Raw genomic sequence first — 60,948 nt, forward strand, 5'->3', positions numbered from 1 at the left:
ATATAATTTCCATTTTCTTCATTACGGCCCCTTTTTCTCTTTCTTCTTTCCCTCCCGCTGCCTCCCTTCCTCTACAAACGGATGACGGGTGTCCACCGAGATATGCGAGACAGTTGCTGCGTAATTTCCTTTCCTCAAATATAATTTCCATTTTCTTCATTACGGCCCCTCTTTCTTATTTCCCTCCCGCTGCCTCCCTTCCTCTAAAAACGGATGACGGGTGTCCACCGAGATATGCGAGACAGTTGCTGCGTAATTTCCTTTCCTCAAATATAATTTCCATTTTCTTCATTACGGCCCCTTTTTCTCTTTCTTCTTTCCCTCCCGCTGCCTCCCTTCGTCTACGAACGGATGAGGGGTGTCCACCGAGATATGCGAGACAGTTGCTGCGTAATTTCCTTTCCTCAAATATAATTTCCATTTTCCTCATTACGGCCCCTCTTTCTTCTTTCCCTCCCGCTGCCTCCCTTCCTCTAAAAACGGATGACGGGTGTCCACCGAGATATGCGAGACAGTTGCTGCGTAATTTCCTTTCCTCAAATATAATTTCCATTTTCTTCATTACGGCCCCTTTTTCTCTTTCTTCTTTCCCTCCCGCTGCCTCCCTTCGTCTACAAACGGATGAGGGGTGTCCACCGAGATATGCGAGACAGTTGCTGCGTAATTTCCTTTCCTCAAATATAATTTCCATTTTCTTCATTACGGCCCCTCTTTCTCTTTCTTCTTTCCCTCCCGCTGCCTCCCTTCGTCTACAAACGGATGAGGGGTGTCCACCGAGATATGCGAGACAGTTGCTGCGTAATTTCCTTTCCTCAAATATAATTTCCATTTTCTTCATTACGGCCCCTCTTTCTCTTTCTTCTTTCCCTCCCGCTGCCTCCCTTCCTCTAAAAACGGATGACGGGAGTCCACCGAGATATGCGAGACAGTTGCTGCGTAATTTCCTTTCCTCAAATATAATTTCCATTTTCTTCATTACGGCCCCTCTTTCTTCTTTCCCTCCCGCTGCCTCCCTTCCTCTAAAAACGGATGACGGGAGTCCACCGAGATATGCGAGACAGTTGCTGCGTAATTTCCTTTCCTCAAATATAATTTCCATTTTCTTCATTACGGCCCCTCTTTCTTCTTTCCCTCCCGCTTCCTCCCTTCCTCTAAAAACAGATGACGGGAGTCCACCGAGATATGCGAGACAGTTGCTGCGTAATTTCCTTTCCTCAAATATAATTTCCATTTTCTTCATTACGGCCCCTCTTTCTTCTTTCCCTCCCGCTGCCTCCCTTCCTCTAAAAACGGATGACGGGAGTCCACCGAGATATGCGAGACAGTTGCTGCGTAATTTCCTTTCCTCAAATATAATTTTCATTATCTTCATTACGGCCCCTCTTTCTCTTTCTTCTTTCCCTCCCGCTGCCTCCCTTCCTCTACAAACGGTTGACGGGTGTCCACCGAGATATGCGAGACAGTTGCTGCGTAATTTCCTTTCCTCAAATATAATTTCCATTTTCTTCATTACGGCCCCTTTTTCTCTTTCTTCTTTCCCTCCCGCTGCCTCCCTTCCTCTACAAACGGATGACGGGTGTCCACCGAGATATGCGAGACAGTTGCTGCGTAATTTCCTTTCCTCAAATATAATTTCCATTTTCTTCATTACGGCCCCTCTTTCTTATTTCCCTCCCGCTGCCTCCCTTCCTCTAAAAACGGATGACGGGTGTCCACCGAGATATGCGAGACAGTTGCTGCGTAATTTCCTTTCCTCAAATATAATTTCCATTTTCTTCATTACGGCCCCTTTTTCTCTTTCTTCTTTCCCTCCCGCTGCCTCCCTTCGTCTACAAACGGATGAGGGGTGTCCACCGAGATATGCGAGACAGTTGCTGCGTAATTTCCTTTCCTCAAATATAAATTCCATTTTCTTCATTACGGCCCCTCTTTCTCTTTCTTCTTTCCCTCCCGCTGCCTCCCTTCCTCTACAAACGGATGACGGGTGTCCACCGAGATATGCGAGACAGTTGCTGCGTAATTTCCTTTCCTCAAATATAATTTCCATTTTCTTCATTACGGCCCCTCTTTCTTCTTTCCCTCCCGCTGCCTCCCTTCCTCTAAAAACGGATGACGGGAGTCCACCGAGATATGCGAGACAGTTGCTGCGTAATTTCCTTTCCTCAAATATAATTTCCATTTTCTTCATTACGGCCCCTCTTTCTTCTTTCCCTCCCGCTTCCTCCCTTCCTCTAAAAACAGATGACGGGAGTCCACCGAGATATGCGAGACAGTTGCTGCGTAATTTCCTTTCCTCAAATATAATTTCCATTTTCTTCATTACGGCCCCTCTTTCTTCTTTCCCTCCCGCTGCCTCCCTTCCTCTAAAAACGGATGACGGGAGTCCACCGAGATATGCGAGACAGTTGCTGCGTAATTTCCTTTCCTCAAATATAATTTTCATTATCTTCATTACGGCCCCTCTTTCTCTTTCTTCTTTCCCTCCCGCTGCCTCCCTTCCTCTACAAACGGTTGACGGGTGTCCACCGAGATATGCGAGACAGTTGCTGCGTAATTTCCTTTCCTCAAATATAATTTCCATTTTCTTCATTACGGCCCCTTTTTCTCTTTCTTCTTTCCCTCCCGCTGCCTCCCTTCCTCTACAAACGGATGACGGGTGTCCACCGAGATATGCGAGACAGTTGCTGCGTAATTTCCTTTCCTCAAATATAATTTCCATTTTCTTCATTACGGCCCCTCTTTCTTATTTCCCTCCCGCTGCCTCCCTTCCTCTAAAAACGGATGACGGGTGTCCACCGAGATATGCGAGACAGTTGCTGCGTAATTTCCTTTCCTCAAATATAATTTCCATTTTCTTCATTACGGCCCCTTTTTCTCTTTCTTCTTTCCCTCCCGCTGCCTCCCTTCGTCTACAAACGGATGAGGGGTGTCCACCGAGATATGCGAGACAGTTGCTGCGTAATTTCCTTTCCTCAAATATAAATTCCATTTTCTTCATTACGGCCCCTCTTTCTCTTTCTTCTTTCCCTCCCGCTGCCTCCCTTCCTCTACAAACGGATGACGGGTGTCCACCGAGATATGCGAGACAGTTGCTGCGTAATTTCCTTTCCTCAAATATAATTTCCATTTTCTTCATTACGGCCCCTCTTTCTCTTTCTTCTTTCCCTCCCGCTGCCTCCCTTCCTCTACAAACGGATGACGGGTGTCCACCGAGATATGCGAGACAGTTGCTGCGTAATTTCCTTTCCTCAAATATAATTTCCATTTTCTTCATTACGGCCCCTTTTTCTCTTTCTTCTTTCCCTCCCGCTGCCTCCATTCCTCTACAAACGGATGACGGGTGTCCACCGAGATATGCGAGACAGTTGCTGCGTAATTTCCTTTCCTCAAATATAATTTCCATTTTCTTCATTACGGCCCCTCTTTCTTCTTTCCCTCCCGCTGCCTCCCTTCCTCTAAAAACGGATGACGGGTGTCCACCGAGATATGCGAGACAGTTGCTGCGTAATTTCCTTTCCTCAAATATAATTTCCGTTTTCTTCATTACGGCCCCTTTTTCTCTTTCTTCTTTCCCTCCCGCTGCCTCCCTTCGTCTACAAACGGATGAGGGGTGTCCACCGAGATATGCGAGACAGTTGCTGCGTAATTTCCTTTCCTCAAATATAAATTCCATTTTCTTCATTACGGCCCCTCTTTCTCTTTCTTCTTTCCCTCCCGCTGCCTCCCTACCTCTACAAACGGATGACGGGTGTCCACCGAGATATGCGAGACAGTTGCTGCGTAATTTCCTTTCCTCAAATATAATTTCCATTTTCTTCATTACGGCCCCTTTTTCTCTTTCTTCTTTCCCTCCCGCTGCCTCCCTTCGTCTACAAACGGATGAGGGGTGTCCACCGAGATATGCGAGACAGTTGCTGCGTAATTTCCTTTCCTCAAATATAATTTCCATTTTCTTCATTACGGCCCCTTTTTCGCTTTCTTCTTTCCCTCCCGCTGCCTCCCTTCCTCTACAAACGGATGACGGGTGTCCACCCAGATATGCGAGACAGTTGCTGCGTAATTTCCTTTCCTCAAATATAATTTCCATTTTCTTTATTACGGCCCCTTTTTCTCTTTCTTCTTTCCCTCCCGCTGCCTCCCTTCCTCTACAAACGGATGACGGGTGTCCACCGAGATATGCGAGACAGTTGCTGTGTAATTTCCTTCCCTCAAATATAATTTTCATTTTCTTCATTACGGTCCCTCTTTCTCTTTCTTCTTTCCCTCCCGCTGCCTCCCTTCCTCTACAAACGGATGACGGGTGTCCACCGAGATATGCGAGACAGTTGCTGCGTAATTTCCTTTCCTCAAATATAATTTTCATTTACTTCATTACGGCCCCTCTTTCTTTTTCTTCTTTCCCTCCCGCTGCCTCCATTCCTCTACAAACGGATGACGGGTGTCCACCGAGATATGCGAGACAGTTGCTGCGTAATTTCCTTTCCTCAAATATAATTTTCATTTTCTTCATTACGGCCTCTCTTTCTCCTTTCCCTCCCGCTGCCTCCCTTCCTCTACAAACGGATGACGGGTGTCCACCGAGATATGCGAGACAGTTGCTGCGTAATTTCCTTTCCTCAAATATAATTTTCATTTTCTTCATTACGGCCTCTCTTTCTCCTTTCCCTCCCGCTGCCTCCCTTCCTCTACAAACGGATGACGGTTGTCCACCGGGATATGCGAGACAGTTGCTGCATAATTTCCTTTCCTCAAATATAATTTTCATTTTCTTCATTACGGCCCCTCTTTCTCTTTCTTCTTTCCCTCCCGCTGCCTCCCTTCCTCTTCAAACGGATGACGGGTGTCCACCGAGATATGCGAGACAGTTGCTGCGTAATTTCCTTTCCTCAAATATAATTTCCATTTTCTTCATTACGGCCCCTCTTTCTCTTTCTTCTTTCCCTCCCGCGGCCTCCCTTCCTCTACAAACAGATGACGGGTGTCCACCGAGATATGCGAGACAGTTGCTGCGTAATTTCCTTTCCTCAAATATAATTTTCATTTTCTTCATTACGGCCTCTCTTTCTCCTTTCCCTCCCGCTGCCTCCCTTCCTCTACAAACGGATGACGGGTGTCCACCGAGATATGCGAGACAGTTGCTGCGTAATTTCCTTTCCTCAAATATAATTTTCATTTTCTTCATTACGGCCTCTCTTTCTTCTTTCCCTCCCGCTGCCTTCCTTCCTCTACAAACGGATGACGGGTGTCCACCGAGATATGCGAGCCAGTTGCTGCGTAATTTCCTTTCCTCAAATATAATTTTCATTTTCTTCATTACGGCCTCTCTTTGTTCTTTCCCTCCCGCTGCCTCCCTTCCTCTACAAACGGATGACAGGTGTCCACCGAGATATGCGAGACAGTTGCTGCGTAATTTCCTTTCCTCAAATATAATTTTCATTTTCTTCATTACGGCCTCTCTTTCTTCTTTCCCTCCCGCTGCATCCCTTCCTCTACAAACGGATGACGGGTGTCCACCGAGATATGCGAGACAGTTGCTGCGTAATTTCCTTTCCTCAAATATAATTTTCATTTTCTTCATTACGACCTCTCTTTCTCCTTTCCCTCCCGCTGCCTCCCTTCCTCTACAAACGGATGACGGGTGTCCACCGAGATATGCGAGACAGTTGCTGCGTATGTTCCTTTCCTCAAATATAATTTTCATTTTCTTCATTACGGCCTCTCTTTCTTCTTTCCCTCCCGCTGCCTCCCTTCCTCTACAAACGGATGACGGGTGTCCACCGAGATATGCGAGATAGTTGCTGCGTAATTTCCTTTCCTCAAATATAATTTTCATTTTCTTCATTACGACCTCTCTTTCTCCTTTCCCTCCCGCTGCCTCCCTTCCTCTAGAAACGGATGACGGGTGTCCACCGAGATATGCGAGCCAGTTGCTACGTAATTTCCTTTCCTCAAATATAATTTTCATTTTCTTCATTACGGCCTCTCTTTCTCCTTTCCCTCCCGCTGCCTCCCTTCCTCTACAAACGGATGACGGGTGTCCACCGAGATATGCGAGACAGTTGCTGCGTAATTTCCTTTCCTCAAATATAATTTTCATTTTCTTCATTACGGCCCCTCTTTCTCTTTCTTTTTTCCCTCCCGCTGCCTCCCTTCCTCTACAAACGGATGACGGGTGTCCACCGAGATATGCGAGACACTTACTGTGTAATTTCCTTTCCTCAAATATAATTTTCATTTTCTTCATTACGGCCCCTCTTTCTTCTTTCCCTCCCGCTGCCTCCCTTCCTCTAAAAACGGATGACGGGAGTCCACCGAGATATGCGAGACAGTTGCTGCGTAATTTCCTTTCCTCAAATATAATTTCCATTTTCTTCATTACGGCCCCTCTTTCTTCTTTCCCTCCCGCTTCCTCCCTTCCTCTAAAAACGGATGACGGGAGTCCACCGAGATATGCGAGACAGTTGCTGCGTAATTTCCTTTCCTCAAATATAATTTCCATTTTCTTCATTACGGCCCCTCTTTCTTCTTTCCCTCCCGCTGCCTCCCTTCCTCTAAAAACGGATGACGGGAGTCCACCGAGATATGCGAGACAGTTGCTGCGTAATTTCCTTTCCTCAAATATAATTTCCATTTTCTTCATTACGGCCCCTCTTTCTTCTTTCCCTCCCGCTGCCTCCCTTCCTCTAAAAACGGATGACGGGAGTCCACCGAGATATGCGAGACAGTTGCTGCGTAATTTCCTTTCCTCAAATATAATTTCCATTTTCTTCATTACGGCCCCTCTTTCTTCTTTCCCTCCCGCTGCCTCCCTTCCTCTAAAAACGGATGACGGGAGTCCACCGAGATATGCGAGACAGTTGCTGCGTAATTTCCTTTCCTCAAATATAATTTCCATTTTCTTCATTACGGCCCCTCTTTCTTCTTTCCCTCCCGCTGCCTCCCTTCCTCTAAAAACGGATGACGGGAGTCCACCGAGATATGCGAGACAGTTGCTGCGTAATTTCCTTTCCTCAAATATAATTTCCATTTTCTTCATTACGGCCCCTCTTTCTTCTTTCCCTCCCGCTTCCTCCCTTCCTCTAAAAACGGATGACGGGAGTCCACCGAGATATGCGAGACAGTTGCTGCGTAATTTCCTTTCCTCAAATATAATTTCCATTTTCTTCATTACGGCCCCTCTTTCTTCTTTCCCTCCCGCTGCCTCCCTTCCTCTAAAAACGGATGACGGGAGTCCACCGAGATATGCGAGACAGTTGCTGCGTAATTTCCTTTCCTCAAATATAATTTCCATTTTCTTCATTACGGCCCCTCTTTCTTCTTTCCCTCCCGCTGCCTCCCTTCCTCTAAAAACGGATGACGGGAGTCCACCGAGATATGCGAGACAGTTGCTGCGTAATTTCCTTTCCTCAAATATAATTTTCATTATCTTCATTACGGCCCCTTTTTCTCTTTCTTCTTTCCCTCCCGCTGCCTCCCTTCCTCTACAAACGGATGACGGGTGTCCACCGAGATATGCGAGACAGTTGCTGCGTAATTTCCTTTCCTCAAATATAATTTCCATTTTCTTCATTACGGCCCCTCTTTCTCTTTCTTCTTTCCCTCCCGCTGCCTCCCTTCCTCTACAAACGGTTGACGGGTGTCCACCGAGATATGCGAGACAGTTGCTGCGTAATTTCCTTTCCTCAAATATAATTTCCATTTTCTTCATTACGGCCCCTTTTTCTCTTTCTTCTTTCCCTCCCGCTGCCTCCCTTCCTCTACAAACGGATGACGGGTGTCCACCGAGATATGCGAGACAGTTGCTGCGTAATTTCCTTTCCTCAAATATAATTTCCATTTTCTTCATTACGGCCCCTCTTTCTTATTTCCCTCCCGCTGCCTCCCTTCCTCTAAAAACGGATGACGGGTGTCCACCGAGATATGCGAGACAGTTGCTGCGTAATTTCCTTTCCTCAAATATAATTTCCATTTTCTTCATTACGGCCCCTTTTTCTCTTTCTTCTTTCCCTCCCGCTGCCTCCCTTCGTCTACAAACGGATGAGGGGTGTCCACCGAGATATGCGAGACAGTTGCTGCGTAATTTCCTTTCCTCAAATATAAATTCCATTTTCTTCATTACGGCCCCTCTTTCTCTTTCTTCTTTCCCTCCCGCTGCCTCCCTTCCTCTACAAACGGATGACGGGTGTCCACCGAGATATGCGAGACAGTTGCTGCGTATGTTCCTTTCCTCAAATATAATTTTCATTTTCTTCATTACGGCCTCTCTTTCTTCTTTCCCTCCCGCTGCCTCCCTTCCTCTACAAACGGATGACGGGTGTCCACCGAGATATGCGAGATAGTTGCTGCGTAATTTCCTTTCCTCAAATATAATTTTCATTTTCTTCATTACGACCTCTCTTTCTCCTTTCCCTCCCGCTGCCTCCCTTCCTCTAGAAACGGATGACGGGTGTCCACCGAGATATGCGAGCCAGTTGCTACGTAATTTCCTTTCCTCAAATATAATTTTCATTTTCTTCATTACGGCCTCTCTTTCTCCTTTCCCTCCCGCTGCCTCCCTTCCTCTACAAACGGATGACGGGTGTCCACCGAGATATGCGAGACAGTTGCTGCGTAATTTCCTTTCCTCAAATATAATTTTCATTTTCTTCATTACGGCCCCTCTTTCTCTTTCTTTTTTCCCTCCCGCTGCCTCCCTTCCTCTACAAACGGATGACGGGTGTCCACCGAGATATGCGAGACACTTACTGTGTAATTTCCTTTCCTCAAATATAATTTTCATTTTCTTCATTACGGCCCCTCTTTCTTCTTTCCCTCCCGCTGCCTCCCTTCCTCTAAAAACGGATGACGGGAGTCCACCGAGATATGCGAGACAGTTGCTGCGTAATTTCCTTTCCTCAAATATAATTTCCATTTTCTTCATTACGGCCCCTCTTTCTTCTTTCCCTCCCGCTTCCTCCCTTCCTCTAAAAACGGATGACGGGAGTCCACCGAGATATGCGAGACAGTTGCTGCGTAATTTCCTTTCCTCAAATATAATTTCCATTTTCTTCATTACGGCCCCTCTTTCTTCTTTCCCTCCCGCTGCCTCCCTTCCTCTAAAAACGGATGACGGGAGTCCACCGAGATATGCGAGACAGTTGCTGCGTAATTTCCTTTCCTCAAATATAATTTCCATTTTCTTCATTACGGCCCCTCTTTCTTCTTTCCCTCCCGCTGCCTCCCTTCCTCTAAAAACGGATGACGGGAGTCCACCGAGATATGCGAGACAGTTGCTGCGTAATTTCCTTTCCTCAAATATAATTTCCATTTTCTTCATTACGGCCCCTCTTTCTTCTTTCCCTCCCGCTGCCTCCCTTCCTCTAAAAACGGATGACGGGAGTCCACCGAGATATGCGAGACAGTTGCTGCGTAATTTCCTTTCCTCAAATATAATTTCCATTTTCTTCATTACGGCCCCTCTTTCTTCTTTCCCTCCCGCTGCCTCCCTTCCTCTAAAAACGGATGACGGGAGTCCACCGAGATATGCGAGACAGTTGCTGCGTAATTTCCTTTCCTCAAATATAATTTCCATTTTCTTCATTACGGCCCCTCTTTCTTCTTTCCCTCCCGCTTCCTCCCTTCCTCTAAAAACGGATGACGGGAGTCCACCGAGATATGCGAGACAGTTGCTGCGTAATTTCCTTTCCTCAAATATAATTTCCATTTTCTTCATTACGGCCCCTCTTTCTTCTTTCCCTCCCGCTGCCTCCCTTCCTCTAAAAACGGATGACGGGAGTCCACCGAGATATGCGAGACAGTTGCTGCGTAATTTCCTTTCCTCAAATATAATTTCCATTTTCTTCATTACGGCCCCTCTTTCTTCTTTCCCTCCCGCTGCCTCCCTTCCTCTAAAAACGGATGACGGGAGTCCACCGAGATATGCGAGACAGTTGCTGCGTAATTTCCTTTCCTCAAATATAATTTTCATTATCTTCATTACGGCCCCTTTTTCTCTTTCTTCTTTCCCTCCCGCTGCCTCCCTTCCTCTACAAACGGATGACGGGTGTCCACCGAGATATGCGAGACAGTTGCTGCGTAATTTCCTTTCCTCAAATATAATTTCCATTTTCTTCATTACGGCCCCTCTTTCTCTTTCTTCTTTCCCTCCCGCTGCCTCCCTTCCTCTACAAACGGTTGACGGGTGTCCACCGAGATATGCGAGACAGTTGCTGCGTAATTTCCTTTCCTCAAATATAATTTCCATTTTCTTCATTACGGCCCCTTTTTCTCTTTCTTCTTTCCCTCCCGCTGCCTCCCTTCCTCTACAAACGGATGACGGGTGTCCACCGAGATATGCGAGACAGTTGCTGCGTAATTTCCTTTCCTCAAATATAATTTCCATTTTCTTCATTACGGCCCCTCTTTCTTATTTCCCTCCCGCTGCCTCCCTTCCTCTAAAAACGGATGACGGGTGTCCACCGAGATATGCGAGACAGTTGCTGCGTAATTTCCTTTCCTCAAATATAATTTCCATTTTCTTCATTACGGCCCCTTTTTCTCTTTCTTCTTTCCCTCCCGCTGCCTCCCTTCGTCTACAAACGGATGAGGGGTGTCCACCGAGATATGCGAGACAGTTGCTGCGTAATTTCCTTTCCTCAAATATAAATTCCATTTTCTTCATTACGGCCCCTCTTTCTCTTTCTTCTTTCCCTCCCGCTGCCTCCCTTCCTCTACAAACGGATGACGGGTGTCCACCGAGATATGCGAGACAGTTGCTGCGTAATTTCCTTTCCTCAAATATAATTTCCATTTTCTTCATTACGGCCCCTTTTTCTCTTTCTTCTTTCCCTCCCGCTGCCTCCCTTCCTCTAAAAACGGATGACGGGAGTCCACCGAGATATGCGAGACAGTTGCTGCGTAATTTCCTTTCCTCAAATATAATTTTCATTATCTTCATTACGGCCCCTCTTTCTCTTTCTTCTTTCCCTCCCGCTGCCTCCCTTCCTCTACAAACGGATGACGGGTGTCCACCGAGATATGCGAGACAGTTGCTGCGTAATTTCCTTTCCTCAAATATAATTTCCATTTTCTTCATTACGGCCCCTCTTTCTCTTTCTTCTTTCCCTCCCGCTGCCTCCCTTCCTCTACAAACGGATGACGGGTGTCCACCGAGATATGCGAGACAGTTGCTGCGTAATTTCCTTTCCTCAAATATAATTTGCATTTTCTTCATTACGGCCCCTTTTTCTCTTTCTTCTTTCCCTCCCGCTGCCTCCCTTCCTCTACAAACGGATGACGGGTGTCCACCGAGATATGCGAGACAGTTGCTGCGTAATTTCCTTTCCTCAAATATAATTTCCATTTTCTTCATTACGGCCCCTCTTTCTTCTTTCCCTCCCGCTGCCTCCCTTCCTCTAAAAACGGATGACGGGTGTCCACCGAGATATGCGAGACAGTTGCTGCGTAATTTCCTTTCCTCAAATATAATTTCCGTTTTCTTCATTACGGCCCCTTTTTCTCTTTCTTCTTTCCCTCCCGCTGCCTCCCTTCGTCTACAAACGGATGAGGGGTGTCCACCGAGATATGCGAGACAGTTGCTGCGTAATTTCCTTTCCTCAAATATAAATTCCATTTTCTTCATTACGGCCCCTCTTTCTCTTTCTTCTTTCCCTCCCGCTGCCTCCCTTCCTCTACAAACGGATGACGGGTGTCCACCGAGATATGCGAGACAGTTGCTGCGTAATTTCCTTTCCTCAAATATAATTTCCATTTTCTTCATTACGGCCCCTTTTTCTCTTTCTTCTTTCCCTCCCGCTGCCTCCCTTCGTCTACAAACGGATGAGGGGTGTCCACCGAGATATGCGAGACAGTTGCTGCGTAATTTCCTTTCCTCAAATATAATTTCCATTTTCTTCATTACGGCCCCTTTTTCTCTTTCTTCTTTCCCTCCCGCTGCCTCCCTTCCTCTACAAACGGATGACGGGTGTCCACCCAGATATGCGAGACAGTTGCTGCGTAATTTCCTTTCCTCAAATATAATTTCCATTTTCTTTATTACGGCCCCTTTTTCTCTTTCTTCTTTCCCTCCCGCTGCCTCCCTTCCTCTACAAACGGATGACGGGTGTCCACCGAGATATGCGAGACAGTTGCTGTGTAATTTCCTTCCCTCAAATATAATTTTCATTTTCTTCATTACGGCCCCTCTTTCTCTTTCTTCTTTCCCTCCCGCTGCCTCCCTTCCTCTACAAACGGATGACGGGTGTCCACCGAGATATGCGAGACAGTTGCTGCGTAATTTCCTTTCCTCAAATATAATTTTCATTTACTTCATTACGGCCCCTCTTTCTTTTTCTTCTTTCCCTCCCGCTGCCTCCATTCCTCTACAAACGGATGACGGGTGTCCACCGAGATATGCGAGACAGTTGCTGCGTAATTTCCTTTCCTCAAATATAATTTTCAATTTCTTCATTACGGCCTCTCTTTCTCCTTTCCCTCCCGCTGCCTCCCTTCCTCTACAAACGGATGACGGGTGTCCACCGAGATATGCGAGACAGTTGCTGCGTAATTTCCTTTCCTCAAATATAATTTTCATTTTCTTCATTACGGCCTCTCTTTCTCCTTTCCCTCCCGCTGCCTCCCTTCCTCTACAAACGGATGACGGTTGTCCACCGGGATATGCGAGACAGTTGCTGCATAATTTCCTTTCCTCAAATATAATTTTCATTTTCTTCATTACGGCCCCTCTTTCTCTTTCTTCTTTCCCTCCCGCTGCCTCCCTTCCTCTTCAAACGGATGACGGGTGTCCACCGAGATATGCGAGACAGTTGCTGCGTAATTTCCTTTCCTCAAATATAATTTCCATTTTCTTCATTACGGCCCCTCTTTCTCTTTCTTCTTTCCCTCCCGCTGCCTCCCTTCCTCTACAAACAGATGGCGGGTGTCCACCGAGATATGCGAGACAGTTGCTGCGTAATTTCCTTTCCTCAAATATAATTTTCATTTTCTTCATTACGGCCTCTCTTTCTCCTTTCCCTCCCGCTGCCTCCCTTCCTCTACAAACGGATGACGGGTGTCCACCGAGATATGCGAGACAGTTGCTGCGTAATTTCCTTTCCTCAAATATAATTTTCATTTCCTTCATTACGGCCTCTCTTTCTTCTTTCCCTCCCGCTGCCTTCCTTCCTCTACAAACGGATGACGGGTGTCCACCGAGATATGCGAGCCAGTTGCTGCGTAATTTCCTTTCCTCAAATATAATTTTCATTTTCTTCATTACGGCCTCTCTTTCTTCTTTCCCTCCCGCTGCCTCCCTTCCTCTACAAACGGATGACAGGTGTCCACCGAGATATGCGAGACAGTTGCTGCGTAATTTCCTTTCCTCAAATATAATTTTCATTTTCTTCATTACGGCCTCTCTTTCTTCTTTCCCTCCCGCTGCATCCCTTCCTCTACAAACGGATGACGGGTGTCCACCGAGATATGCGAGACAGTTGCTGCGTAATTTCCTTTCCTCAAATATAATTTTCATTTTCTTCATTACGACCTCTCTTTCTCCTTTCCCTCCCGCTGCCTCCCTTCCTCTACAAACGGATGACGGGTGTCCACCGAGATATGCGAGACAGTTGCTGCGTATGTTCCTTTCCTCAAATATAATTTTCATTTTCTTCATTACGGCCTCTCTTTCTTTTTTCCCTCCCGCTGCCTCCCTTCCTCTACAAACGGATGACGGGTGTCCACCGAGATATGCGAGACACTTACTGTGTAATTTCCTTTCCTCAAATATAATTTTCATTTTCTTCATTACGGCCTCTCTTTCTTCTTTCCCTCCCGCTGCCTCCCTTCCTCTACAAACGGATGACGGGTGTCCACCGAGATATGCGAGACAGTTGCTGCGTAATTTCCTTTCGTCAAATATAATTTTCATTTTCTTCATTACGGCCTCTCTTTCTCCTTTCCCTCCCGCTGCCTCCCTTCCTCTACAAACGGATGACGGGTGTCCACCGAGATATGCGAGACAGTTGCTGCGTAATTTCCTTTCCTCAAATATAATTTTCATTTTCTTCATTACGACCTTTCTTTCTCCTTTCCCTCCCGCTGCCTCCCTTCCTCTAGAAACGGATGACGGGTGTCCACCGAGATATGCGAGCCAGTTGCTGCGTAATTTCCTTTCCTCAAATGTAATATTCATTTTCTTCATTACGGCCTCTCTTTCTCCTTTCCCTCCCGCTGCCTCCCTTCCTCTACAAACGGATGACGGGTGTCCACCGAGATATGCGAGACAGTTGCTGCGTAATTTCCTTTCCTCAAATATAATTTTCATTTTCTTCATTACGGCCCCTCTTTCTCTTTCTTCTTTCCCTCCCGCTGCCTCCCTTCCTCTACAAACGGATGACGAGTGTCCACCGAGATATGCGAGACAGTGCTCTCGAATGCGTTCAAGTGGTAATTAAGTGTATTTTAGGGCAACCACCTGCAAGGTTGATAATCACTGATTCTCGTGTTGCACTTCACCCGGAGGACTGCAACAATTACAGCTGGGGCTAGATGGTGACTTACTACTGCTTTGAAAAAAAAAAGCAGATAAACGAAGATAATTAGGGACACAAGGGAGACAGCGCGATGGTGTTCTCTAGTGTCCTTTTCATCTGGGCGCTGTCTTTTTTCTCCAAAGAAGTCACCACGCACGTAGACTGTCGTAGACGCCCTTCACATCGACGACTACAGCAACTGGATTGGCAGCCTGCTCACTGCAGCAGTCTGGACACGCTGATGTCGCCTCTTTGAATTGACCTCAGCCTTGTGCTTAGTGGCAGCAGTTGGATATTTTTCTACAACGTGAGAGCTCCTTACGGGACTCCTTCGGCCGCCGGTCACACAAAGCTGTTCCTCGCACCGAGAATGGGTAAAGCATGGGGTGTAAGGTGTGGTTCCTCCACCTATCTTTGTCGCCTTTGGGTGGGGCGAGCGCTCACCCGTGATCACGTGACGAACCAGAGCGTCGGGTTTCGTGCAAGCCTTGTCACCGACGGGGGAGGAACGCGGCCGTATAGACGACTCCAAGTGCATTTCGAACGCTGCACGTAGGCGGGAAGATAGAGGCTCCGGTGGACTAAACACAGTGAGCACGCGCTAAGAATGCTGCCGGCCGTGCCATGAAGGAACGAATTAAGGGTTTGGGTTTATGGGGTTTAACTTCCCAAAGCGACTAAGGCTATGAGAGACGCCGTAGTGGAGGGCTCCGGAAATTTCGACCACCTGGGGTTCTTTAACGTGCACTGACATTGCACAGTACACGGGCCTCTAGGGGAATTAAGGAAGAGGTGAAAGGAACCGAGACTTATAAGAAGCTACATCGCTTGACCTAGCTCTCGCTCGATTTCGTGATTTACGCAACAAGCGTAAACGTCGTGATTGTTGAGCCTTTTGCGGTCGCGTTTGGGCGCAAGCCCGACCCACATGGAGCGATTTTCTCGCGAAAAACCTGCGAACGGCCGCCCGGCGGCGGTCGCTTGGCCGCCGGCGGCCGTTCGCCTCCGACCAAGCAGTGCTAGATACGTTCGCCCGGCGATCAGCCGCTCACCGGAAGCGGCGAATGCGAGCTGTGAGCGCGGACCAATGAGGGCGCTCTGCTCTAGCATCCAGCTGGAGCAGATGCTGGCTGATCTCTGGCTGAAAAGCAGAGATGTGGCATAAGGTTAGAATTGTAGGAAACCGTAGGTAAAGATGGTGGCGATTCTTAATGAGAATTGCCAACACAGTAAACAAAAAAAAATAAAGAAGAAAAGCTGTGCATGGTGGCAATTGCCACCATCCCGAAGGGGGCGCTCCTATGCATCCATCCATCCATCCATCCATAGCTTCCGCTCGATTTCCGCCGCTCGGCGACAAACATGGCGGCGCCCTTCCAAGCCGGACCCCTCGCTTCGGACTGAATTCTCGTTGTTGCTGCCTTTTTCACTGCGTTCACTGGCCGTAATTGGAGCACCGGTCTTTCGCTTCGTCTCACCTCGCCTATAAGAAAACGTATAAGTGATAAATTTGGTTTATTTTTTTATTTAGAGTGACAATTCTCCCACTTCTAGGCTTAAGAGGAGAGTCGGTTTGTTTACAGTAGTGGTTCCCGTCCTCGGAACTAGATAGCGCCACTATAGTATGAGTTCATTTTTGCGTCTCTGCTAGCATACGCTGAACTAAAAGTGGGAATGCGCCTGCGTTTAGCGTATGTAAGCATGCATACGCTTATGGTACGTAGACAGCGTAAATTTATGTTCTTTTCTCACTGTATCTGTGTACGCCGCAAGCGGCGACGTGGTGTAGAAAACCGAGAAACAGCAGCGGCGCGGCGGTTCCGCCTCGCCCGGGCGTCGACAGATGAAAACAGGTACAGAGGGCAAAACGTTTGTCTAGAACGACTGAACTGTGTGCTCCGCAGCTCCCAAAGCCGCCGCTACCAGGGAGGAACAAAATGACGATGAAATCGTATAGGTTTAAATGCGCATGTTTACATCAAAACCACTTTTAACCAAATACTATCGCTAGATATCAGGTGTTAAGCCCGAAACACGCCCATAACGTGTTCTAGACAAGCGTTTTGCCCTGTGCACTAGTTTTTGCGGCGGGCAGATCCGCTTCGCTCGCCGGATTATTGAATAAGTGTGAACGCGTACTCTAGCCTACGGTCTGATAAATAAAGACAAATTGATAAAATTGAAACAAATCTAAATAATAATTTGTTTCCTTTGCCGTCCTCTAATAAGCAATGGCTTTAGAGTAAGTTTAAAAATCTTTTATTTTTGTTGCGGTTTACTAAGATTAAGGCCATGCCATTGTTAGCAACACTGAAATCAAGACGGCTGCGGTCAGGCGGCGGTCGCCTGTTTTTCGCTGTATGTGGTGCAGCACGGCGACAGCGCGTCGGCGTTCCGCCGCGCCGCATGAAATTCGCAGCGTCCGTTCGCTCCATGTGGGTCGGCCTTAACGCTGCCGTCGCCGAGCGCTTCTCTCTCCCGGCGTCAAAGAACCCTCATCGTCTTCCGGCATCCGAAGCCCTTTGCTGGAGCTCGAATCTTCCAACCCCGTCCACCTGTTGCAGCAGTACCACTGCCGAACGCATAGATGCGATTCATGCATACAGATACAAGCTAGATGCATCGCCCGCAACCTTGCGACGATAGCCGAATGGCTTTGAGTGGTCGCCAAGCAGGATGCTGGCTCTTCGCCGTCGCGGTTTCGATTCCCGCTTAAGCTGCACAGAAATTTTTTTTCGGGTATATTAAAGTACACCATGTCGTTTCACGTTCATTCAAAGCGCCTGGCCTCATCGTGGGAGCGTTGAGAGCTGCTGCGCACTATTGGCGTCAATGCTGCAACTTCGCACTCGGGCTGCCCATCCTTTCTTTTCGCTGTGTGAAGCCCCACGGCGTGTCTAAGAGCGTGGGACAGTTTTCTTTCCTTTCGCTGCTACATGCCGCGACCGCAACGAGGCGCTCGCGCCCAGCCGCTGGAAAGGGGACAGCACATCATCATAATAATCGGATGGCTGATACGCATGCCCACGATTGCTCTATTTGGCTAAAACAGAGACTGAAAACTGTGTGTCCCTACTCCTTAAACAAACAAAAAAATAATCTTAGAGTCGTTTTACGAAGACTGCTAACATAATTGACCTGGTGTACTTTTGACAGACACAAGTTTCTGTAAGACAATGAAGTACTTCACAATAAAATGCGCAGATTTATGTTCGGAACCTCTGGAGACTTTGCTAAGTAGTAGATGCTTGTATAACTCGTAAAATATGATACGCTTTTTTTACTATTGTGGAATTTTTATTGCGAAAGCAATACTACTCACAAGAACGGCCGTTCGCGTAGCGGCAGCCACTTGGCATGTTTGACCTTTAGAATGACCCCTGACGTCATACCATGCCGAGTGACGTCACAGAGTGACGTCATACCAGGAGCGAGAGACGGGCTACCAACTCGGCTCGTCGGGTAACGGCGGCCGCTTGGCACGGCGCGCCGCGCTCCTCCACCGCCACCTAGACTAACTGGTGTGGCTCCTCCCGCTAGAGGCGCTAGTGACGTTATGGCGTGACGTCATACCAGGAGCGAGAGACGGGCTACCAACTCGGCTCGTCGGGTAACGGCGGCCGCTTGGCACGGCGCGGCGCGCTCCTCCACCACCACCTAGACTAACTGGTGTGGCTCCTCCCGCTAGAGGCGCTAGTGACGTTATGGCGTGACGTCATACCAGGAGCGAGAGACGGGCTACCAACTCGGCTCGTCGGGTAACGGCGGCCGCTTGGCACGGCGCGCCGCGCTCCTCCACCACCACCTAGACTAACTGGTGTGGCTCCTCCCGCTAGAGGCGCTAGTGACGTTATGGCGTGACGTCATACCAGGAGCGAGAGACGGGCTACCAACTCCGCTCGTCGGGTAACGGCGGCCGCTTGGCACGGAGCGCCGCGATCCTCCCGCTAGAGGCGCTAGTGACGTCATGGCGTGACGTCATACAAGGAGCGAGAGGCGGGCTGCCAACTCAGCTCGTCGGGTAACGGCGGCCGCATGGTACGGCGCGCCGCGCTCTTCTCACTAGAGGCGCTGCATATGCAATATAACCTGCTTTCGCAACCTACCAGGCTTAAGCAAAGCTAAGCCCCCGCCAATTTTTTCGGGCAATATTAGCTTGCGTAATAAAAAACTGCTCTAGAGTAGCGTAGCCTTTATGTTTATGCCACTATCTTTTAGATGCCTCTGCGTATTTCCTCCCTGATTTAGTCAAGCTATTGTTTTAAAAGAGAAAGCCTGATATGGTCCATTAGCAACGAAACCTGGTGTCGTTGTCAGCGTCCAGGAAAAGTGATGCAGAAAACCCCAAATGACGTCATCAGAAAGAAAAGATTGCGAGGCGAGCAGCAATCCATAGGCCACAAAGTTTTTGCCTTTTTTAAAACATACTATTTAATACAGAGACGTAATGTTCTGTGCATATGAACTATAGGTACAAACCATGCCAGAGACAGTCTGAGGAGAAAATAAATGAAAAAATCAACACAATGTATAATACGACCCACCTAAACAACCAAGGACGACAAAAGACGGAACACAGGGCACATCACTACTACATTCTAATGTGACACACCTAAGCAACGATGCACTAGAAAAAGGGCAGTGAAGAGCACAGCACTGGGAGTGGCAGCCACTCTGGTTCAAATTCAGTCCGGGCATACAATTCCTTCCGATGAACAATCATCCTGCTGCAGTGTTCTCTTGTAGAAACAACAGCTTCACAATGTCGCTCCACCATGCGCGTTTTCCAGAGGCTGTGTAGTACAATCAGAAAGAACATGTATAAAAGTTCACCAACAAATGGCAGCGCGGTGCGATACCGCACAGAATGCGGCGTAAAATTGTCTTTTTTTTCAATGTCCGTTGCAAGAAATCCCAAAAGTGTATTGCATCTTTGCAATCGATGAAACAATGCTATATCGTTTCCAGAGCATCGCGAAGGTGGCAATTTACCGTGGACACAAAAATAACCTTTTATTTGCCATATTTTAACGGGCACTGTCTCTCTGTGAGGCTAGTTAGAAAAATGTCTTGGTACAGGCGAAAGGAGGCCACAAGGCCGCGCTGCTTCTGGGCGAATAAAGGTGAACCTAATGCATGCATTGCCTTACGACCATATACTAATGAGTAAGTGTCAATAGATAGAAAGTAAAAAATATCAATTAATTCCCAGCATTTCTGCAAGTTTCAACCGCTTCCCCGGCATAGATTACTAATTATAGTAATTTCCATCATTTTTATCTCCAATTGTCTTTACTGTGTTTTTGTTATTTGTCATCAAGAGTGCCTCTTTGTCATGATCTGTGCTGAATTTTTACTGTTATTGTTTGCTGTCTCGAGTCTGCCAATATTACCTGCTGCTTGCTCAAAAACATTGTAATGTAACATATTCCGTTATTCTTGAATGTCCTCTTGAATGGAACGTAATGAAATTAAAAAACAAATAAACAAAGTCGTCCTCGAGCATGGATTTGGTCTTTCTGAAAAAAACAACTAGTCGTATTATGAACCATTTTAAATTGACCATTTTCGCGGCGAAACAAAACGACATTGCCGTGTGCAGGTGGCTAGAAAAAGCGACAGAGACTATAGACCAAAAAAAAAGCGCAGCGTTTAAATTGCAATACCGTGACACTGCTGTCATGGCGCTATCGGCTGGTGGAACGGCCCACAGAATTCGGAGTAAATAGCGGCTTGCAAATCAACTTTCCAAGGTCGCAGCGCGCCTACAATATCAGTGCTGTGTTAATGACTGCTCTGTGAAGCGTTGCGAAAGCGGGCAATGGGATGTAAGTGCCCACGGTAATTTTAAGCGCAACCGCGTAGTTGTCTGTGGTGGCAACGTAAAATAAACCTTCATACCTTGCAGTGACTGCAAGACATAGTCAAAAACCTTGATAATCTCACTTGCGACCAATGAAGCAGCATTTCCTCGTGTCAGTAAATTTTAAGGTAATATGCATTCGGTGACGTGAATATAGCGGTAATTTGTGGGTGACAACGGCACAGACAGAAGTTGTATCAACTTGCCACTCCGACGACAGCCATCCGAAATGATACGGTGGTCTTGTTTTGAATACAGAAAAAAAATCACGCTTGGTGCGCTCGGACTTATTGCACTAGTAGTGCAGCAAGAAGAAGAGGAAGACGAAGGAACGTGAGCTGCTGCCCTCGTTGAGGTGAGAATAATTTGACCGCTCCTCGCTGTTTTGATTTTGCTTCGCTTCCCTGCTTAGCCGCAACTTGAGCAGTTCCGCTCTGCTATAGCTTTTCGAACCAGCGTGCTCTGGCAGAGTCATGGCAGTGCGCAAAACACTGCTTTTTTTTTTTTTTAAATCGCATCGGCTGTCGGGTTAAGCTTTTACGGTTGCAGGAACGCGAGGAACTTACTCTGGAACAAGTGGCGATGATTTCGTGTGTCGGAACCAAAAAAGCTGCTGCGCATGACTGGTGACCAATGTGAATCTTATCTGCGGTAGGTTTGGGCCATTCAGGCGGAGGGCTGGGCGCTCTTGATATTGTGTCATTTCAGGTAATGCAGGTGGGTGTGGGGGAATCGTTGAAGCTGCCGAGGAGGACGGAGTTGTGATTTTCCCTCTCCCAAGCAGGGCCATAAGTCTGAGAGTCGTTTTTTTTTCCCTGCCTCCATTCTGTACCTATATAGTACTCACCTTCTCCATTTCATTCCCGGCCGAGTAGTCACGAATCATTTCCCTCCTTATCTCTATGAATGCAACACTGCTTCCTTAGCAGTCACTCATTTCCCGATTCTGTCCTTATCACGTAATGTAGCCCACTTCTAACACGTCATGTGTTTCGCGGCGAGACTGCCAGTAAGAATTTACAGCGTAACTCTCGTCGAGAATACGTGCTAGCAAGAAATGCGTTGCAGAACCGACATTCGAAAGAAGGCAATGAAAGCATAAGACCACTCCCGAACCTTGACCAGATTATCTCAATTCTTATCAAAATCATGACTTCATTTTATGCTTTTGACGCTTGTTTTAAAATGTTTCAACCCCATTCTGGGCATTCTTGCATTGCTGCTCACGTCAATATTCGCAGCATTAGAAAATACAGATAAGAATTCAGAGCCACTGCTAAAAATTTAGCTGACTTGGTCGACATGTTTGCTTTCACACAGGTGAACATTACTGAAGATTCTACGCATTTATTCCGTTTTTAAGGCTTCACTGAATTCTTTTATATGCGTAAAAACAATTAAGGCGGAGGAATAGGAGTTTACGTTGAAGATTCACTTTCATCTTTCGCTGCTGCTGAGGCTTTGTGCTTTGATGTCACATGTTGCCACATTTCTATTAAGCTACTTATAATTTACCGCCCTCCATCCGAAAACGTACCATGTTTTATTTCGGAACTACGGGCTGCCTGTACAAGCCACTTCAGTCGTGGTAACTTGCGCATAGTTGGGGACTTAAATATTGATCTACTGAAGCCCGAACGATCAGTCGCTGAAAATTTTTTTAATGCCCTTGCCCATCATGGCATCGAGACAATCATCTAGGAAGTAACCAGAGATGAGGTCATAAACAATAAAATTTACAAAATGTGCATTGGTCACATCAATTTGCGCTCGTCTGACCTATCAGCCATTGAAGTGGAAGTCATACAAAACAAAGTTGCTGATCATTATTTTATTATTTGCCGTATCACAAAACGCAGCACTCAAAGTAGGAAGTCCCTCAAGGATGCACAGTCACTGCCCTTGATCAAAGGAGATCTGTCCATTTAGTGTTCTCTTTTGACTAGGAAGCCTTTGTGCATGAACGCAGTAATGAGGGGTTGTACGATGATTTTTCCCTCCACACTTAGCAATACAAAGGACTCATGTCGAAAGGCTGTAACCGTAAAAAGAAGAAGCATAAATAATTACTGGTGAACTCTAGATGTTCTTGCAGCCACTAAAGAGAAAAAACTCGTGTGATCTAGATGTCGAGAAGCGGCAAAAAATGATGCATTACGGGCAATATTCCATGAATAGAGAAATAGCAGGGGCTCTCATTCGCTCGTCAGAAAGAAAACATTACGCCTATCGGCTTCGTGATTCATGTAGTATGCAGAAAAGTTGGCCGATTTTTAATGAGTTCCGGGCTAGTCAATGTCACACCACATACAACATGAATGAACAAAATTTCGGCGCGCCTTCGGCACCTGTTTAGCCGATGACTTCAATGAATATTTCTACACCGAACAACGCAGCAGTAACGCTAAAGTGCATTCACTCCTTCCTAACACCTTATATGCTGTCTTCAGCTTTTCCCCACCGTTAACTGAACAAGATCTTCACTGTATAGCTGTAAGCTTGAAGTGCAATAAGACAGCCGGAATTGATAGCTTTTACACAGATTATATGTGCAAAAAAAATGAAACATTTGCAGGGCATCTCGTTATTCTAGCTTAATCATATAATTTATAGCGGTGGGTGCTCTACCGTGTTCTTTGAAACAGGCACTTGTCATCCCGTTTTTTAAAGGTGGAAGAAAACGTAATATCGCTAACTACTAACCAATTTCTAATATTTCTTGTACCTAGCAGATACTAGAAAAACACTTTGTACGTGTGGTTTGGTTTGGTTTATGGGGCTTAACGTCCCAAAGCGACTAAGGCCATGAAAGACGCCGTAGTGGAGGGCTCCGGAAAGTTCGACCACCTGGGGTTCTTTAACGTGCACTGACATCGCACAGTACACGGGCCTCTAGAATTTCTCCTCCAAAGAAATTCTAGCCGCCGCGGCCGGGATCGAACCCGCGTCTTTTGGGTCAGCAGCTGAGCACCATAACCGCTGAGCCACCGCGGCGGCACTTTGCACGTGTGATGAATACATTCCTATGAAAGCATGGGGTGCAAGTTTTATTAAAAAAATTGTCAGATGCCGTTCACTGCACGTTGGAGAATAGCGACGTTCCATATGGTGTATTCTTGGGCTTAAAGAAAGTCTTCAATGCTGTCAATCACGAGATATTGTGCTACAAGCTTTTCTGCTATGGATTTCGTGGGCCGTTTTTGGCATTACTCGAAAATTACCTGTCAGACCGTTCGCAAATAGTGACTCTTCGTACTGTGCACAGTTCATCGGTACAATTATACTTGGGAGTCCCACAAGGTTCCATCTTATCATCCTTTCTCTCTCATTTGTATACGAATGATTTAGGCACAGTTATGAAGGCGTCTATACTCTATCAATATGCGGATGATTCGCTATCGTATCAAGACATGTAAACTGTTCAGGTGGGCTTTCTAGTCTACAAGCCGATACGATTAGGCTTGGGGACTGAATCAGATCAAATATGATACAAATCAGTGCTTGAAAAATTGCACTTGTTAACTTTCGAAATTCGCACAAAATTGTTCCAACTGAGAGCTCCATCCTGCTGCGCCCATATGTGTGGACGCCTTGTTTCTCCTGCCCAGTGACCGGCGTATCTTATGTGAAATACCTTGGAATACACATTGACTATGGTACGTCTCGAAACCCTCACATGACGATACTTAGAAGAAAGCTCCGAAGTGCTGCATGTCCTCTCTATAGATTAAAACCATTCATCACTTATCAGTTTGGAAATTAGTCGCATATGCCTTCAGGTACAGTGTTTGCATATTTGCAGTCTGTTCTTTTTTTATTGTTGCACCACGTGGAAAAACCGAATTAACCGACTGAGTAAGAGTGACGGTTGTCTTTCCTTATGCTTCGTGGTGTGATATTGGCGCATCACAATCCAGGGCGGGTCATAGATGTCGCTAGTCGTACTCCCGTTTGACGTGCCTCCGCCTTCAGCCGCTTTTTTTTATGGGAAGCGAGGTCTGCATCCCTCGCTGCTTTCGTTGCCTGAGACGCCGAGGCGTCGGTCCGATTTTCTTTGACCTAGGCGACACGTTCGGCCACCTTACCAATTTCTTTCGTGCTCCGAGGAAACGCAGAACGAACGTACCACGCATGATGGGTGACAGGTGTTTTTGATGAAAACGACATATTCCCTTTGCCTCAGCGTGATAGGCAACCTCATCTGTGCTTTCACACAGCAACTATCAGAGCACTGAATGCGGCGCCATCTGCTGCTATGCGCCAGTTTAGTCGCAAGTAGGTGGCGCTATCTACGCTACAAATACCAGTCACAGAACAATGCACGTATCTTTGCGGTAGTGACCAAGTGGTACATTGCGGTTAAGCTGTTTCTGGATTAAGGAGCATGGGTAAGGAAATGAAACAGGGATCCTGGATGAAGCATTAAAACTCACGTCGTTGGGAAGCTGCAGCTAAGAGGCCACGGAGGAAGGAAAGAACTCAGGAGAGGCGGTTACGTCACATTTTTTTGAAGCCGCTCCCCCTTGGTGCCCCCTACTTGGCCGCGGTCTCAGCGCGCTTGCGCATGCGCAGCAGACGTTGTAGCAGACGACGCCGCGGCGCCCAGCGTTACCACTGGCGGCGCCGTCGGCCAAAGACTCCCAGAAGTCCTTGCGAACTGAGCGCATGACTTCCGGCACACTTTCTGGCACGCAGCCAGGATAGCGAGGGCCTCTCCTGAGCTTTCCTTCTTCACTGTAAGCTGCGCAGTCGAGGCAAAGCAGCGGCTTGCGATGAGCGTAAGAGTGAACAGCGCATAAGCATATCACTTCCGAAGGCTTGTACAAAATCCCGCTTGACACATTACGCGTCAAATGCCCCATTATACTGAATTCATAACCATTCTTTCTGCCCTCCCATGTAGCAGGCGCAGTGCTGGCCGTGACACATTCCAATTAGATGGAAAACGGGTGCTTCTCAATTGTCATGCCCTCGCGTCCAAAGCAGTTTTCGTCCTCACCGCGGAAATGATCTTTATTAACGCAGTTTGCTGGAACATGGCGTTTCTAATGTCGTGTTTATTCATCTTTCTTGCAGGTGAAGCATGTCATCTAGCCCGTCATCTTTGAGCCACTTGGTAAGTTTGCAAACCTGTTGTGGTATTCGGCACATGTTAAGTCACAGAATGAGATTCAGTATGCCCAGGACAAAAAATTCAGGAGGGAACTTTGTTGACCTAAGGTGCGGTGAGGCGAAAGCCGTAAGCGCAGTGTTGTTGCTTGTGTCACTGATAAGTGGTTAAGATGTTAAGCTTCGCCTCTAAGAGTGGAACGCGACAGCGTCTTGCAGCGCTGCCAGGGAGTCCACTGAACGCTATCGCCCGTTCGGCTCTACACCTTGCTTGACGGCAAACTGTTTTTTGAGGAAAGTAAATGTATCTGTCTAGCATATCTCGGTGAACACGTGAACCCCGCCGTAAGGGAAGGAAGGAAGATGGGAGTGAACGAGGACGCCGTATTAGCTAGACGCGCCTTTGTTCATTTCAAACCATCAAGCTAGCATGGCGAAGTCGTTAGCGTGCTCGTATCGCACTCCTGAGACCCAGGTTCGATTCGCCAACTCGACCAATATCCTACTGGGTTCTATTTATTTTTCCGATCTGACTAGAAAGGTTAATTAGGCTAATTGGTCTTTACTATTGTTCTAATGCCATCCGTCATGTCTTTTCACTCACCTGTCAAATGATGGAACTCTCTGGAATGTTCGACACAATGTCTATGAAAAGTTTAGAAACGTCCAACCATTAATGATGGTTAATTATAGTTAAGCATGACTTGCACATTTCGCGATACTAGTTAATGTATGGTTAGTGATTGTTAACGTGACCTTAACTAGTCCACTAATCAATTAGTGTTAGTTAAGGTACAGACGCAGTGCTGAGTCCTACATGCCACTTCCTATCTACTACTAATTATCGATTAGTCATTTAGTCATTAAGTAGAATGGTATAATCATAAAATCACTTTATATCATATTCCGATGTCTTTCGATTGCACCCGATTAAGTATCTATTGGCTGTTGATTGCCATATGCCCATATAAGGCATGCATCCGAAACGCGGACACATTTGCTAACACGTTGGTCACTACAGTATGAGGCATTAAAGGCCTTCACCTTAAAATTAGGCGCCAGGATGGAGGCATTTATTGAAAGTTTTGCCCGGTTATCCTCTACCACTATGAAAAACGAAAATGGTGAGTAGGTTTATGACCGCAATCTTGGAATATTTATGATTGTTTGTTATTTCGACTGAGCATAAAAATTGGCGGGGGGCTTAGCTTTGGTTAAGCCTGGTAGGTTGCGAAAGCGAGCGCAGCGCCTCTACTGGAAGGAACGCGGCGCGCCGCGTCTAAAGAAGGAACGCAGTGCGCCGCGTCTACAGGTCACGCGTGGCTACCGGCCGCCGCTGCGCGACGACTCGTCTTGGTAGCCCATCTCTCACCCTGGTATGACGTTACGCTATGACGTCACTAGGCATGGCGTGACGTCATAGGTCATTCTAAATGTCCCGCGTGGCTACCGGACGCCGCTGCGCGACGACTCGACATGGTAGCTCATCTCTCACCCTGGTATGACGTCAGAGGTCATTCTAAAGGTAAAACGTGGCTACCGGCCGCCGCTACGCGAAAGGCCGTTCACGAGGGTAGTATTGCTTTCGCAATAAAAAGAAAAAAAAAGCAGGTAGAACGAAGCATTAGTACAGCTCAAAGCGGCAGTTATTTCAAAGTCGCATATGGTGGGATAGTTGAGTCCCTAAGACGCAGTCATCAACTAGAAGCCTAGTACTCTGCCGCAGTCCCTTTGGTTGGTGGGTGACAGAGCGCTGGTTTCTGCTTGAGATTAGCTTGGCAGATTTCTTCTCGGAATATTGCCCTGTAGTTTTCCCGCCTCTCGTCACCATATCACACTTTTTACGGCTTGGCGACAAGCAGTGCTGATTATATCTGCGTGCGCCGATCATTGAATGTCACTTCTTATGTCACATAGAAATCATTACAATGACTGCGCATTGAGCAAACGCATTTGAGCTGCAGTCATTATTTATTTTCAATACCTACACGGCTAAAATTGGACACTAATGTAGAGCGGAAAAATGAGCAGAAAAATAGGAGGCAGTGATGGTAACGCGTACATATACACAGAGTGTGATATGGTGGAGGCATTGGAGAAAAAAATGCACCAAACGCCCCGGCGACAAAGCAACGCATTTATACACTACGAATTATCAGAGCGCGACATGAAAGGTATTAGGGTTGTAGAAAATCATGAAAGGGAAGCAGTGACAATATGTCCTGATAATTTTTTCCCAGTTATGAATAGTTTTTGAGAGAAAATATATTTACATGTATTTTACCATACAGGTTAATTTACAGATTTTTACTGAAGGATTGACCTGAGGATACACATAAGTTGGTGGACTAATGTATATGTCCTTGTAAGGTTTACCCGGTCGCGTCTTAACATCTTAACTGAAAGAACGGCACGTGGTTTGATCATCTGTAAAAGGATGCACCCTGTACCCTTTTAGCGACAGATTTTTTAAAATTGAGTTTGTTCATCCTAGCGTCATAGCAGTTTATGTCGCAAATGTTTTTAACCCTTTAACTAGCACATTATGAAGAAATATAAAATAAAAATTGGCTGGTTATGCGACCAACAGCACCAGCATAAACAAACAAAGTTGAACTATTTCTTAGCGCCGATGATATTTGGGAAATCTGCAGCCCACGAATTCGCAAAGATGGCCATTAGTTCCATTTTGCGCGACTAGTCTGAGTTTTGTGGGAGACCAACTCGAAGGCGTGTTCGTAATTAATGTCGTATGAACTACTGTTCTCACTCAGAGAGAGGGGCACGTTACATTTGGAACGGTAATATAAACCTGGCCATTGTAGCGCAGCCGCTTTCTGCCTCTTATTTGGCAATCTGACGCTTTCTGGACTGCCTCTTCAAATCTATTTCACATGTTCTCTTTCATCTATTGCAAAAGAAAACCCAGGCTTTCGTTGGCGCTCGCCACCGTCATCTCCGTCATAACGAAGATCTGTTAGGTCCATCATCTGTAAGAGTGTCCAATGGTGAGCGGCTTGTGGCCATCTCCTCCCTCCCTCCCTTCGTTCAAGTTCCTGTTTTGTGCGCGCCTTCTGTACCTTTAACAGATCATAAAATGCGCCTGTTAAAGGTGCAGGCATCTGAAGAAAAGCGTAAATTCTTCAGCGCAATTAGTTTCGATATTGTCCACTGCAAAACTTGGCGTAAGCTGCTACCGTATGCTACTTTCGCGTACAACATGGTCCTGCAGGAAACTAGGTGTTTTACGCCGTTTCGTCTTTGAAGCGGGCGAGAAGTCCAGGACATGCTCGTTGCTATGATCCGGTGCCCAGTTCACTGCAAGCTCCCAGCCATTCCCCCAACATGCTGGAGAATGCTGGAGAAGCTCGCGTGCACAACAAGGCCCTGATGCGCGCCGCCGACAGACGAACCACAAACCGGGATACCGTGGAAGTCTGTGTGTGGGCATCTGCCAGTCACCAAGGCTTGTCCGCAAATCTACTCTTCCACCATTGCGGCCTTATAAAGTTTTGCCACGTGGCAGTGATGTCAACTATGAAGTTCTTCCAGACAAAGGCCTACAGCCGACCCTTGGCATTGTGCACATTGTGCGTCTTAAGCCGTACTACTGTATAATGTAATGCAATACAATATAATACAATACAATACAATACAATACAATACAATACAATACAATACAATACAATCTTATTCTGCAAAGCGTACTGTACAGCAATGAACTGAGCCCGCGGAAGCGTCGAGCGCTCGTGGATGGGGCACGTACTTGTCGGTGCCGTTATTGGCACCGTTGAGAATCGGGGCAAAGAACGGCGACAGACAGTGCCTCGTTCTCCATAAATGCAGAGGTAGAATTTCGAAAACATTTAGAAAGACACCATTAAGAACAAAGAACATGAGGAATGCACAATACAAAACCATAAACACTTGCGACTGCAGTATAAGCAGGGGCAATAAGAGAGAGTACGGCGGCTGGATGCAACACAAACGCGAACACAAAGAAACACGTGCACGAAAAGCTCAAAGAGAAACAGAGGAGAACGTAGAGGGTGAAGCACAAATCTTAAGACGACCAGTAACGTCTTTTCGAGGGTCGAAATGAAAGGTAATAACATGATAAGGGCCAAATTGGGAACACAGGAATGCCGAATAGGGTGAGTTAGCTTTTTTATCTACTTGAAAAGTAGCACGACAAGCGAGTAGCTCAGTAAGCAATACAAAGGCCATGGTAAGTATGAAAATGTCTACACAGTTGGTAAATAGAATGCGGTGACATAAGTCGTAAAGGATGGCAGGGCGACACGCGAATTCCTCACGGCATACGCTGCCTGGCACACTGGGTACACAGGGGGGAGCGGTGGAACGAAACATTAGCATCTAGAAAAGTAGGAACACAAAAACTCTGCATGTAGAGAAGAAATTCAAATACAGCACTCTGGACTGGCGATTTCTAAAAGTCGGGGTACTGACACGGACATACAGCACTTGTATATATTGCATGTTTATGTACATTAACATTACATCACGCAACCAAGAGAAAAGACGAGGAGGAACAACAGCAATATCGTCGCGCAGATTTGTACTCGGTGAAATACTATGAGGTCCAACATTATTGGGATTTCATCTTGAGAAACAGTGTGAAAGACGACATAAAAGGAAGACGGACAACACTAGCGATGAACTGCCAACTAGACCAACTGTGTACGCTTTTGCATTAATGGGGTGATACAAAAAAAGCTGAACATTCTTAAAGACGCGAAAAGATGTGATGGTTAAAGAATTTGCCCCCGTGGTTGAACAGCCATGAATTAATTCTTAAACGACGTGGTGGTTAAAGAAATAGCCTACCTGTTTAAACAGCCACGAATTAATTCTTAATTTTTCTTGCTAGATAGAATTCAGTCAGGACATCAGAAGGTAATTGATTGAAATAAAATGGCTTATAAAAGTTTCAGAATCTTTTGCAGTAGTTCGTGTATATCTTGAAAAGTGCCTAGGGTGGCTCTTTCGGACACGAAATAAAGGCCAGCGAACGGCTGGGCGTTGTTCAGTTCTGACTCAGTGCTGGTTTTTATACCTAATGTATTCGTGTTTTCTCTGTGCTCCTTAGCTTCCCTGCGGTGTGGGCAGCATCGCACCACTTCTCTACCTCTTTATAAAGAAATATGTAATACCAACAGGTGTTCTTAGGTTGCGCGTAGTTGATTTGGGAGAAGTAGATGAAGTCCTGGCGCTATCGCGTAACGGCCATCGTCATTTGAGGACCACAAGTGAACCGCCTGCCTGATGCCGGCTACTAAATTACGCTTTCCGCAGCAAGTGCATGTCCACGTATTTCCTTCAACCGACGCAAAGGTTCGGAAATCACCCTTGCCGCGAATTCGTGGCAAACTAGATATTAAATGAGTGGAAAAACGAAATTTTTGGATGTGTGTTATTTTTTTTTGGAGTGGTGCCAGAGACAACACTGCACACGAGCCACGTCGTGCAATTCACCTACATCAGCAGAATAATTTATAATTAACTTTTTCAACAGCCGAACGGCAGTGGCGAAGGCGAAGCAACAGCCGATTTGAGGGCACGTGAATCATGCATAAACTGCGATCTAATCGCTGCTTACACATTTTTTGTCATTCTAACTCATGGGCGGGCTTGCGCAATAGTTCACATGAATTCAAATTTAGAAAGCAGCGACCGTACTACCGTCTTTGTACGCCTCACGTGATCTCAAACTGTCGTTTACGGCTCAGCCGTCATTCTGCTGTTGAAACCGAAACAGCATGAGGGAAAAAATTCAGTTTAAAAAAATTAAAAAAAAAGTACGACTAAGATTCATAAAAGCAGCAGTCTTGGAGCGCGCGCGCACACGCACGCACACACGCGCACACACACACACACACGCACACGCACGCACACGCACACGCACGCACGCACGCACACACACACGCACACGCACGCATGCACACGCACGCACACGCACACACGCACGCTCACTCATGCACACACACCTACACACACATGCACACATGCACACACACGCACACACGCACACACGCACACACACGCACGCACACGCGCGCACAGACAGATGCAATATTCTATATTTTTTCTTGCCTGCTGCACTGTGAATTCAAATTACAGTCAAGTAATGGTCGACACTATGCTCAGGTGGTCTGCTTTTGTTAAAACGATTTCTCTATCCGCACAGGGTCTATGCGGTGTCGTTGTCACCATTATGAAATACCTGAAGGGTCTGACTACAATATCTGGTGCCAATTAATTTTTGTTTGACCTGCTCAAGGTAAATGACAAGCGTAACAGCAATGTCGGAAAATGTCACTTGTTTGCGTCCACGGCGAAAGATAAAGATCTCTCACTGGCAGGACGTGAAGAAAGACGAACGAAAAGAAGTATTCACATGGTTTTAAATATCGGTTTCCCGAGATTGCAACGCCATTTTGACAATTAGGTCCTCCTCCACGTCACCTTGCCACCTCTTCTTGGGTCTTCATTTGGGCGACTCAAGATTAAACCAAGAACAATACGCCAGCAAAAAGCAAAGGCATCTTATTTCGCGCAAAAAATAAATCAGTCACTATTGAACAAGGTACCCACGGGGATGGTAAAACCATCTAAAATATGTGAATGAACTTAAATTCTTAGTGAAACATTTTTTTTATTTATTTACTCTTGCTGCAGGCCAACACTTTGGCCCAAACAGGAGCGGCTTTGAATAGCAATACGGACATAATAAGCGGAGATACTGGAAACAGTATGTAACAAAACATTGCATAACAGACATCTGGTTCACTCTGTAATTGGCTAAAATCACTTTCCAACATTCGCATGGAAGCATTAAACTCCGAAACACGAATGAGGACTGAATTTCTGTCTTTCACTATACTTATGACAGCTTGTCTTCGACATGCGGCGGCCCAATAAACTGAGAGGAATGTAGGGGGCGGGGGGGGGGGGGGGTGGCATGGTATCGGCGTTGTTAGAGCAGAGCGGCAAGTCCAGTCGAATAAGACCATTAGAGCAGTCAATGAGCTCAGCGTGGGTCGTTAAAAAGTCGATGCCGAGGAACGCATAGGGGGAGGGGGGGGGGTGGAGGAGGGGAGGGCAGCGGTCGATGACGGTGAACAGAACAGGTGTAGTACGACCGGCAGTGCAAAAGCGCGCGGTCCACATCCCAACGTCACCAGTGGCACTTCCATCGGCAACACCAACCGCTGTGGAGACGACGGGTGTCACAACCTTGTTGACACTGCGGTGAAAGGAGGTGCTCAGGAGAGAAATTTGGACGCCAGTGTCAATCAGAGCGGTAACAGGGACACCATTCACGCAGAAATCGCCCCGCCGCGGTGGCTCAGTGGTTACGGCGCTCGGCTGCTGACCGGAAAGACGCAGGGTCGATCCCGGCCGCGGCGGCCGAATTTCGATGAAGGCGAAATTCTAAAGGCCCGTGTACTGTGCGATGTCAGTGCACGTCAAGGAACCCCAGGTGGTCTAAATTTCCGGAGCCCTTCACTACAGCGTCCCTCACAGCCTGAGTCGCTTGAGGACGTTAATCTCCAATAAACCAATAAACCAATCACGCAGAAATCGAGAAGGTTGCGGCGATGAGCGAGGTTCAGGAGAGGATTTTCGGGCTGGGTCGTCAAGGCAGCGTCACGTCCGGGAGCTGTATTGGTTAGTTCTCCGAGCGAGAGCCAGAGTGAGCGAGAAGGACGGGCGGCGAGGTTGCGGCAAACGGAAACGGCGGACCACATGTGAAGACTAGCGGCTATCGACCTGCGCGGCATCGGAGTGTCGGAGACGTGTGTGGTCTCAGCATTGGACGATATCTGGCCGGTTCCGTAGTGGGCACTGCGATCGGGATATGAGCTGGGTCGAGGTGGCGAAAACCAGCGGCAGCGGCAGCAGCGGGAAATGTGGCCGGCACGCGAACAGTGAAACAGATGGGCAGGTCTTGCGAGGTGCGCCGCTCCGCAGGATTACGGAAGCTCGTCGGGAATGTCGGAGGCAGTGCATCAGCAGCAGTCAGTGGAGCGCGGGTTGCAAACAGGCCGCCACTGAGGCCAATCAGAGTTGAGGCCCACATTCGCGAACTCCTGGCGAACGACGTCTTGAATCAGGGCATTCGTAGCGTCGGCCGACTAAGGGGTGAAGGCGACGGCCTCCAGTACCCTGCTTACGATCTGGTTCAAAATCGTTCTCTGTTGCAGTGTTGGCAGGTCCTCGCACGACGACTGATAATACATTATCGATTTAAAATTTCTGCGATTTTTAAAAGGTAGATGCACCTATATTGCGCTATTGACCTGCAAAAGAAAGCATATTGTGAAGTAGAGATATAGGTTAGCATATATACATACACAAATTTGATCTTTTCATCGTAATTTCGAAGGTGCATTACTGTGTCGACCATAGCATATTTGTCCAGAAGCTTTTCTCTTAAGGAAGACGTGGTAACGCTGGGAAGCTATCTATATCCTATCCAATGAATAGCAGTCGTGTGGAATCTATGGATCAAAAGTGATCACCCTTCTTCTACAGAGCTGTTTAGGAGCTCGTTCCGTTCTATTACATTCCGGAATGATGCTGTTACTATGGTAAAATCGAACGAAGTTGTTACAGACGCCCGCGATTGCATTGTAAAAATTTCAGCTCGTTACGCAAATGCCTTAAACGGACGGTACGGGCACTTCCATTCAATATTAGCTCTTAATAAAAATGAATTGTTTGAGTTTTTGTGACTGTGCTGAAGTTTGTTGGGCTGGAAAAGGCGCGTGTATTTACGAGAAAATTGCAGTCAAACGTTAACATTTTTTTTCCAGTGGCGTCAATCAAACAAGCGGCGTTGATGATGAAAAGGACTCCTTGACCACCGTGTGAAGACGTAGGGTGGTGTGTGTATCACTTTAACCAGAAAATACTAAAAGGGGAGCATTCGTGTTTAGAGTGTATGATGTAGCGGGAGAGATTGGCCACCAAAAAGAGAGTAAGTAAGGAATTTGCGTCACCGCATTCGGTAAAATCTGCCAGCAGGGGCGATGCTTGTTTTATTTTTTTTTAAATGCATTTGGTAGCTTATAAGAGCTGTGATATCACTGGAAGTAGGTTTTTTGTCACTACAACGCGACAATCAATTGATGCAGGCCAACTTCAACGCGTCCTCAGTTTCCCTTTATTAGCAGGCGCACTGACGGAATCGATAAATTAACTGTGTGGTCCCAGCAAAACGGACCTAATGTAACACGAATAACACCACTTTCATTTTGCATGCAACAAGAAGCCTCTTTTACCGAATAAATCGATTCCTCTTTTTCTTTTTTCACACAGCAGGTGGGTCACGGAGCACCACCCTTGCACTCATACAGCGCGCACAGCCCTGAAGCGTCCCCGTCGCAGCAGAACGCCAACAGAAGACACGTAGGTGAAATTTTATCTGGAACGACTCCGTTTTTAAGTTATTTAAGTGCCCTGCTGTTTAAAACCGGCTTCAGACTACCCTGTGGCCTAAAATTAATTTGCCCCACTAGTTGTGAGGTATCGTCCAAGGAACCAGCTTTGGGCAGAATTTGTGGCTGGGACGCATTAGTAGGCGAGTTAGCGCTCTCAGGCGTGCTCTCTCCAGAAGCAATTAGCCTTCGTGCGCCAGGGCGTTTCGACTCCACAGGCGATGTTTGCCTTGTTCTCCTCTCTATAATGAGAGACGCGGAGCATGCTTAACATTGTAGGGCAAAATTTTCGAAAATCGGAAAATTTTAAGATGCTGTTATGGATATACCGAAGGTAATAACCCATTCGTCTGATAAGTAGCAAAATATTTTAAAATTTTCCCATCGATCACCTCGAACAGTTTAGACTGGCGTAAAAAAACCAGTGGGGACGCTTTTGACGAAAGCAAAAAAGGTTAATAGAAAAACGAAATGCAATACTATGCCGCCGCGGTGCCTCAGTGGTTATGGTGCTCGGCTGCTGACCCGAAAGACGCGGGTTCGATCCCGGCCGCGGCGGTTGAATTTCTTTGGAGGAGAAATCCTAGAGGCCCGTGTACTGTGCGATGTCAGTGCACGTTAAAGAACCCCAGGTGGTCGAAATTTCCGGAGCCCTCCACTACGGCGTCTCTCACAGCCTTAGTCGCTTTGGGACGTTAAACCCCATTAACCAAACCAAACCAAACCAAACTGAAATGCAATACTGCCGTCGGGTGATCTGTGGATACATTGATTGTCATAGTGAAACCTTACAATTATATAAAAAATTGCGTTCATGAATGGTTTACCGTTCAAAAATGATTTCGTCCAGAATTGTTGGGTATGGCACATTAGGAGACCACGTCTTGCAGCCTATCTGAACCACAGGTGTGCGCCGACGCGTGCCGTCTGCACGCGAGATACCTGCTTGCAACGCAGCATGAGCTGCTCTTTGAGAAACGGTAGATTTTGAACGTGGGTCATTTTAATACCTGAAAACACTGATACAGGAAACTTGGTATGCAAGGGCGCAAGTGGAAGCGCTAATAGACAGAGACAGAATTGAAAGGGAACACTGACATCAAGCAAGCCATTCCCTGAAGACTGATAATAGGTCGTACGTATTGCACGCACATGAACCTACTTCTAGGCGTGCTATAACCGCAGGTTTCAAAGTGTGGAGCTTCCTTTTTTTTTGGGGGGGGGGGGGATTGATGTCTTTCTCAAGAGCCCTGTTATCCCTGTACTATAGAAGAGTAGAAAACTGCATTTCCCTGAAAGGTACGCATACCAGCATACCAGCACAGAGCATCATCTGGTTCAGACTATGTGCTATCATTTTTATATGATGTAATTTCTTTTTATTTAGTATATCTTACCATTGTTAACCACTTCTCCATCCACATCTCACCAGTCTGTCCTCAGAAAAGCGCAACACTAACTCTGACATGAGCCCAGAGCCTCAGAAACTTTGCGCAATTGCGCAACTAAGAGGTTGACGAATCGGGTAGCTTTAGCAATCATTTAACGCTAGAAACTTATAATGCGGTACCATTTAGGCTGTCATCTTACAAATAAGTTCCGGCTTCTCTGTCACGAATTTCTCCGATTGGTTGTGAGAGGTCACGTGACCCTGTGACGTCATGACCACATGTCCTCCATGGCACCTGGCAACCTGCCTATCGTGTTGTTAGCTACCTACCCCCCTTTCCTGTGGTAAGTGGAACTGAAGGTAATTCAAATAAATTAAATGAAGCTGCCACCTGCCCACAGTGGCGCTGTGCATGAGACTTAGGGATACTAGGGAAGAGCAGTCTAGGTTTCTCAAGCCCCACCTGTGGCTGTGTTTGAAGCGCATCGCTTAGCCGCTGCACCACTGCCCCAGTAGTCGTATGAGGATTCCCCGAGGTCTACGAACGCGATTGAGAGGGTCGTGACGTCATCAACACAGTAGACCAATCATAGGGCACCGCCAAATTTGAAAATCTGAGGAGTCCCAAAATTTTGCAAGTGGATCCACCACAGAAAATTGAATAAAGGTCTACACCAGGTTTTTTTTAAACATTTTGGTTGGATAATCACAACACATTCCATAGAGTCCCCTCGCTTCGATGAAAAAAAATTTCAAAATACCAAGAAGGGGTATTTGCGCAAAGCGAAAGTGCAAAATCAGTAAACCGAAACCGAAACTGTGCTTCTACCAAACGATGACGTCACGACAGCCCATCCTATGGACGTCACGGACACTGTCACGACATATCGTGTCCGCGTTGATTGCATAAACTTGAGACTGTAAGTGAGAACTTGAATCAATATTTGTCTGAAATTACGAAAAGCCAACTCGAAATTCTCGCCAGGAAACGCAGAGTTAATATCAACAGCCGTACGTTCAGTGACGTCACGCACACAAGGTTGCCCGCGAAATCTCCCGGATTGATGCCACGAAACGAAAAATGTTAAATTCGCCCGCCCCGCTGCGAAATTGGGCATGCACAAAGGACAAGAAAACTGCGAAGCACGGTCCGTAAAAGTTTCAGTAAAATCAGAGAAGATATAGAAAACGCTGTAGTTGCTCTTTAAATCAGCCTAGTGTAATACACTCACTAAACACGTCGCATAGCGTTCGTATTGGATACCTTCATTGCTGTGCGCTATGGACCCTCATGGGTGGGTTAGTATATTCCCATATGTTAATCCAATGCAATCTACTGAAATATTCTAGGTGATGACTCATGCACACGATATATGTCTGCACATTCGAAACTTTCGAAACATATTACAGCCACACAGGGGAGTGAAACCAGCAAAAGTGAAAATAGAGCAGCCTCGTTTCCTGATGACGTAAAACACTCGGCCATCGGCGCAGCCTCTCGCGCTGCGCTTTCAAAACCACCTTCTTCTTCATATTTCATCGTTCTGTTATGCTATTCCAAACGCATGGTTGCATTTCACAGCCGCCGCGGCCGTATAATGGAGTGGCATCAGTCCAGAGATAGAACGGCTCTCGTGTGCCACTATGGGAGCTGCATGTAGCCGCACACGAAGGTCAGAAGGCGGCCAGTGCGGCCGAAGTCGTCGGTAACTGCTAAAGACCGGGCGACCGCTACGGCGCCCCAGGGTGCGAAAGCAGCGAGGGTCGATGATCGCGTCAACCGGCCCGAAAAAGAGAAGTGGCTGAACGCTGCGGCACGTAATGCACGTAAATCACCTGAAGCGGCAAGGAAAGCCGAGCGCGCAGTCCGGGTAGAACATCTGCTGATCACGGAGGCTCCTCAACCCTAGAGAGCAGCCGGGCATACCATGCGCGAAACCCAGGTCGAAGAACGGAAGTGGCCGAAAGAGAGAACACGTTCAGGAGCCAACGGTCACGGCCGAAGCCGGTGCGTGGCTACCGCCATCTATGAGGGGCCCTGAAAGCCGCGGCGCCTTCCTGAAGTGCATTTGATGCCTGCGACTACTATTGACGACAGAACAGCGCGCAGTTTTTTTTATTGCAGGTTTTTGACAAAATCAGCCGCAGAGCACAGCTCCCATACTTTAACTTCGAACATGGCAACAGCTGCCCTTACGCGACAAACATCAACATCAAAGTGTTCGCAGCCATCCCATATGCTTGCTGCGTCTGGGGACAATTCGCAAGAATATCACCCGATTGCGTGCACCGTTCAAGTGGCCAACACAAATGCTGCGTTGAAAAACCACCTTGTAGGATCCGAAAGAGCGAGAAGTTACTCAGGTGTTAGAAAACTTCTTGCAATGGCTGCTATGCTGCTTACCTTGCGATTTAGAAAATATCCAGAAACTTTTCAAGCGACAACAGTGTGTCGTCAATGAGGGAAATGAGGCTTACCCTGGACTTTCCGAACATCACGAACATACAGGCCGTTAGACTGACAAGGGCCTCACTCGAGTAACTGCGAAAGGAAAACAAAAGCACTTTCGCACCTAGCAATGGAGTCCCTCCGCATAGAAGCAACATGTCATCAAAAATTATCGGGACAACTTAAGGAATGATATTCAATTCTAATTCTATTCAATTCTATTCTAATTCTATTTAGATTTTTATAGTTAAGGCTATTTTAAGTGCCAATACTGACATACTGGTTAGCATTTGATATTTTACATTGATGACGTCACACCGTTTAGAAAAATGGAGTGTTTAGTAACACCGCCACTGTTTGGGCTGCGCCGGGATTTTGTGTCATTGAGCCAACCGAAGCTTTCGCAAAAATAAACCGAACATGGGACTATGTACACGAGATGTGCATACGCGTCCTTGCTTACACAGTGTCAACTAGAAAATTTAATGCAACGAACGGAAATTTCGAGCATTCTTGACGCGTGTTCGTGCAACTTGATCAACAACACGCTTCGAACATCGTTGTGCAGATATCTGCGCTCATTCTCAGCGGTCGATTGGTCAGATTGCAACAGGCGTTTCTTGACGCAGCAGAGTCTGTTGGCCTCTGCGCTGAAAGCGACGGTGCTATTATTGTCATTTAGTAAACCTCTCATTGCCCATTGAGTTCAGTTGTTGCACACTCTCGCAGACTTCTATGACAAAAGGCAGCGATTTGGTAAGCGCCGAACTTGCCACCAAAGTAGATGACCTGCAGCCCAGCAGAGTGGGAAGGGAATCACTGAAACAACATGGGCTAAAACTAATGTCGTTCGTCCCTACGTTGGTCTCTGAAGCCGGGGGCTAAACATCTAGTCTTTGATATTTGCACAGGGCACGCATCGGCCCGCAATTTGATGACACAAACGACGCCTCTGGGATGTAATGATGATCATTAGTCCCGAAACGACAGAATCGGCTAGGAACTGCTGGTGTGCGAACTGATATTTTCGAAACCGGATCGAATACGTATAGTCCAGCTTCTGTAGCCATCCGAATACGAATAGTGCAGTTAAAAACAAATTGAATGCGAATTGAATATAATCAGAACTCGATGTAATCAAACCCTATTTCACGAAGCTCCCGATCTAAAGAACAAATTTTGATTCCCCGGCAAGCGCTAATAGGGTTCAATGTTCTCAGTAACCCTAAATAACGAAACAACGACCACTAAACCCGACGTGTTCCGGAATAACTCAGTAAAAAAAGTTCGATTTCTCACTTATTTTGCAACGATGTTTCGCACCTTATTGGCAGCACGCCAGCAGTAACATCTAGGCGGCCAAGACACGGCCCTGGTTTTGTTTTGACGGGGCAGCAACCCGCGCCGCTGCACAGAACAACGGACTCGGCAGTCGGCGGCGCTTCCCACGTTGGCTTCGAATCCATTTTACCATATGGCGCTTTGACGCTCAAGCGATTCGGGCCGCTTTCGTGGACTTTTCACACGGGCAGGCGCGGGTTGTCGGCAAATACGATGGCGCGGTATAGCTTTTGGGTGCCGCCAGGTTGCCATTTCAGATTTCGAAGGGCGGAAAAATATCTTACTTGACTTTACGAATTTTCCGATCTAACGAAACATTTCCTGGATGCGCTTCACTTCGTTAAGTCTGGTTTCAACTCTATTCGCATAATATTTCACTACCTATGCGATTATTCGTGCAAAACGAATATTCGTGTGAAAGAGCGCAGCACTGTAGCTGCGGCGATATGGCTCGTGGAGTAAACGCTGTAGCCATCGAAAGACACAGCAGTGATCTCCGCTAGAGAGCACGCAAAACACAGTCTGTGACTGTGTGACTGCCATGTGATGCTCATAGAAAAAAGTCATGAAGGCCGCCACACGAATGGAGCTCGTCGCGGCGCTGAACGCGTAGACAATCGAGACAGCATGTTGTGCGTCACCGCAGTGGGCCTTGCTTTCGAAACAGCCGTCGAAGAAAGCTACGGCGTATCCTACTCGAACTTCGAGCCTGTTATACCTGAAAACTATTCGGAAGCCTCTGATTTAATTCATGTTGTTTCGAATAGTTTTTAACGTTCACTATTTGGTTCGTTCAGCGAATCGGTAGGAGAATCTTCGATTGGCTATTCGAAAGTTTCGAATATTAGTCGCACACCCCTACTAAGGACGCAGGTGGAGACTGCAAGCCCGCTCAAGGCAACGTATCGCGTTCAGGACACACTGTCGCTGAAAAAAAAACGGTGGCTTTAAAGTGTCAGTTGTTAGGGGCTCAAAATGCGGATCTCCGGCGCGGCGGTGTCGGCATCACGCATAGCTATGAGCGGAGGCCCGCACATGAGGTGGCAGCTGCATGCTCATGCCGTGTTCACTCGCGGCGGAGTCTCACTGAACATTGATTTTGCGGCCTGCAGAGGCGGCTGCTGGTGTGCCTGGGCTGCGTGTTCGTGCTCTTCGTTGTGCTCCTGACGGCGGCCATCGTGTTCGCCGTGGAGCCCGTTTCCCTGACGCAGCAGTCGCTGGTGGGCGCGCGTCGCTGCGGAGACATCCCGACCTGGGGCGACACCAGCCTCAAGGGTGAGCGAGGCCCTCGGGACACTGCGCGAGGGCGCCGCGCGCTTCGGACGTGCGACGCGAAGACGCGATAAGACGCAAACTTCCTTAAGGCTTTTTCTCGAACTGGCTCACGCTTCATCCGTAAAGAAATCTGGGCTAGTTGATATAGATCCACGATTAACAACAGCACAGCAAACAGACAGAAGGGAGACTTTGACAAGACGGTGCTGACTTCTGATCGTGAGGCAGTATTAAGGAAATCTTCAAATTGGAAATGCAATTAAAAACGAAGTGATGAAGATAAATACTATCCGCAACATGTGCCAAAATTTTTTTACTGTGCACCCCGATACGTTGGGGATATTCCTACCCAAAATAGACAAAGCTCCCTCTATTAAAAAGGCCGTCGATCAAATGCAATTCAATGAATGCACATTATTATGAGACCGTGTGATACTAGATAATCATCTGTTCTATATTCAAGCCGAACGAAAGTACCGTAAAGGAGATAGCTTCTTAAGAAAAGTTATCTGAAGGAGGTGATATCAATGAAACTACCGAATTCCTCCTCTGCAATACCAATCTTGTGCATTTGATAGTGCAACTACATTATAGGGGTGCGCATCAATTGCCAGAGTGCAAAATAAGCTTTAGAATGAAGCCTACATTGTACTGTTTGAAAAAGAACAACGCGTAGGTTGCTGGCACGAGCATAGTCTAAAATGGAGCATTCACCCTGTCGAAGTACGACCCTCACCTTAAACATGCACTTATGAGTATTCTGAGCTGGTCTTTTAGCGCCGGAACTCGATCTACACGCTCCAAGCATTCTTAAAACTTCGACTTATTCTCCTGCGCGGCCGATTTTCTTATTAAATCGGATGAAACGACTCCCCCCTTTTTTTAAATTATGAACTGACCTGAGAGAGTATAAGGAAACAACAAATGCGGGGAGTGCTTTTCGGCCAGTCGCGTGGCGGCTTCGCTTTAGCTTTCATTGTCTTTTTAGGTTTCCGTGAATGAACAGTTTCAACCGCAGACAATGTAGCCGCAAATTGGGCCCACGGAAGTAGAAATACGCGTGGACTCTTTGCTTTCGCAGGTCACTCCGCCTATTACTACGTATCACTCCGCCGATGGCTGAGTTGCAAGCCGCCACGCGACTGGCTGAAAAGCACTTCATTCTTTGGCTGGCTCCTCATACTTCTTGTGGTCAGTAGAAAAAACAAAAAGAGGCGAGAGCCTAGACGTTTAATGCAATTTTATAAAAAAACAAACCTGGACCGCGCAGGACGATAATTCGCAGTTCCTAAGAATGCTTGGGGAGTGTGGATCGAGGTCCCGCGGTAAAAAGAAGGGCTTAGAATCCTCTTCAGTGCACCTTTAAGACCGCTGGGTCACGTCTGGGCGTGTGCGCGGTACTTTCGACGCTTATTAAGCTGTCCCGTGTGTGTTCGGCCGTTCACGGTAGGGTGGACGTGCATGGAGCGTCACGTTAATTGTGTTATGGAGCATGAGCTTTTGGCTTCCAGGAGAGGGATGGCCTATACGATGCCGCTTTAGTGAGACAAGTCAAACATGTTCGGCGTGGAACGCAATCCAGTAAAGCGGCTTCACATCGATTATCGCAACAGCTCAAAGACGTGGACGTCAATTTGGACACAGACAGGGCGTTGAACAGATTTTATTGAGGCTTTGCCACCATTTATATACTGTGGCAGACAGCTTCAGTTGGAAACGCACAACACTGACAAGAACCCTTAGCGTGGAAATGGTGACATATCAACGGCTGTACACATTTTTTCTTATCCATCTTTTAGAAAACTAAGTTCCTTCTCGGACAGTGCTTGTAAGGAGATAGCGCCACCCAGCGGCGTTCGTGAGGAGAAGAAGACAAAGCACGAGGAGCGCGTGCGGAGGGGAACGCGGGTCAGGTCGAAGAGGATTACGTGGCAGAGAAGAGAAGAGCGCGGTGGGCGACGGACGTGGACGAGTTCTGCTGGCTCCCCGAGTTCCGGGCTTGGGCCTTAGCCGCAGACGTCCGGGCCACCAGACCTGGACATCCATCGTCGAGAGCCTCAACCACCAGGCCCAGGCGCCACTCTTCTCCGTCCATCCGTCAGCTGCTCCACACAGGCCGCCTCTGGCGCCTACGTGACCTTTTTTCCGGGATACCAGACCTGGGAACCGTGCCGGGAGCCCACGAACGCTGACGCTGCGGTAGCGTTTCATCGACGTTGGAACGCCAAGAGACTCCTTGACTGCCCGACACCCAGCCAGTCCTCCCCGCTCGTTGCTCGAATAAGACAAGTAGTGTGAACTTTCCTCTTTGACTCTTTTTCCTGCATTTATCATAAGCACTTTGTTCTGTTCCCCCGTGTGTTTTTCCCGTGTATTGTTGCGTTGTTCTCTTGTTCCTTCCTTTTTTTTTCTCGCTCATATTGAAATTGGTTTCCTTTTTGATAAAATCCGCCTCGTTTATTGTTTGTACTTTTGTGTTTATTTAAAATAAGACCTGCAATCTCGCATAGATCCTCACAGTGCTATCGAAGCGATGCTTACGCACTTGTCTTGAAGTTTGTGAATTTCGTGAGCTTCGATGATTTCTCTTCTTGTTTTGTCGCGACTTTCTGTTAAACCTCACACTGGCTGAGAATCGGCTAGCATCCTTCTTTCTTCTTTCCCTTTGTTTCTTTTTTTCCGTGCAGTCTCTGCAGTGAATGCCGCGATGAGCGGCCACAAAGGGGCTGAGGTTGCATCTGCCCGTCTGTGATGTATAGTGCATGCAGCAGACAAAGGGATCTTGTTGACGACCCCGCTAGCGCAAGGCATAAATCAGTTCTGGTGCTTCTTGGCGCAACCCACGTTTCTAAAGTTGTCCTAGTCCGAGTCCACAGTTTAGTTCAGCTTTGAAAGCTTTACGGTGCACAAAAAAGCAACATTCCCATGTTCTCATGAACCCATACACTCTTGAAGATGTGTGATATTTTATGTAACTAGTGTGTCCGCAAATTTTATTTTTTTTCTTCTTTTTGTCTTTCAGTGCCTCCACCGCAGCCAGAACTTGCGCTCGCTCAAAATCCCGTAGTCTCTCTTGCAGTCTCAGAAAACTTTCAAAAGAGAGCTTAATTTCAGGCCGCCATGGAGCCACTGAAATACAAAAAGGAGAAAAAGAAAGGACGCGGTTACACTGTACCTATATAAAATTCCAGACAACCTCAAGAGGGTGGTTCAGTGTGCACAAGTGAATGTCGCCTTCCCTGCACCCGAAAATCTTTGAAAGCTATGGTGCCTGTGTGGCCAATCATCTTGGCATGCATCCACTGAAGAGAGTTCGGAGAAAAAAAAAAGGAAATTAAAAAAGACGTATGTGAGATCTTAACAAAAAGCCGAACCAAAACGATAAGAGAAATAATGGAAGCCCACGAAGTTCCCAAACTTCAAGACAAATGCGTAAGCATCACCTCGATAGCACTGTCCGAGAAGGAACTTGGTATTCTAAAAGATAAGAAAAAATACCCACAGTCGTTGATCTTTCATCGTCGCCATGTGCAGAGTTTTTGTCATTTTCGTGTGTTTTTACGTGAGATTCTTTGGAACAATAGAGTATAGGGAACCCGAGCTCAAGTTTGGGGGGGGGGGGGGGGGGGGGGGCGACGCCAGCGCCATAGTGGCGAACCGCGGAGAGTCGGGGCGTCGCCGGAGCAGCCGCCTAACGGTCAGGCTGGAGAAGGCGGGAGCGTAAGCGCGCCCCCACCGCTCGTGTCCGGCCATGACCAGCTTTGTGTGCACGAACGACGCGCGAGTTGCCCGAGGCGCAATCTTGCCGATGACAGAAGCGGTCGCGCCGAAGCGAAACGGAGCTGCCAAGGATTGTTGTGTCGTGATACTGTAACGCTTGTGTCGCGCCTACGCTTCAGCACCACTCACACGGAACACCACATTCGCACCGAAGGTCTTACGAGTGTAAAGCTAATATTGTCACGTAGTGGTGACTGCAGTTCGGCGAACGGGAAAAGAGCGAGAATGTCTTCGAAACGAAACTGTTTATTTGGGCTGACTTGCGCCCGCAAAGAACTGAATCACTCGGCGGCGGCGTAGCAACAAGCGTGCTCGGCTGTCGTCGAACAGAATGCCCGCCGCTATCGGCCGTGCTATTTTTAAAGCTGACAGCGAAATTTCTAGATAAAGCTTGGAAAGTTAGTAGAACACTCTGGAACAGCGTAGAGTCGGCTCCGCCTGGATGCGATCGATCGAGATAAATCTAGGCGCGTCTTGCGTCACAAACAAAGCGATCATGGAAGACAGTTGGGCTAGTTGGTGTGAATTCGTTAGTGACTGCGACATTGCAACTAGCGTGGAAAGCACAAGGACAGCGACAAAAGGAACCGACGGGACAGTCACGGGACGGGACAGAAGGAACCGACGGGACCTAAAACAAAGCGATAAAGCGGCGTGCCAGCAGCTTTGACAAATATTCACGGCATTACTCTCATTTCCAATAAGCATAGACCCGATGCTTTAGTACATAATGCGGCCACAAACACCTAAAACGGATTGTGTAAAAATGAACACCAAGGGTGTAAACACAGCGTGCTTTAACGCTCATAATAGGGCTTCAGACGGACGACATGGACAACTTGTGGTCGTACGCGGCGTCGCTGGGATGCAGTCATTTGGTCAGGGACGACTTCACAGTCCAGTTCATCTAGCTGACCAAGAACCTTGTACGGGCCGAAATAGCGGCGCAAAAGTTTTTCACTCAATCCGCGAATGGGCGTCCAAACCCAGACTCGGTGTCCTGGCTTGTATTCCGCGTCGCGTCTTCGTAGGTTGTAGCGTCTGGCGTCGGTCCGCTGCTTTGATCCGTAATCTGGCAAGTCTCCGGGCTTCTGCGCGTTGAAGGTAGCCGGCGACGTCGAAGTTATCTTCTTTGGTAACATTGGGGCAGCATGGCGTCTAGCGTGGCCGTGGCCTCCCTGCCATGGACGAGCCTAAAAGGCGTCATCTGGGTGGTCTCCTGCACTGCGGTGTTGTATGGGAAGACGATGTAAGGCAGGATAACGTCCCATGTCTTGTGTTCGGCATCGACATACATGGCCAGCATATCTTGGATGGTTTTGTTCAGGCGCTCGGTCAGTCCGTTAGTCTGTGGATGGTATGCGGTTGTCCTCCGGTGGCTGGTTTGGCTGTAGCGCAGGATGGCTTGCGTCAGTTCCGCCGTGAATGGTGTTCCTCTGTCCGTGATGAGCACATCGGGGGCGCCATGTCGCAGAAGAATGCACTCCACGAAAAATTTGGCAACTTCTGCTGCTGTTCCATTCATTAGGGCTTTTGACTTGGCGTAGCAGGTCAGGTAGTAAGTTGCTATAATGATCCACTTATTTCCAGATTTTCACTTCAGGAAAGGGCCAAGCAAGTACCTGCCGATCTGCTGAAAGGGCCTTGAGGGGGGTTTAACGGGATTCAGAAATCCTGCTTGTCGGGTTGGAGGGGTCTTTCGTCGCTGACAGTTTCGGCAGGTTTTCACATAATGTGCGACATCGGCAGACACTCGTGGCCAGTAATACTTCTCTTAAATGCGGTGGTGGGTGCGAGAAAACCCGAGGTGTCCAGCTGTCAGCTCGTCGTGTGAAGCCTGAAGAACTTCTCCGCGCAGACTTACAGGTACAACAAGGAGGTAGGCTGTCTTGTTCGCTGCAAAGTTCTTCTTCACGAGGTCATCACTCTGTAAACAGAACTAAGACAATGCTCTCTTGAACGAGGCTGGGGGTGAAGAAACATTGCCTTCCAAGTACTCGATGCGGCATTTTTGGTCGGGTCCGAGCGTTGATGTTGTACAAAAGAGCTGGAGGTGATGGGTCCCAGGAAGGCGTCCTCATCGTTGTCCGGTGGTGGGGCATCTACAGGGGCTCGTGACAGGCAGTCGGCGTCAGAGTGCTTGCGTCCGGACTTGTAAACGACGGTTACATCAAACTCCTGGAGCCGCAGGCTTCATCGAGCGAGGCGGCCGGAGGGGTCCTTCAAACTTGCGAGCCAGCACAGTGCGTGGTGATCGCTGACCACCTTTAATTAAGCATGATTAATTAATTAAGCACCAATAAACACAAACATGGCTTAAGGACTGAAATAAATTTGGGGAGTAGTACCCTGGTTTCGCAGAATTTAAAAGTTCACCTGCCTCACGACTCATCGAGCGGGTGATGTCCCAAAGCGCGGAGCATGGGCCAGGCCATAGTTTAAGAGGCTTTGCATTCTATAACGTGCTTCGCCGTGTAGAAACACATTTTTAAGGCGTAAGTTTTACTTTGCTCCATTGAGCGAAAGCCCGTCTTTCTTTCTCTCTTTCTTCCTTTCTTTCTTTCTTTCTTCCTTTCCTTCTTTCTTTATTTCTTTCTTTCTTTCTTCCTTCCTTTCTTTCTTTCTTTCTTTCTTTCCTTCTTTCTTTTTTTCTTTGTGCGTGCGTGCTCGCGCGCGCGCTTGTGTGTGTGTGTGTGTGTGTGTGTGTGTGTGTGTGTGTGTGTGTGTGTGTGTGTGTGTGTGTGTGTGTGTGTGTGTGTGTGTGTGTGTGTGTGTGTGTGTGTGTGTGTGTGTGTGTGTGTGTGTGGCACTCAATGGTACCCATAAAAGATGTCCTAATTCAACCGGGCAAGTGGACAACCTGGACCGCACAAGACCCACCGGTGGCAGCACTTGCCATCCCAGGCCAGAGGTGCGCGGTTTAACCGCTGCACTACTGTGCCAGGAGGGTTAGGGCTTGCGGGGAGCTATGAACGTTAAGTAGAAAAAGGCATGCGCATTAACCCATTAGCTGTCCCGTCATACCCTTAAGGCGGAAAGCGACCCGCGGTACGTTGGCGACTGCCTTCACGAAGTTAGCGCGCCGATCAAAAGGGGTGCAGTGGCGTCGCAGTGGCGGCTACGTAGAGCCATGCAGAGGTAGAATTGCCATCTGCGCGGCATTCCGTTACATCACAAAGTGAGCGAGAGGGCTTACATCTTCTCACACGTGAGCAGTCGTTAAGTGTCTCTGCCGGTTTTTTTTTTTTCCTCATCTACCTACACTATCTTCCCCGGATGTAGAAAGTTTACTTTAGTTATTTAAAAGCAAAGCACTCTTACCCACTCTTATCACGAATACACGAGCAGGCGGCTGCGCGAAGCACCGCGTCCGGATCCTCGTGCGCTTACCCCAATTTGTCCATATCGAACGCGCGTGGGCGCTCCGAAGAGCGCGGCATCACACTAGCGTGTTCACCCTGAGAGTGAACATCCTGTACACTGCATGCGATAACCGACAACTACGATCAACGAGTCCGTCGCTTCATATTGTGTGTGTATATATATATATATATATATATATATTACGATGAAAAAACTTGCTCGACTGCTGATAACATAAGGAAAGAGTTGAAGTACACTTCTTAGAGAAACATTTATTTACCGACGGTCTTTCCCTCTCCATCTGTGTGCGGTGCCGTGAGCAAGTGGATCGTTTTTGTTCACAAACAACCTTACCCTGATGAAGGACGGTCCACCGTCCGAAACCGTCGGTAAATATATATATATATATATATATATATATATACACATATATATATATATATATATATATATATATATATATATATATATATATATATATATATATATATATATATATATATATATGGGTTGCGAGAGCATGAAGTACTTGGCTGCTTACAGGAGTATATAGCGAAGTATACGCTTGGTTAAAGGAAACATATTTATTTGACTCGACGTTTCGATCGGAAGACCGATCTTCTTCAAGAGTGATTTTACTTTGCTGATGCTTCCCCTTTCTTCGCCTGCCAGCAAAGGGATAATAAAGTTCTACTTAAATGTTTCATCGGCATCAGTCATTTAGTGAGAAGCAAAACCTACCTCGCTTTTAACACATCTGTCCGATAATCTTCCATATTCGTATAGTCGCTATTAGAGCACTGCACGGGCCTTAATTATTCACGCGTCCCGAGCCCGTCAACCTTTTTCGTTACCCGCCCCAGCCCGGCCCGATTTTTTCGATATAGGCCTGAACCCGGCCCGGCCCGCGAGGTAGACATGCCCGGCTAAGGCTCGGAAACAGCCCGAGTACTAAATGCACAGCGGTAAAGACAAAGCCTTTTGTTATACGAATCTCATTAAAAAAAAAAGCGGCTACAAAACTTTTAAAATGTTGATAATGGAGGCCTCACTGTGGGCAACGTCAACAAAAAAAAACGTTTTAGCATTAATAAAAGAGGTTATCACAGATTTGCTCGCATTCGTAGCCTCCTCCTAACTAGTTAGGCGTCAAGGGGAAGCGACAACGCGGAAGTGATGTTACAAAGTATGTGAGAGGAAACGCGCGACCCACTTACGATGGGCACTATCACGCATACCCACAGATACATATTTCGAGAGTAAACGCAAGCCAGCGCGCGCTAGCTGGTGTTTCCACCAACGGTGCCTACGGTGCCTTGACGATGCATATCGGCGCGATAATTCTCTTTTTGTCTTTTTCTGTAATATATCTATATATAATATACACGCACGCACGCGCGCGACTGCAGAATGTAACGCGTGCGCTTCACCATGTCAGAGCGCAGTTTGATCTGCGCTTATAGTACGCATGTATGTCTAACTGCGGCATGCGCTCAAATTTAAAGGGACACTGAGGAGAAATTGAAGTTGTCTCGTATCGACAGAATACCAGCTCCTGATTAAAAAACGCCACTCATACTGACAACAAAGCTCTTGTAACGTAGAAAAGAGCAAGAACCAAAATACAGGTATCGCCGCCACAGGCCAAACGCGCAAGTACAAGCATGATGACGTCATAGGACAAAACAGTGTTGCTAGAACAAATGGTTCTAGCAACACTAGGACACGAGAAGCCACGAATCACTGAAGCGCAACCAATGCAAGCGCAAATCTCCTTGTGAAGGGCTCCGGAAATTTCGACCACCTGGGGTTCTTTAACGTGCACTGACATCGCACAGTACACGGGCCTCTAGAATTTCTCCTCCAAAGAAATTCCAGCCGCCGCGGCCGGGATCAAACCCGCGTCTTTTGGGACAGCAGACGCGGGTTTGATCCCGGCCGCGGCGGCTGGAATTTCTTTGGAGGAGAAATTCTAGAGGCCCGTGTACTGTGCGATGTCAGTGCACGTTAAAGAACCCCAGGTGGTCGAAATTTCCGGAGCATTTCACTACGGCGCCTCTCATAGCCTCAGTCGCTTTGGGACGTTAAATCCCATAAACCAAACCCTTGACGTCGCCAGATGGCGCCACGTACCCGGCATCTACGCGCGCGCCTGCAGCATCGGGACCAATCAGCGCCTGCTCACCGCCGTAGGCGGGCTCCCGGCAAGGTTCTAGAGCACTGTACTCCCGGTGTTCCGCTAACGGTAACAAGGTACACGGTATGCTAAAGGTGTCTATTTGCGAGAACTTCGTTGACGACTTCGAGAGCGGGATCCATCGTAAAGATGGCAAAACGCCGCTGCAAACGTAAACGAAGCGACGGTAGTCGCGGCCGCAATAGCGATAGATGCCTTCAACGTGCGGCCGGCGGTAGCTCTCTTTTCGGCTGCTGCTAGGCCGCACTGCTGGCAGCCTGAAATCACGGAGTCTGCGTTACGTCATGTGCACGTCACTTAGTCCTGTGTCGTCATAAGAGAATCCCAAGTTTGAATCAGAGCGGCGGGAAAAACTTTTTCAACTTCGAATCCAAATTTCTTAGAAATAAATGCATCTTTCACTGCCTGCCAAGTGGCAACAAAGCCATGAAATGCCGAACTATCGGATTTTGCTTTAAAAAAAAATAATAATAGAGCTCTCCTCAGTGTCCCTTTAAGGAACGTCACTCTACAGTTAGAACGTGTGCCTCGCGTCATTTACACGTTTGCGTGCGTGCAATCACGATGCGCTCAACGCAAGCGCCCTTATGTAGAGCTTACTGCGGCCATCAGCTATTGAAAGCACGTCACTGACCTCGCAAAGTCTGGTCGATGGCGTTGCGTTAAAATTCGCCCGGCCAATTCTGTGTAACCAAACCTTCCTCCGGCCCGCGTCGGTTTTCGATGATGGGATCGCGCAGAACCGCTTTCCACTGTCGTGACGGTTCTTGCACCCGAAGGCGCAGCAGCCCGTCATGCCGCGCAGATAGTCGGCTTGAAGTTAGGTGACTGACACACGTTCCGAGCAAAACAAAAGCCGCTGTTCTTCACAGCAAGCAAAAGCGCAGTGTCCGCAACTACGCCTGCCGAACCCTACGGTGCGCGGTTGGAGCGGACAATATGGCGTCTGCGGCCGCGAAAAGCGCGGGTTTAAAGGACTTTTGCGCGCGAAACCATCGACCAATGGGAAGAGGCGACGGGCGCAGGAGAGGGAGAGGCGGCGTTCTGCAAAGCTTGTCGTTACTTTAAAAATTTCCAGGGGCTTTAAATGTTCCCCCCTCCTCGCGCCCGCTGGCGGAGAGCGGAGCGCATAAGCGTCAGCGCGGGTGACAGTTCCCGAGCCAAGAGGGCCGTTTCCCCCGCGCGCGCAGCAATCACGCCATCCATGGCGCTCGTGTCGCTGCGACATCGGCGCCCTCCTTTGTTAGTTAAGGCAACTAACTATGCTAGGGCGGGTGCATCGTGGGGAAGCCAACCACTTGGGAACGGCGGAAGCAGGTCCCCACATCCTCCAACCTTAAATAGACCCCCGCGCCTGAAATTACATGATATGGAGGAGTCTCCTGGACTTCATGCACTTGAAGCAGGTCTTGCGGCGGAGGTCACGCAGACACCGACCACGCAGACTTCCGCGGTGGACGCAGACTTCCGCGGTGTTCCGAAGGCGGCGTGAAGGACTCCGCTGGAACGACTCGCATGGCCCGTGGAGTGCATGTCTGCAGGCCTGCGAAGAGAAGGCCGGTTGAAGACTGCAGGCCAGGATAACAGCAGCCGGAGGTGAATGCCGAGTCGTGTCGCCACGGCTGCCCCGGATGGATGCGCTAAACAGGATAGAGGCCGATCTGTAGCAGCATGCGGCAGCGAGACGATGTGCATAGAAGAGCAAGCCTGGGCGGCTCCACGAGATCTGCAAGGCTTCGAAACACATTCCGCATGCCTTTAACGTAGGTTACAGGAGGGGAAACGGCGTCAAGAGCATCGTGGCGCAATGCTTAACTCAATAGCAAAATGTGTCGGGCCGCTGTGCAAACGCAAAGTTCGAGTGAACAAAGCCCTTTCTTGTGTTGAACTGGGCTGCTTAGTTCGTGCGAGGTTACAAAACGTCGGGCAGCAAAAAGCGCCCCCTCTCAGCACCGCGGTCCGGTAGCAGTGTCTCTTCTGACGTGATGCAGACAGCTCTCAAAAGCCTTAGGCCTAACTGCCACTCTGACAACGACCGTAAATAAAAAAGAGACCCCAAACGGGTTACGTGTGTGCAGCCGCTAGGAGACATCAGCACTGTGGGGTGGTCTTACTGCGCTCACTGCACGAAGTAGCTTATGAGCGGTCGGCGCCCACCGTATCGGATGGTGTCGGAGCGCCCGTTGCCGAGCTGCAATACCGGCAAGCTCGTAGGGGCACCCGTGGCCTCAGGCCACCCGGCCCCCAGAGCCGCGGCTCCCAGAGTGGAAAACGTGACAGCCGAGTAAAATATGTGCAGAAAACTCGGGCTACCCACCCGGTTTCCGTACTCACTCGCTTCGGGCTCGGCAACTCCGCGGGCTCTAGGCCTCGCGCTTTCTCGATGCGAACCAAGTGGTTCTCATTCTGAAGAAACTCCGGGGAAAACTTTACGAAAAAACGTGCTGAGCATATCGAAAAGTTAAAAGATGCTGCAACGCAATGCACCTCTCACTGAAGAAAGCATGCAGCAGTTCCTATAGATTTGCTCTAGGCCTAGCACATGTCAAGTCCGGACAAAGAGCGTTTCTCTAACCTAACAGACAATCATCCAATGTTCGAAGAGCAGGCCCTACGTTGGGCTGCCAGATGTGGGGTTTTAATAGGGGGGGGGGAGAAACACGCTCTCCCCGCTTAATCGCGGCTGACACAATTAAAAACCGCCGGATCTCACCCCGAGATCGCGCACGCTACCGAGCGCACACCGAGCATGGCGGGCCTTGCTCTGAGGGAACAAAGGAAAGACACTCTGGCTGACTGTCACAAAATTCGGCGCATTTTAGAAACAAACAAAGAAAAACCGCCGCGCGCACGGCGTCTCGCCGGCGCGAGCCCAACGGGAGAGAGGGAAAGCCCCGCCGAGCGCGTGCCTCTCTCTCCACCGCCATGGCGTGCGCCGAAGGAATGAGTCATCCACGCCGAATTCTCTGGAACAGACGAGTCGGTTCTACAGCTGACGGGGGGAAAGGGCGTAGCCTTGCGTGCACTAAGACACGTCCCCCTCGCCCGTCGGCGTCGGCGCCGCTCAAGAACACGCTCGAAACTGCGAGATGCGACCCCGGACCTCTGACCAATGGGGACGCGCGGCCGGTGAGAAGAGGAAAGGGAGACAGCACTGCAAATGCTCCGTGTATGTGCGCGCCTACTCGGCCGCGAACAACAAACAGACGGGAGAGCGAGCCTATAAAGAAGGACGTTGACCGCTATCAGTCAGTCCGGACCGCCGTTTAATCTTCGGAGAAGCGCGCCCGTTCGACTCCCGGGGAAAACACCACTCGGCCAGCCACGGACCAACGAGGCAACGTTCGCCAGTCTGCGGGACGGCATCGTCGTGGAACTCTGGTCGTCGGACTGCCGCAGTGCCCGGTGAACAAATTGTGTTTTGTTTGTTTATCTCTCTCGCTTGTTTTAGTGCACTTTAGGTGTAATATTTCCGTTGAATTGTATTCTCTCTCGAGTTTAACTTTGCACGTGTTGCATTGTTCAATTAATCACTTTGTATGTGTCTGTACTAGTGATTGTGTAACCCTCTGTATCGTCCCAATTGCTGTATAAACTTTGTTTTGTTTTGTGAACCTTTTGGCTCCGACCCATTCTCTGGCTTGCGACCAGCGAAAGCTGGGCACCGAAAGCCCAAAAACCTCTTGTCACTTGGTAGCTGGTCTCCGCTGAGTTTGCCACGCTGAGCCGAGGGCATCTCCTTCGAGTCCGAGACCGCTACCCCCACACGCTCTAAGGGTGTCTGGGAGCTTCCCACTTAAAAGTGCGCGAAGTCTGGGTGACAATATATTCTGGCGTCCGCGACAGGACGTTTGGTGTTGCAAGCACAGAGAACGGAGAAAGAGCCGGAAGGAGTTTACGAAGAGGTCGTAAACGAGTGTAGCAGCAGAACGATATTGTGAGGTGCCGCGCGGAAGCGGTTAGTAAGGCTCACCGTGGAGAGGTATTCGTTGTCTTGAGTACAGAGTTCGGTCTCCAAATATGAATTTAAAGGAGCTAGTTGAGGCCGGCACCCAGATGGGGTTGTCCGGAGCCGGACTGCGTAAATGGGTGGACCAGGAAAGAGAGAGAATTTAAAAAGAAAAGCAGAAGGCTCGAGAAGAAGCCGAGAAAGAAAAAGAGAGAGAATTTGAACGCGAAATGAAGCTGCTTGCCGCGAAACTGGAACTGCAACGTGGTGCGAATCAGTCAGCTGTAGTTCAGAGCACTAGAGAGGAAGGTAGCAGCTTGCGTATAGATGCCAGCAGGTTGCTTCCAAAATTTGATGAAAGAAGGGACGATCTCGACGCATTCCTTAAGCGATTCGAAGGGATCGCAGTGAGCCAGAATTAGTCAGACAGTGAGCGCGCCACCGTTCTGAGCACGTGTTTGAGCGGTGAAGCACTAGGTGTATTCGGGCGACTGTCTCCTGAAGACGCAGCAAGTTATGGCAAGGTGAAAGCCGCTTTGCTTAAAAGATTCCGACTCACCACCGAGGGATTTCGGGACAAATTCCGGACAGGAAAGCCCACAGACGGAGAAACGGCAACCCAATATGTGGCGCGATTAAGCCACTATTTTGATCGGTGGACGGAACTGTCGGAAATCGCACCGGAGTACAGTGCACTCCGTGAGCTGCTGATCAAGGAACAATTCCTGAGCAGTTGTCACCCGAACCTGGCGCTATACCTCAAGGAGAGAAGGGCCAAGACCCTCTCTGAAATGCTAGAACTTGCCGACCAATTTCTTGAAGCCCAAGGAGGAACTAACCTGAGTAAAATTAAGAATGCAAATTCTGAAAGCGCAGAGAAATCCGACAGCCGCGATACTCGATCCAGCCCAAAGCCCCCACCGAAGTGCTACCTGTGCAACAAGACAGGCCACTACGCATCTAACTGCCGCAACAGCGCCACGAACAGCAACCTTGCAGCTTGTTTTAAGTGCGGCCAGAAGGGGCACAAAGCCGCGGCTTGTTCCAACCCGGGCAAGTCCGTTCCCCAGGTATCGTGCGTGCGGGCCTCCTCAGGTGATCACCTGGAGGAAGAAGACGAAAACGGCTTTGTCGAGCTGAAAAACGGCAAGAAGGTGCCCGTTGTGAACGCGGTAGTGAACGCGCGACCCGAAGCCGGTATGCACAGGATGCCTGTCTCGGAAGGGAAAGTAGGGCCGCGAAGAATTTCAGTGCTGCGAGACACAGGAAGCAGCGCGGTCATCATAAAGCGAGGCTTGGTGCGAGATAAGGATCTCACTGGAACGAAGAGCCTTGTACGGCTAGTAGACGGATCCTTTAAGCGCTTACCAGAAGCTAGAGTACAGGTGCAGACTCCCTACTACAGCGGTAAACTGACTGCACTTTGCATGGAACGCCCCATATACGACCTCATATTGGGTAACATCAAGGGGGCAAAATTTCCCAAGGACCCAGACGGTAGCCGCGAGGAAGAAAAATGCGAATCCTGCACGTCAGAGCGTCGCAGTGACCGACAGGAAAAAAAGCGGCGAAGGAAGCGCGAGCGAGCTAGCGCAAGAAAGGAAGAAATGAAAGAATCACCGAAGAAGGAAGAACGGCAAAATGTAGCGCAGGAACGTTCCGCGCAAGAGACACCCTCTTCGCAAGAAACATGCTCGAACAAAGCAAACAGCTATGAGAAGCTGGAGGATAAGCCAGCAAGTGGCCGCAGCGGAGCACGAATGCCGAAGGAAGGAAGGAAAAGCCAAAGAAGGACACGTGGAAACAACGTGTCTAGAATTTCTGCTAAGTTCAGCGTAAGGCAGGCCTTAGAAACGATTCTAGTGCTGATCGGCACCTTGCTTCGGCTGTTTTCCTGCCGCACTGTCGAATTCAGGAAAGAGACCAGGAGTGTGTTCACACCGGTTCTTATCGTGAGCCTCTGCGTTATGATGCAAGTGCCTTGGAACATGTCGATTGTCTTGTTCGCATGTGCATGCCGCCCCCAGACCTTTTTCTACGCGTGGGATATGAAGGAATTTCCCAGGGCGGAAAGGGAAGAGGCAAACCCTGACAGAGCGAAGGAGTCGCGTAAGGAAGAGAACCACGAGTGCGGCTCGAGGCTTGAGCAGAAACAGAGAGAGCCGTACGAATAGGACTCTGGGACAGAACAGCGTACGGAAGAGAAGCCTCAACACAAGGCGAAAGAAGAGCAGAGATCGCGACAGAAAGAAAAGTCAGCGTCGCGTGCGTAAGCGCGACTGCAAGCTTGAAGCAAGCAGTACTTCTCCGAGCCCGCTGGGTAGGCCGAACTTGGAAGTATAGGCGAAAGTGTGCCTTGTATTTCCGTGCTCCATGTTTGTAGCCTTGTGTTAATGTACTGCCCAATCGCGGCGTGTTTTTATGTGCATTGTGAACATTGCATTGTGTTGTGTATGTGAAAACATCATGGTGTTGATGTATATATTTTCACATATAGTTTGTGAGCGCATGCATGTGCGCGCGAATTGTACCGCCGAACTGCGGCGTGTTTTGGAGTGCAATCTATTGTACTGTGTTATGTATGTGAGAGCATCAAGGTATTGATGTGTGTACTTTGGCATTCGCCATTGACTTTGTGAGCGCATGCATGTGCGCGCGAATTTTGTGTTTTGTGAATATTGTTACACAATATTCTTAAAGGAAGGGGCAGTGTCACAAAATTCGGCGCATTTTAGAAACAAAGAAAAACCGCCGCGCGCACGGCGTCTCGCCGGCGCGAGCCCAACGGGAGAGAGGGAAAGCCCCGCCGAGCGCGTGCCTCTCTCTCCACCGCCATGGCGTGCGCCGAAGGAATGAGTCATCCACGCCGAATTCTCTGGAACAGACGAGTCGGTTCTACAGCTGACGGGCGGAAAGGGCGTAGCCTTGCGTGCACTAAGACACGTCCCCCTCGCCCGTCGGCGTCGGCGCCGCTCAAGAACACGCTCGAAACTTCGAGATGCGACCCCGGACCTCTGACCAATGGGGACGCGCGGCCGGTGAGAAGAGGAAAGGGAGACAGCACTGCAAATGCTCCGTGTATGTGCGCGCCTACTCGGCCGCGAACAACAAACAGACGGGAGAGCGAGCCTATAAAGAAGGACGTTGACCGCTATCAGTCAGTCCGGACCGCCGTTTAATCTTCGGAGAAGCGCGCCCGTTCGACTCCCGGGGAAAACACCACTCGGCCAGCCACGGACCAACGAGGCAACGTTCGCCAGTCTGCGGGACGGCATCGTCGTGGAACTCTGGTCGTCGGACTGCCGCAGTGCCCGGTGAACAAATTGTGTTTTGTTTGTTTATCTCTCTCGCTTGTTTTAGTGCACTTTAGGTGTAATATTTCCGTTGAATTGTATTCTCTCTCGAGTTTAACTTTGCACGTGTTGCATTGTTCAATTAATCACTTTGTATGTGTCTGTACTAGTGATTGTGTAACCCTCTGTATCGTCCCAATTGCTGTATAAACTTTGTTTTGTTTTGTGAACCTTTTGGCTCCGACCCATTCTCTGGCTTGCGACCAGCGAAAGCTGGGCACCGAACGCCCAAAAACCTCTTGTCACTTGGTAGCTGGTCTCCGCTGAGTTTGCCACGCTGAGCCGAGGGCATCTCCTTCGAGTCCGAGACCGCTACCCCCACACGCTCTAAGGGTGTCTGGGAGCTTCCCACTTAAAAGTGCGCGAAGTCGGGGTGACACTGACACAAAGAAGGCATTCATAGCAACAACAATAACGCCAGATAGCAACAAAATACGCTGAAGAATCGAGGACGTCCGACTCACTAGCACGGTTACGAGCGAACGTTCGGCCATGCCGGGGCAAGGGGGAAACTGCAAGACCAGACGGGACGAGCTGGCGGGAGAATGTTCCCCATTCGAGGCCTCGCGCCCTCTGGCGGAGAGCGGAGCGTCGCGCGTCAGCGTCAGAGCGCGTCCCAGTTCCCGAGCCGAAGAGGGCCCTCTCCACCGCGCACACAGCAATCATGCCATCCATGGCGCTTGTGTCGCTGCGACACCGGCGCCCTCCCTTGTTATTTAGGATTACCGACTCCGCTAAGGAGGGTACATCGCGGGGAAGCCAACCAAAGGGAGACGAGGGGAAGGTCCCCCACACGGTATAAAAGTGAATATGAAGAAATCATGTCAGTAGAATCTGAAAGGGCACCAAAGTTCGCAAAAGGCGGCGTAACATTGGAAGCAGAAAGGGAATAAATAAACGATGATTATGAACCATGCAACGCGATTGCTCTAAATACTACTTGTTGCTTCTTGAATTAAGCTGTCATTGATTGCATTGTCTTCACTAACTTAAGGCGAGAAATAGCGAAAGGGCCGGGGAGGTTCTCTTAGGGATTTAACTGCCCTAGGAAGAGGTAATTTTAAAAATTCAATCGCGGGCGACGTGAGAACTGACAAAAGGTGTCTTTAGTAATCGTTATGCTATGAAGCACCAACGTGCAGTAACGCAAGCATATAAATGCAGCTCAAAACTGTGGCTATGCCTAAGCTGAAAAACGAGATGCGAAACGAACAAGACGGGGGAAGCAGACTGAGGAGCCAGCCCCGCGGAGCAGCTGCTGCGCCGGTCACGTGACACCGCGACGTCACGAACGCACTCCCGCTCCGAGCCGGTTCAAGGTCGTCCCGCCACAGACGATTGACCTTGGGAGACATGGCGTAGTAGAGCTTGCGCTCTAATACAAACAAAAATAGATTCCAGAACATCCAGGCTTTCAGAAAGCTTTAGGGAAATGGGCGCCTCTTTAGCACTGAATTGCATTTTAGAGCGTGCACCCCCACTGCTATTTACACAGTCGTAGTAATATGCGCTGTTTAACTTTTCGGTTACAGTTGTCAAAGAGGCGAGAAAGTTTTGGTGCAGTGAATAAAATAACTGATTAAGGAGAACCTACGTAACTGCGGTCGCAACGTTCGTTTCTGCAGTTGCACAGGCGGGAACCATTGTTGAGGAAGCGACTCCCCTCCTCTTTTTCAGACAATTACCTGCTCTGTGCACAGAACCTCTGCGCCAAGGCGACGTGCGGTCCCTTCAACGACAGCGTGTGCGCCATGAAGTCGCCTTCTTTCGACGACAAGTGCACGTGCTGCGACTGGTGCCTCGTCCGAATTGTTGGTGAGCACATGCTGCCCTATCGGAAATGGACACAGAGGGCGAATCGTAGTTGCTAGAGCACCGTACCGTGTTGTAAGGGCACACAGACTACTTTCACTGCAACCGAAGATTTTTTTTAGCTAGAATAGGTTAGAAGACGAAATACAGGTAGCGCCACCACCAGATAGTCTTCTCGTCGTGGATCTCTGAGGCTAGGCTAGGCTGCCAATAATTTTTAATTGGTTAACACGTTATGGCGGGCTAGTTGGTTAAGCATCTTGAATAAACAGCGCGAACGAAGGCGAGCACAAAAGACAAGGAAACGGACGACACAGCGCTCACGGAGTCCCTTTGGGCTTGACGTACTGACTTTGAGTCGAGTGGAAGGAAAAAAGTTCCACATTTAAATTGAATCGTCTCAGTAATCAATACGTATTTTAATCGCAAACAAACACCACTGTTGCCAAAAAGCGCCACAGAATGGATTTTCCCTTAGGACAAAAATGAAATCACTTTGTCCTCAGTGTTCCTTCAATATGCGAGAATTTCTCGTGGAAGCTTTGGTCCGCCGCGCCATGGCCTCCTGAGACTTGGCCGTGGAGGGACAGTGGCTGGTTCAAGATACGAACGGTTTTCGCTTTCTGCGCGTTGGATAAAGTAACTCCACCGAAAGACACATTGTTTCTTTCCGCTGTGATAGAACACTAAGCTGAACCGAGAGGTGCTTTCTACTGTGACCGCGTAGACAGTAACCCTCGGAACTTCTCGCAGCCTGCAAACGCAGGGAGGACTTGGAAGGCGGAGAAGAGAGGAGCGTCGAGCGGTACTTCCAGTGCCAGCGGCCCTGCTACCCTCTGCGGCCTCGCAAGTCCGTGTAGTGCAGTAGGTGGCTTCTGTACACTTCAATTCAGAATGAAACTGTCTCGGCGCATCATTATCTGCAGCGATGTAAATCTCCTTTGTTTCACATATATTCCTCTTCTGTCACGTATGTTAAGACCTTAGCAAACGAGCTTTTTTGCATTTAGACTGCGTCCAAATCTGGCAGCAGTGGTTGGTATCGAAGACGTGACCTCACATTCTGTTGCAGAACAACAAATATCCTCTGAGCAAC

The 60,948-nt window shown here is 48.3% G+C and overlaps 1 protein-coding gene across 1 annotated transcript; it reads left to right on the top strand.

The window, feature by feature from the left end:
• The first annotated feature begins 28,824 nt into the window (after positions 1 to 28,824).
• LOC149357201 (uncharacterized) lies at positions 28,825 to 60,712 on the top strand. Its single transcript, XM_089576533.1, has 4 exons — positions 28,825 to 28,914; positions 41,236 to 41,398; positions 59,718 to 59,855; positions 60,606 to 60,712. Exons 1-4 carry the CDS (start codon positions 28,825 to 28,827, stop codon positions 60,710 to 60,712), a joined length of 498 nt encoding a protein of 165 aa, XP_089432659.1.
• The last annotated feature ends 236 nt before the right edge of the window (positions 60,713 to 60,948 follow it).

This window comes from Amblyomma mixtum, chromosome 3, assembly GCF_055824585.1.
Source record: "Amblyomma mixtum isolate Tamu chromosome 3, ASM5582458v1, whole genome shotgun sequence".
Classification (NCBI taxonomy): Eukaryota; Metazoa; Arthropoda; class Arachnida; order Ixodida; family Ixodidae; genus Amblyomma; species Amblyomma mixtum.

What these genes read in the sequence shown, in the direction of transcription:
- LOC149357201 (XM_089576533.1), top strand. Translation starts at nt 28,825, where the DNA reads ATGCTGGAGAATGCTGGAGAAGCTCGCGTGCACAACAAGGCCCTGATG. An exon ending in CAAACCGGGATACCGTGGAA is followed by an intron (nt 28,915 to 41,235) that starts GTCTGTGTGTGG and finishes TGCGGCCTGCAG; the next exon opens with AGGCGGCTGCTGGTGTGCCT. An exon ending in GGGCGACACCAGCCTCAAGG is followed by an intron (nt 41,399 to 59,717) that starts GTGAGCGAGGCC and finishes CCTCTTTTTCAG; the next exon opens with ACAATTACCTGCTCTGTGCA.